Below are 72089 nucleotides of genomic sequence, written 5' to 3' on the forward strand. Positions count from 1 at the left end.
CTCCATCTGTCACCACTTCTAGCAAAGCTTGGTATGAACACATTCTAAAGCCTAGTGAAGTTGACTTTATCCTCTGGCTTTAGGGTTCAATACCATTGGTGAGCCTTTCCTTCTAGGGTCAACAAAAAAGCATGCATCACTCACTGGCCCACAGGTTGACTCAAAGACCTCTATATGTTGGATTGGGTCCCCATCGCACAAGAATTTTTGCACAAGCTTGGAAATAATATGTGGCTTCATTTGGGATGGTCTGGATTCGAGGGCAGTGCCTAGTTCCCTAACCATACCTTGGCCCATTTTCGTGGCCATATTTAGCAAATCCGCCCTTGTGAGACGGTGTTCAGATCTGCGTTTGGATCAACAATTGGTCTTCAAGGAGCTACTCCGCCTTGCCTAGACCTCTTCTTCTTTCTACATTGGTTCTTCTATTTAATTCGGGTCTTTGGTGAGGTCCGGCCAACTCCTCATCGCCTGGCTCATTATTAGCAGCTTCAGCCTGCCTTTGTTGGATTAAGAGCTCCATGCCTTGCAAGAATGTGGGATCATTGATCATTTCTTATATATCTTCTCTTGTATAGAGGCAATCCTCACCTTCTGTAGATACCCTAGGTAAATTTTCCTCCTCTTCTTGCATCTTAAGGCCTTCGTTCGCCCTTGATTCCTCGTTGATGGGTTCTAGAGTTGGTATTTCCCCTTTTGTTATGCTCATCCACATGCTATCAGTGGCATTTCTAGATGTTTCTGGTTCTTTGCATTGGATTTACATTCTCCATTTCCCTCTGTTCCGTCCTTTTTCTTCGAGCATCAAGCTCTTATTTTCTTAAGCTCAATAACCGTAATTGTTGCTCTTCCTCAACCCTCTTTAAGTCTATTTCTATTTCCTCAACCCTCTTCAAGTCTATTTCTATTTCCTCATATGTAGGGAAGAAGACTTGACCTATCCTAGCCGCACTTTCCTTATCCCTTCTAATCTTGGGGGTTGTCCCATTGATCCTCATTGTGTTAGTATGCTTGGGGCCAGAAGGTTGAGTTGGTAATTCTGGTCTTAGATCATGCCCAATGCTAGTTGACGGGCCCATGCTTGTAGATATTACGCATCATCTTCCGTGCCATGTTGGAGACCAAAAAATCCCGTGGCCATATCAAAGATTCCACTAAATCTTGTAGGGGAAGATGGTTTTTCTTCCTCTTCAAGGTGAGAGAATTGTAGCCCTTCTTCCATATGGATTCTTCACTACTTGCATCAATGGTGGTCAAATTCCTCCAAGCTGAAACACTCAATTGAGTGCTCACCAAATGGCCTGAACCAACACTCCTTTGGTAGGAAGAACCTGGGTGGTTTGATGCACTCTCGTAAGGTCATATCCAATGAGTTTACCGGACCTCAAGAGCATGAGAGTGTATTTCGATAGGCAAAATTGCCACTCTAATGTCTTCAACTGGTTTTCTATCGAATAGTCTCTTCTAATTGTGAACTAGCAGTTACTTGTGAAACAGAGAATGGTTCATGTAGTGTAGTAGCAAAGAGTAGTTCACGTCATGAAGTAACATGCAATGGTTCAAGTTGTGAACTATTTCTCGCATTGCGGCAACTGATGTTTCACGTTTCGATTTTTTTAGCTAAAAATTTCTTCAATTTGAGTCGGATAGACCCAAATGGTGCAGTTAGAGTACCTCTTTTACCATTGGTCTGACAACCCTTAATTCATGAACCTGCAGTCCGTGAGAGCTTAACTCGTGAACTGCTAACGTGTGAAGTGTTAGTCCATGAGAGCTTAACCCGTGAAGTAGCAGGCAATGACTCACACCGTGAAACGCTTCAATACTATTTCACGTGATAAGATTCTTCAGTCTTGTTGTGTCAGATGTGTCAGGATAAGGCGTCCTATTTTTAGCAAGGTAATCCCAAAAATCCTGGCACTGATTGTGGAAGGCCCTTCATGCCGTGAAGTAGCACGAAATGGTTCATGCCATGAACTGTTTTCTGCACTTTCATGTGTTTAACTACCGCGTTGACAGAATGATGTTTTGGAGTGTTATTTCCCTATCCAATTTATCCAGAATGGTTGTGCTAAGGATTAGGAATGCAATGCAAGTTATTAACACAACCAATGGCTCTTTATTTTTATAATTTCTGTGAATTTTTAGAAAAAACAAAGTGTCACCCCTACTAACTTACGGTAGCAAGATTGGTGACAAAAGTATCAAAATTGAAAGAAAAGCTAGTTTAGCTTTCCTCTAGGCCCTTCCAAGTACTCACCCACACATTCAACACACGATTTTTTGCAATTTCTTCTCTACCATTCAAAACTTATCTACACAGTTTCTTCACATTGCACCTTCCAACAAATGCAAAGGCAATGGTGAGTCTTGCATAGTGGGAGCTGAAGCTCTAAGAGGGTGGAATAAACAAAGGTGTATCCCCGGTAACGACACCAAAAATGTCATGGGCTACTGCATCTCCCAAGAAGGAACTCCACACAACCACAAACGAGAGAAGCAATAGACACAACAATGGTACTTATCAATGCTTTGAGCTCACGTCCCTTCTTGAGGCTCCCCAAGCTCACTTTGGAAGCTCCACTCCTCTAAACTCCGCCTCCAATGCTGTCATTGCGAAGTTGCTCGCACCACGAATGCAACGCAATCAACCTCTCACTCTCTCACACACATGCATGCATGAAAGAGGCCCATGTACTAGAGCACACTCACCCTCACACACACACTCTCTCTCTCTCTCAAGATAAAGCACAAGAGTTCTCATAGCACAAAGGGGGATTGTCTCATTTCATTATGAGAATGGCCTTTTATACAACTGGCCATTATTCACACTTGGGTGCCCAAAACATACTATCTAAGGCCTTGGGTGGCTAGTATCTCAATACAACTTTTATAGTGTCTTTACATGACACTTATTAATGTCCTCAGACCAAATGTATATGAAAGGCAAGGATGTGATTTTGAGGAGAGTTCCAAATAGGGAGATCTTTGCCATTATGGCCTCTTGCCATGAAGGGGTTTGTGGGGGGCATTTTGCCCTCAAGTTGACACTGAGGAAAATTTTGACATCTGGGTATGTATGGCCTAGTTTGAGAAGATATGTTTATTATTAGTGCAGGAGCTATGAGCCCTGTCAGAAATAAGGCAGGAAGGTTTTGCATTATGAATTGAGAAAGAGTATTGTATCATATGGGGTTTTTGAGAAGTGGGGATTGGATGCAATTGATCCTCTGCTAACTACTGCTAGGGGAAAGACCTATATTCTGACTGGAGTAGACTATTTGACCAGGTGGGCTGAAGCTAGATGTGTGAAGAATATCACTGCTAAAGAGGTGGCCAAATTTATATTTGAAGACATATGTGCTAGATTTGGCATGCCATTGAAGCTGTTGACAGACCAACGGCCTTTGCAAGAGTTACAGTTAGCTAGAGAGGAAGATTTGGACCACTATATTTAGTTAAGAAAAAGGAGAGCTGAGCATTTCAATGAGACTGTCAAAGACAAAGGTATCAAAGAAGGGGATTTGGTGCTTAGATACAACAACAAGTTGGATAACACTTTTTAGACCAAATTCTAGATTAAGTGCAAGGGTCCCTTCAAAGTTGTACACATGTATGAGAATGGTACTTATCAGCTAACTGACTTGGATGATTAGCTGCATTCCAAAAGAGTCAATGCTTACAGGTTAAAGCCATACTGGTGCAGAATTATGACAATTTAGAAAGATTCAGAGATGTTTGATACAAGCCTGCCTGTTGTGATGCAGATGTTCCAGTTAATGCAACATATTTTTATTGGAATTTGGATATGCTTTTAATTGAGGATTGCTTTGGTGAACCAACAACATGTGGTTGAGCATGAATGCTCTAACCATGGGGGTTGGGAAAACTATGATAGAATTTTTTTGCCCAAGGAAAATTCCCACTAAAGATATCCACTCAACCCCAAGAAAATGAAATAAATCATCAATGCATGGTTAGAAACTTTAGAAAAAATAACTCCTGCGTGGCCACCTTCCAAATTGGAACTAGTCGTTGTCACTTTGACCAAAAGAAGAAAGCGCACTTGCATATGTAGTAGAGGAGAGGAGTTGCTGGATTGCAAAGGAGAGAGCTCATAGTTGCGGGAAGCTGGGGGAGATAAGAATTACTGTGTGTGAGCCTATTTGCTGAAAAGAGAGTTGTGAGAGCCAAGGTTCTTTGTGGTGAAGCAGCTCTGAGATAGGTGGCAATTGGATTCTATTTTGTTTTTGAGAAGAAGAAGATGCAAGTTTTGTTTGAGAATATTTGAGTCTACCCACCAGAGTAGAGGTTGCATAGGTGCTAGAGGGTCACGTAGGAGGTTGGTGTCCTAGGACCCCTGAGGCTGTAACTCTGTTGGAACTAAGGTCAGTGGAGATCCCTCTCTTGGACACAATATGCCCTAGGATTATGCCATGTTTGACCATAAACTGACACTTTTTCAGGATTGAGAGAGATTCTATAAAGTCTGTACCTGAGGAAAACTTTACGCACACAATTCAAATGCTCCTTCCAAGATGAGTGCACCCCAAGGTCATCCATGAAGATTTTGAGAAATTACTCTTGGTAGTCCTTAAAAGCCATACACATAAACCTTTGGAAAGTTGCCGGAGCATTGGTCAAAACCAAAAGGCATGACTTTATAGGTATAAGTTTCCCATTGGGTGATAAATGCTGTCTTATGTTGATCGATAGTATTTATTTGAACCAGATTATAACCCGAGAAACCATACAAGAAGCTATAGACTTCTTTTCCCACCACTCGTTGTTATAAGCTTTGTTCAGTAAATGGTAAAGGATAATGATCCTTAATCGTTTGCAGCATTGACTTTTTTCATGTGTCAACACACACTCAGAGTACTCTGATGCCTGTCCGCCCAGCCTCCATGCTGGAAGCTCTATCGAGGTATGCCTCTTTCTGGATCTCGTCCTCTCTAGGTTCTACCACATGGCTCCCATAGGGCATAAGTCTTGTTCTCTGTCTAAGGACAGCTGACCCAAATCTCAAAATCTCTCTCTCTTCCCTGCACAGAAATCACCTCAAGGCTCTATAATAATAGCCCAAAAACAGCCTATACTAGAATTAGTAGATTATCAAGCACGAAAACGATAAAGATAGAAATCTTTTCTTTAAAAAACATGATCTTTAACTAGAATAGAGATGATACATTTTTTAAAAAATTTAAATTTTAACACTGGAAAGTAGTGTCAAATTCGTTTCGTGTGATGACTACCGGCCAAACCATGAGGAATCTCCAGATGGTCAAAACACGGACTTTGTTCCTCTTATGATGATCTATGTTTCCTTAATTCTCGTCTCTAACAAATAGAGTCATCTATCTCCTTATATACGGCCATTTCTGAAAATTAAGGGTCAATTTGGTGTCCGGGCCCTGTTTTTCGAATGCCTGTTGCGGCTATATTTACTATGTAAACCCCCATACGAGTTTCCTTTAGTCCAACCTACCCACTGCCAACCTCTTATACATTATCTAACATGATTAAGTATGGTATAAAAATCATTTACAAATGACAGCTCAAAATAAGCATAAAAAGCCCCAAGATTGACCAAAAATCAACATCTCTAAAATTACTCAATTTATGACCAAAATTAATCTTTTATGTCCTCCAAATACTTCCCACTTTTCAACTTTAAATGTAGATGCTAAAAATCACCAAGTTGAATTGGCCCAAAAAATACGTACACATGAGTACATTACATTATGGGGTTTGAGTGTTTTGGAGGCTTAAGAGGGTCAGTGGACATAGAGGAGAGGAATTCTGATCCAGTTGGGTCGGCGTCACATTCCAATTATCATCTTTTAGGTCGCTAAGTTTGGATCATCACATTCTAATTATCATCAAGATTGCTCAATCCCAATTGCACACATCTAAATCACACAAGTTTCGGTCAAGATTGCTCAATCCCCATCACATGCACAAGATCGCTCAATCCCCATCACATGCACAAGATCGTTTAACTCAAATCATGTAGTTTGGATTATGTAGTTCTAATCGTCTGGTTCAAATCATTTTGACTCAACATTTTGACTCAAGGGACTTGTCACTTGGACTCAAATTTCTATAAAAAGATATAGACCCTAGTACTGAGAAGAAGCCATTCACATTATTCATTTGTGTCCATGATCTCAACTCAAAAGCACACATAGCTCTGTCAAAATTTCTCTAGATCAATTCACTTGCTACAATAAATCGTTTGCCATACTCTGATTCATCTCTCAAACAAGGCACATTGATAAGAATCATGGTAGGCCTTTTTTGTACAGTCCTCTCTTTGTAGTTGTTTATGTGTGGCCTAGCTCCCATAGCAGTGGTTAAGAGTGTGCCTAGGGGAAATTGGATTGTAGGCTACCTCGGATTCATTTTGCAGATTTGTGAAGGGGTAAGCCTCATAGGGGAACATTTGCCAAAAATCTATTTACAAGACTGTAGGCCAGGGCTAGAAGCCTTTTGCAAATATTTCCAAGCTAGGAGGGCCTCTTGCATTCATTTGTTGTATTAGTTTAAAAAGAGTTTCATAATGAGAGTCAGGGGGTGTATCAAGGACACGTAAGGTTGCCATGAGATAGGCTTTATGTATAGGCAGTGGGCCATTAATGTTGTATCAAAGTCAGCCACAACCACAAACCTTGTATATATGGGTAGAGATAGGAATTGGGCACTGTCCAAGCAAATCCCTTTTGTTAAGAGGATAATGTGAATGGGGGAATTTTATCATTTCTCAAGTGCAAAGGTTACTTCTTATCTTGATATCTTGCCTTCTTGCTTGCTTGATTGTAGGGTGCATGTTTGCTGTGTTGATGAAGTGTATTGAGTATGCATGCTTGCTTGCTTGAGTGAGAGTGTGATTGAGAGAGAAGAGGGTAGTTTAGGCTTTCTAGCTTAACCATTATCTTTTTTGGAAGGATTGGTTAGTTTATTAGAGAGTATAGGAAGGTCTTAAACAAGAGGGATTGACACACCTCTTGGCTTCTTTAGCCTCTCCAATGGGACTTCCATGATCCAAGAATTTAGGCTTTCTAGCTTAATCATTATCTTTTTTGGAAGAATTGCTTAGTCATTAAAGAGTATAGGAAGGTCTTAAACAAAAGGGAGTATAGGAAGGTCTTAAACAAAAGGGATTGACACCTCTTGGCTTCTTTAGCCTCTCCAATGGGACTTCCATGATCCAAGAAAAGTGATCCAACCACTAGCACTATGATTCCTTGCTTTGCACCAAACATATATTATGTGATGTCATGATAATCTCAATGCCAAGAAAGAATCTAAGCTCCCCCAAGTTTTTTATGTCAAACTAGCTACTCAATGATACCTTCACATTAGCTATATCATCCCCACAATCACCTGTGACTATCAAGTCCTCCACATCAATGACAATCACGACCAAACCATTCTGTGTTTTCTTCACATATAGTAAAGAATTTGAATTTCCCACATGAAATCCAATTTTTGACACCTTAGTGTGGGGATCTCCCCTCATGAAGCAAGCACCTTTTTCTCATCATTACACCAATTTTTAATTAACAAAATGAGATATTTTCATCTCTCCTCTCTCCTATTTCAAAACTAGATCCAAAAAGTAAGCTGAACTGACCCAAAAATGGTCAAAAATTGACCAAACTGATCTGGAAAATTCTAGAATCAGTTTGTTTGGTTAGAGGCTCACTTTTTCCTATAAATAGAAGCCTCCCCCTTTGTAAAAGCTTAGTGGTGTTTATGCACTGTTACTCTACTCCTGTCCTGAGCCATCTACATTGAATTTTTTAATAATTTAATTATTTTTGGCCTAATCCTCTCCAAAGTGAATTGGTGGCCACTATTGCTTCAAACAATAGTAGAACCCTCAATCCCTCAAGCCAAAGGAGAGCTTACAAGCTCCATGTAAGCTAATTTTCTTACTATGTTTACAAATTTTAATGAAAAATCTATGGTTTTCTTGATTTTTATGAATTACAGATGATTGAATTAAATTCAAATGCTATGCCTTTGATGAAAAGGCCACCCCCTTCTCTTCTTTACATTCCAACCCTTCATAATCCTAGAAATATTAACTAAGTGATTAATTAAACTCTTCTTATTGTTTATTCTCTTGAAATTAGAAAATTGTATAGATTAGAGTTCTATAATTCTAAATTGGGTTAATTAAGTTAATTGTAGAAAGATAAAAATGAGAAATGGTCAGCCATACAAAGGAGGTTATGGCAAAATTTTCTAGAATTTTATGAAAAAGAAAGTTTGTTTTTATGTTGTTATTCCAAAAGAGTAATTCCCACCATTTTTGCATCTAAAAGAAATATTCCAATTACTCCATGTTTATATTCACCTATGAATAGGCATGGATATCACTAATATTAATTATTAAAATTGATTTCTATGCATAGAAAGATGCATAAAGAAATTTTTTTTAAAAACAAAAGTGTTGTTCTTATTAAATTTAATTTCTATGCATAGAAAGATGTATAATGGAACTTTTTTATTACAAAAGTTTTATTCTTATTAAATTTGATTTCTATGCATAGAAAGATGCATAAAGAATTTTTTTATTATAAAAGTGTTATTCTTATTAAATTTGATTCTATGCATAAAAAGATGCATAAAGGAAATTTTTTTATTGCAAAAGTGTTATTCTTATTAAATTTTATTTCTATGCATAGAAATATGCATAAATAAATTTTTATTATTATAAAAGTGTTATTCTTGTTAAATTTGATTCTATAGAAAGATACATAAAGGAAAAAATTTTATTACAAAAGTGTTATTCTTATTAAATTTTATTTTTATGCATAGAAAGATGCATAAAGGAATTTTTTTAATTATAAAAGTATTATTCTTATTAAATTTGATTCTATGCATAAAAAGATACATAAAGGAAATTTTTTTAATTACAAAAGTGTTATTCTTATTAAATTTGATTTCTATGCATAGAAAGCTGCATAAAGGATTTTTTTAATTACAAAAGTGTTATTCTTATTAAAATTGATTTCTAAGCATAGAAAGATGCATAAAGGAAATTTTTTTATTACAAAAGTGTTATTCTTATTAAATTTGATTTTATGCATAGAAAGATGCATAAAGGAAATTTTTTAATTACAAAAGTGTTATTGTTATTAAATTTGATTTCTATGCATAGAAATATGCATAAAGGAATTTTTATTATTATAAAAGTGTTATTCTTATTAAAATTGATTTCTATGCATAGAAAGATGCATAAAGAAAAAAAATTTATTACAAAAGTGTTATTCTTATTAAATTTGATTTCTATGCATAGAAAGATGCATAAAGGATTTTTTTATTACAAAAGTGTTATTCTTATTAAATTTGATTTCTATGCATAGAAAGATGCATAAAGGAATTTTTTTTATCACAAAAGTGTTATTCTTATTAAATTTGATTTCTATGCATAGAAAGATGCATAAAGGAATTTTTTTATTATAAAAGCGTTATTCTTATAAAAATTGATTTTTATGCATAAATAGATGCATAAAGAAATTCTTTTTATTTTAAAAGTGTTATTCCTATTAAATTTGATTTTATGCATAAATAGATGCATAAAAGGATTTTTTATATATAAAAGTGTTATTCCCATTGAAGTTGATTTTTATGCATAACTAGATGCATAAAGAATTTTTATATCAAAATTAGAATTCTCTTAAATTCTATGTTTAAATTCTATGAGTATTTGATAAATGAATAAGTAAATACTCTAAGAGAGAAATTTCTATCGTTTTATATTCACACAGATTGTAAAAAGAAAATTCAAGAAATCTATCGAGATCAAAATATTTAGATAAATGATTAATTTATTCCTCATTGGAATTCGTAACTAATTTAGAAATCAGTGAATATTCAAAGAAAGAAATTTAGTAAAATAGTAACTGAATTATCAAACCTTTTCGAGAAAGATAGTTTAGGAAAAATCTTATCCGACTCGAACCTTGAATCAAACTATGACTAAGACCAAAATCTTTCGTCACTTTTAAGAAAAGAAGTGTGACCAATTTAGAAAAATACACTCAAAACTCTTGCCAAATTTGAAACTAAGTTTGAGACCCTTCGAATTGATCTGTGGATCAAGGTTACAGAATTCGAGGAATTCTGGTTTTAAATTCAGAATTCCGATCAAGAAGTTTTAGGGATACTGATTCAAGAAATACTCCTTGTATTCAAAAGAAAATCAAACTGAAAACTTGCATAGAAACCGTGTTTTCTTAAAGGACTGTCTTACGCGCCAGAATAGATGGATGGGATATGACGTAAATAGATGTGATGAGATGTCATGTAAATCAGATAGATGTGAATGAATGGATGGATGGGATGCGAATGTGTATGTGAAAATGAATGTGGATATGTATGTGAAGAATGGATGTGAATGTGTATGTAAAAATGGATGTGAATGTGTATGTGAAGAATGGATGTGGATGTGTATGTGAAGAATGGATGTGGATGTATGTGAAAGAATGGATGTGAATATGTATGTGAAAGAATGGATGTGGATGTGTATGTGAAAAAATGTGATGTGATGTAAAGAGATGTGATGTGACATGAATATATGTAGATGTGAAGTGATAGATATGAATGTATGGATAGATGTGGGTAGTCGTACATGTGAATAATTGGATGGATGTGGATGAATGAGATGAGATGTGTGTGAATGAGATATGATGTGGATAGATGTGATATGATGTGAGATATGATGTGGATAGATGTGATGTGATGTTATGTGGATAGAATGTATGTGATAGATGGGATAGTGATGAGAATGAATGTGATGGATATGAAAATGAGATGTGATGTGAATCGAGATGTGAATGAATGAGATGTGATGTCATGTGAATTGGGATGTGAATGAATGATATGGGATGTGAATGGATGAGATGTGATGTGATGTGAATCAGGATGTGAATGAATGAGATGTGATATGAAATGGATGTGATGAAAATTGGGATAGATGTGAATGGATGATATGTGATGTGAATGAATGTGATGTGAAACGAGATAGATGTGATGTGATGTGAAACGAGATAGATGTGATGTGATGTGAATGAATGTGATGTGAAACGAGATAGATGTGATGTGATGTGAAACGAGATAGATGTGATGTGATGTGAATGGATGAGATGTGATGATGGGATGTGAATCGGGATAGATGTGAATGAATGAGATGTGAGGTGAAATGGATGTCATGTGATGTGATGTGGATCGGGGTAAATATGAATGGATGAGATGTGAATGAATGAGGTGTGATGAGATGTGAATATAGGTAGATGCGAGTGGATGAGATGTGAATATGGGTAGATGCGAGTGGATGATGCGAGTGGATGAGATGTGACGAGGATAAATGAGGAAAGATGTGATGAGATGGAAAATGATGTGATTGGGAATACATATGAATTGGAAAGATATGATGAGATGGAAAATGATGTGATTGGATGAGAATGGGAATACATATGAATTGGATGAGATGGAAAATGATGTGATTGGATGAGAATGGGAATACATATGAATTGGATGTGGATTAAATAATGTGGATTGATGTGGTACAATGTGGAAAGACGAGAGTTCGTTATAGAAACTGTATTTATGACCTGTTTTTAAATGACTGTTTTATGTCAATAATGCTGGGGAAGCATTTTGACCGTCTTGTGAATGAGGTCATGGAGATCTAACTGATAAAGTTGCAACAGCTGACGAAGAGTCAACGGAGGACGTCTCGCGTAGCAAGGTCGGCCGAGGTCTTGACTAGCCTCGGTTCGATTTAAATGGTGAGCTTCTGGTACGGTGGATGAGGGACTAAAGAAGCGGCCTATGAGTGAAGCGCTAGGTGACCTGCAAAGGATCCTAGAGGGTGCTAACCTTACGATGCTTGGGCTCTGGGTCACCGAAGATGCCCACACGTGCATCGGGGAAGATATTGGAACAAGGAGTAAGAGTTGTTTTCTGAAGTCAGGCATAGATCTGGTTGATTGACCTTGTTGGTCGTTAACGGATGAGTCCATGGCTCTTTTTTATATGGATTTGTTGGTTGATCTTGCTGATCTTCAATGGAGATTCCATTTTTATTTTTATAAGTGAATATATTTCCGAGTACTATGAGCTAGGAACTATCGAAAAGGCCCTGAGTGGACAGGTGGTGAGCGTTCTGGTTGCCAATGATGCCATAGGTACACCGATGAAGGAGAAATTGGAAATTAGGATTCAACCGGATATTTTGGGAGGATTATGCTCAGTGATACTATAGTTTCATTAAAAGATTGTTTTAAAGACAGCTGAATCTGTGAAAAAGGCAATTTCATATTGGGTGTGTAAGTGGTGTGACTAGTTTTAAGTTTGAATGAATATCCAGCTAGGGGGCTTGGGAACTCTTTTCCCTCGTACCCGGGACAAAACCTAACCAAATTCTTAAATGGATCCCATCACTACAGTGGTTGGGCGGTCGGCTAACCCACAGGACTGGAAGAGGTTAGGCTAGACTGATGGGTCCTTAAAAAGAGACTTAATTCTGTTATGGTACGTTAGATGAAGTAAATCCCGGATAAAAATTGTTCTATGGAAAAGAATCAACGGCTGTGCCTCTCAATGAGGAAAAAAGCGTTGGTCTCTATGATCCAAGTGCAAGTCTTTTTGCTTGATCTGACTATAGGACTTACGGGTTCGGTCAGATCAGTTCAGTTAATTAAGACTCTTGACTACGTTAGAGTAAATTTATCCTGGAGGAATCGCTCGTGCTTTCCGAGCGAGGGAAGTTTTTTCGGGTTCGATTTTGGAAGAACCAAGGGATTAGTCTCTTGTCCGGATACACATGGGCAAGGCCCCAAGTGAGGGACCCTGCCCCGCGCAAGAAGTGCTACTTCCGTTGCTTGCACCCCAGAATTCGTTGCACGGTGGGGACAGGGATCTTTCAGTCGGGTATTGAGGGCAAGTCTGGTTTGTCCTCTTTTTCACTTTTGGTTTTAGCCATGATCTTTCTAGCCTCGCGTTCTGTTTCTGCCAAGGCTTTATTGCGTTTTTGGCATCCAGCTTTTGTAAGCTTGGGTGTTTCTAGATCTTGAAGGATGACTTTCTCCTTGTGTCTTCCCTCCAATGATATCTTACTCAACTCCTCACCCCAATCCTTTGAGAATTCATCGTATACCTTAGTGGCCTCAAGGTATCTCAGCCACCACTGGGCGTCCGTGGGTTTTCTTCGTAGTAGTAGGGCATTTCATCGGGCTGTATATCGTTTCTATTTTCACCACCGTCTGAGGCGTTGAGCATTGGTAGTATGATGGTACCTTTTGTACTCGATGTCTCCTCTTCTAATTCTTCATCAATGGTCTGCTAATTAACCATACAGATAGAGGTCGTGGGAACGGTTCCAGATTCCACCGGCTTTGTGCTATGATGGTACCTTCTGTACTCGATGTCTCCTCTTCTGATTCTTCATCAATGGTCTGCCAATTAACCATACAAATAGAGGTCGTAGGAATGGTTCCAGATTCCACATACTAGGTCCCCCTAGGTTGCATTACATCAATGGTGGCCAACACATGCATCTAGTTTTCACTGAAGTCTGGCGGAGGAAGTGACGCATACATTTCCATTTCCTCTTCATCCTTGGGATCTCCCACCGAGGGCTAGCATATCTATATAGAGGTGGTTAGTTTCGTTGTGACCGAATCATCTGAACAACTGTCCCTCCATGGGGTGTGCTTTCCATGTTTTCAGACCAATCTTTAAGATTTGTGAATCCCTACATACATACACGTGATCCAAGGCCTAATCATGCACCAATTTGGATTCCCTCATGAAGGATCTCCCCATATTGTCATATGAATCAGGTTGGCATAGGAAGTCTATGACCACAAATGTATGATGATACCAAAATGTAAAGAGTTTGAATTTAACATTCTCCAGAAGCCCAATGGGCCTCGAAGACGTTCCATCAGCCATTTTAACGATAAGATCTGCTTTTTTTAGATCAGGTTTCTACCAGTTTTCCCAGCAACGTTTTGTGATGATGCTAACCCCCGCCCCACCATCCAGGATAGCCAGTGCCTGGTACCCATTATGATGAATCGGGATTGTAGCATTTGTGTCGTTGCTCAATAGCATCCCAGTTGATTAACTGGTATCTTAATGACTCACGTTTTCCTTCTATGTCTCAAGGTTCTTTCTGCCAGAGGTGGCAGAGCCTCATCTATAGTATCAGCTAGCTTTAGTCTGCCTTCTACCCATTCTTTTACGTCAGGTTTTCCTTCTATGTCTCAAGGTTCTTTCTGCCAGAGGTGGTAGAGCCTCATCTATAGTATCAGCTAGCTTTAGTCTGCCTTCTACCCATTCTTTTACGTCTGTGTTGGTGAATTGTGTAACAACTGCCCTAATGGCATTTGTACAGGCATGGACAGCATAGTTGCAAGACTTCCTATGTCTCTGGGTTCTTTGGAGATAGAGGGTTCTTCCCATGTGTGTGTCTCATATTCCCTCATAGGGAAGGAATGGATGGACCCCCCCAACCCATTTTCCTCAAACATTTTGGACAGTGTGTTTGCTTGGGAAACCTCTTCTGGTTAACTATATCCTGGTTGGCTCGTTTCGTGGATAAACTATATCCTTGATCCGGTTGGCCCTTAGCTTGCTTAGGTTGGCTTCATGAAGCCGTTGGCACTCTTCGACTAAGGCCCTGGCGTCTTCAAGCTTTCTTATTTCCTCGTCGGCATTGGGGTATTCACCAACCCCCTTAGAAGTTGCTGGTTGCTCTCTTTGCTCTTTTTGGTCCGACCCCTTGTGATTGATCCTTTGATACCCCTCTTCCTTTGACTAGGTGGATCCGGTGTTGATTGTATCTTCTTCGGAACCATCTTGGATTGGGACCCTTGTGTCACCCTTTACCCATGTTTTTCACTCTTCTCCTGTGGCCAGTTCTAGAAATAGTTGCATCCACTCGGTTCTTTCCCTTGTCTCCTAATTGAGCTTGGGCTCTTGTTAAGATGTTGAGTGGTGTGATATTCCCAGGTTGTACACTAATGGTCCGGATGGTGGCCTGATTGGCAGTGGAAGTTGAGCCACTTACGCAGTACGGACAATTCTTGTCACGTAGGCTGTAACGCCTGTGACCGACGGCAGACCGGATGGCTATATCCGGGGTTCAGTGGGAGAGGACGCCCATGCGGAGTCATGGGCGGCCAGGCTAGTGTGGACGGCAGGCCACACACTATATAGCCTGGGGGATGAGGGGCAATCCTCATTCTTCCTCTATGGCTGGGTGGTGAGCCAGAGGCCGTCCCCTCTTGTGGTAATGCCCGTAGCGGCGTTACGGGAATGTAACACTGGTATCGGAGCGTGGTTCGATGGGATTGTCAAAGCCCGCGCGTGACCGGGGGACCGGAGCCCACTCGATGGTTTTCGACCATTCGTCTCCTCATCCTTATCTCGAATGGAAGGTGTGGAGGGAGGCAGCCATGGAAGAATGGAGGGGAAGAACTCTCTCTCTCTCTCTCTCTCTCTCTCACCGTCACACACAGCAAGCAAATTGGCAGGTAAGCTATTTCGTTTGTTTTTTTTCCTTTCGAAATTGAATTGTCTGTCGATAAGGTCGCCACTGTGCGTTGAGTGGGGGGGGCGAAGAGCAGCCCCACAGCCCCACGTTTTTACCCACGATGAATGGCTGCGAAAGAAGGGGCTGCGAAAGGCTTGAATGTCTGCAAAGCTTAGTTGACGCTTGCGTAGGGGCGCAGAGCCCATGGATGCTTGCGCTGACTGCCTTGAAGGGGCTGAGTGGGGAAAGAGCCTTGAAGGGGCGAAGACTTGCTGGAATTATGCTGAGCCTGCTTTGACGTGGGGCGAAGAGCAGCATTCAGCCCACGTCAGTCGTGTAGAAAGGGCCGTCGCAGGAGGAGGATGCCACTCGGGAGCAACATGGGCTTGCCTTTCCAAGGCGAAGCTGTTGCTGTTGAATGTGCTGGCTGTATAGAAGGCGCCTGTGCTGCGTAGCCAGCCAGGCCGGCCAGCCAGCCAAGCAGGCGGCGGCGGCCAGCCAGCCAACCAGGCGGCGGCGACGGCGCGGCGGCGGCCAGCCCACGCCGGCCAGCCAGGGGCGGCCGGCGGCCAGCCACCAGCCCAGCCACCAGCACTGCAGGCGGCCATCAACGACCACCAGCGACGACAGCAGCAGAAAAAAAAAGAAAAAAAAAAGAAAAAAGCGCCAGCAGCTGCCTCGCGAGAGCACCGGGATGATGATAAGGTTTTGAACCTTAATAAATTTTATTTTATTTTTTTTAAAAAAATGTTGGGGAAGTTCCCACGGAAAGAAACCTCCTCGCACGCTTTAAATGTGTGTGTTGGGCAACTTGGGAAACGGGGGGGTTGCGGGAAGCCTTCTCTGTGGCTGCGAGTTCATTTTTCAGCCAACCAAAGCCAAGGATCCCACAAAGAGAACGCGGTTTGCAACACAGCAACAGCGTCCACATTGTACATTGGTGTGCCGTAGGCGTGCCCGTGGACATCCAAAAGGATACAAGCGAGTCCATAGGTGATTATTCATGTGTGCGGAGCTACACACACGAAGGAGGGCAGTTGATAGGGTCATTGACATACATGTCGTGAGTGCATAGCCACCCGCAACACCGTTATTGCCATAGATACCATGTGTGTGTGTGGCTACACAACACAACATCGACATCGAGTTATCTTTGGATCGCGGGTGCGTAGCCACACGCAGTAGCAATTATGTTGTAGCGTAGCCTGTTTTGAGGCTTAGTGATATAGTCTGACACTACTTGTATGGTCCTAGAATCATGAGATGATCTCTTGGATCAGGACGTACTAAACAACCGCAGTGTTGTGTTGTGCTTAACAACCAAAGTGTATTATGCTAGGTCCGTAGAGATGCAAGCACTTGTGCATGGTCCTAGAGGTCTATTATTCTAAGATTTGTAGTAATCTTAGAGTGAGGTCCGTAGTGATCTTTCAATTCGGAGTTCATCGAAACCTGGATGTTCATGATGTTAACGGTCTAATTGTTCAACATGGCTTATAATAGAGTACGGAGCTACTCTGCCCACCTTTGGAGTGTGTCATTACTCCTTTCGTTTGATAGGATGGGAGTATCCCTGAGAGGTCTTACTCTAAAAGTTACCTTATGGTGGCTAGTCTTTAGACCTACTCTAGATTGAGTATCTGAGGTAAGCCTAATTGAGCCGTAGTGCTCATAACCCTTCACAATCTTTTAACAGATGCTAGAAGATTGTGATAAACTTTGGCAAATGAGAACCATGTACAAGCGTAGTCTTGATGTGGTTATGCCTCGTGTCCAAACAAGTTGCTTACTGTTTGTAGCAACAAAGAGCCTTGGCCCGTAGAGGCAAGCTGGCCCTTGTTGGTAGTAACAAAATAGTGTCACTACTTGGGCCTCTAGATTAGTGACTAGTTTGATTTAGTCACGTACATTGCATGGTAAAAGTAATCCCTAAGGTGTGTATTACTTGGGATAAAGGCGCTAGTAGTGCTGCTAACAGTACTCAATTGAATGGTTTATCTAGGAGTACTAATCTGAAGGATTAGCATATGCCTAGATAATAATAGCAGATTTAGGATTGATTTGTAGAAATCAAAGGTAAATCTGAAGAGGTATAGTCTTGAGATGTAATGCTCAATACTTTTATACAATTTGATCGAAGAGAACTGTTCTTAAACATACAAGCATGGTTTTCTCTTCTGTTTATTGCCATGCGTCGACATCCCACTGCTCGAGAGTTTGTGGTGATCTTTCGAGGGGGGAAAGAGCCTTTTTATATGTCACATCAATTGGTTTGGCGGTAATTTGATGGTATGGGACATCCAATTCTCACGGAATCGATGGTAGTCTTGGTGGAATGGGACGCCAAGGCTTGTGCATGTAACTTGACTCTTTGGCAGGTCTGTATGTACACTTGTCTGTAGTGATAAAGTGTGCAAGATAAAATTTGAACTTTGAAAATTACAAATATAGCCATGAGTTGGGATAAAACCCAGTTACAGAGTTCGGAGAAGCTCTAGGTAGCAAGACCATGATGGTGTACTAGTGCTAACAGAGTGATTTAGTTCCGGAGTGATCTAAATCTAGAGGTTAGCAGTAAGACTAGTTTGGTTGGACAGTTTCATGCATGGGGGACGCCCTATAGCATTTTGCAAGCGTAGTCTTGCCTATGTTCAACGTAAGTGTGCAATTGTGATCACATTTTAAATGCTACCATAGGAATTTGGGAAATATATTACTTTCCTACATAAGCAATTGTAATATTGCATGACAGGCTATTTTGCTTACAAAGTTCATGTGCGTGTAAACCCTATAAGTCGTATGACCCCTGGAAATGAGTGGAGCATTTCTAGGATTTAATAAGGTTTTACATGGCAATAGTGAGTATTATCTCACTCCAGATGAGCCTGGTTGTTGTTAGTATCGGATCCGACATATGAAGTGTACATAAACTCGGGCTGAGTTAGGATAGGAGGCTAAGCCGGAGAGCTTAGTGGTAAATCCTACTGTATCTGGTGAGTTTTGACTTAACCGGAGTGTTAAGAAGTAAACTCAAAGTCTGGGGCTGAACCGGAGTGTTCGGAGGCAGACATATCTTTGTTAAATCGGAGAATTTAGCAAAAGATGAGCTTGGGGTGAACCATGGTACCCAGGAAAAAAGCTCTTCACACTAAAATAGTGCACAATAATTTTAGGGTGATAAAAATCCATCGCAGGAATGTTTTACAAATTTCCATAGATGATAGATGAAGACCATGTACTTTACGGAGTTAAAGTACATAGGTGGTGACTTCGGCGCCACATTTTTTGTAGGAAGTCACCAGTGGTGTGGTTAGGTCAGCCGAGACTCCACAAGACCTATGCACTAGTTTTTAAGTTAACCTCTATGATAAGGACGTCCAAAATTTCGTGTTGTAATACCAGAAATTGTACTGCAATGTGCAATGGAGGGGTCAATTTGTGTAGTCACTTTTTAGCAGCAAGTGACTTAAGCATCTTGTTATAGATGGTTGTATATGGTACTCCCACTCGGGGGAGGTACGCCATTGAGTACGGAGTTACTCACAGACTAGTATGGAGCTACTAGCGTGATGATAGTGGGTATGTAGTTACTCACTACTAATACATAGCTGCTAATAACATTAAGATCCTCGAGTGAAAGATACTCTAGATCAACATTTTAAATTACCGAACCACAATCCATGAGTATCGAGGTACTCATAAATATGTTGATGTTGCTCAAATCGAGGGACCGATTTGTTCGATGGTATGGAATTAGCAAGAGAGTAAGGTAACTTAAAAGTTACACATCACTAGTCCTAGTGAGTTGTCGAGGTCATCCGTAGTTTGATGATCCCCTCTACCTATCAGATAACATTCAATTTTGTAAGCCCTGGCATTTAATCCGTAGTGATTATGAGTTGGGTGTGAGATATGGTTATGAAGTTCTTACAAGAGTACTCGTTTATTTGCTAGTCATTGGTTATAGCTTGGTAGAGATTGCCACCTGTGATGGGTAGGTAGCTTTGCCGCTATGATGAGGAGGCAGCAAATAATGTTCTCATAGTTATACTTCATACCAACACCAAACAGGGATAGGATGAAATTCCTAAGTTCATCATCACGAAGTACTGTGATGTTTGCATTTATATTGAATGTATGATGTAATGAGACATTGGGCTTGTGTAATTACCATCAATTATTTAGCAACCTATGGCTTCGCAGCAAGCTCAGTCATTATCTGTGGATTGATAATATGGTTATTAGTAGTTTGGAATTTTCTTGATAGATGGTACAACCCACCCAAATGATTCATAAGTGTGTAACCGCTTATGAAGGGTAAGAATATGCAACAATGAAGCACTTTGTTACAAGTGTGAAACCACTGATCTGTTGCAAAGCATTTTATCAATAGTACCACCATATGTGCGTAGACACTATACCACATCTTCGTTGCAAGATGTTTAAAAGTTTCTTGGAAGGACTCAAGAATATAACATATGATATTAAACACGGTCTAGATTTGTTCTTGGACCTATGACACTAGCGCGTAGTCCGCTTGACAGTACAGTTTTTGAGGACAAAAACCTTTCTTGAGGGAAAGGAGGGATATCCTCAAATATCACATAAACTCGAATAGTTGTGTGAGTCCAGATAATACTTGAAGGGATATGTCTGGTAATAGCAACAAAGAGTTGTAAGTGAATGGATGTAGTTCCAGACACCCGTAGTGGTGCAAGAATCTTTATCAAACATCTCCACATACTATATGGTCCCCGCATATATAGTATGGCATAAGAGATAGGAAGTTTGATTGTTATATTTGAATGGAAATTTTCAAAACTTACATTTACTCTGAGTTAGAGTGGAGTTTAACCATCCGTAGATTGATGGTAGTTAGAAACTCAACAAGATTCTAGAGCATATGCTTGTGCAAAGATGTTACTCTAAGAGAGAAAGTATCTCTTAGCTTTGGAACTAATCCTTGTGATGCATGATTAGATTGGCCGTAGAGCTTTCCAAGGAGAAGTTTTAACAAGTTGGTGAAGCAACATGGTAGCGTAGTCTACAAATATCTAGTAGCATAGTCTAAGAACTTGGGCTACTAGAGTGCTCTCCAGTACATTAGCTTCTGTGCTAATGACATGATGCAAAATCAAGGCATGAAATTTGCCTTAAGATTTTGGTTGAAATACCAAATCATGGCTTGTGTGAGCATGATCCTGTCTTTACAGAGGTCTGCCGTGCTGTACGCGTACGCACTTTGTCACAGCCGCGTCCACCTTTCTCGCCGGCACGTAATGCTAGTCCGGAGAGACTGGCCATAGGTGCGGCAGGTAGCGAGGCGAGAGTTAGTCCGGAGAGGCTAGCCGAGCCTTCGGGGTATAGTTTTGATAGTCCAAGTGCGGGTCATCCTGGGATTTAGAAGACCTATGCACTAGTAAAAAGACAGTTTTATTGGCCTAGTTTGTTTAAGAACGTCCAGACTTATGTGCTGAAATGCAGTAAGTGCCAAGTCAATAAACAGAACGTCTTAAAGTTGGAGGACTACTCCATCCACTGGAGATTCCTCAAGGGAAATGGGAAAGCATTTCCATGGATTTCATTACCGGTTTACCCACGAGTCGAGGGAATGACTCAATGTGGGTAGTAGTGGACAACTAAACTGGCAAAGTTTATTACCACGAAGAAAACTGTAAAAACGCCAGAGTTGGCAAAACTCTTTATTGAACATCTCTACAAGCTATATGGCCTGTCCGCAGATATAGTGTCGGATAGAGATAGAAAGGTCAACAGTCATTTTTGGAGGGAAATCTTCAAAAAGTTGGATACTACTCTGAGTATGAGTACGGTAGATCATCCGTAGTCTGATGGTCAAACAGAAAGGGTTAACCAAATACTCAAGGATATGTTGCGTTCTTATGTCAGTAAGAAGCAATCTAATTGGGAAGAGTACTTGCCCTTATTGGAGTTTGCCTATAACAGCTCCAAACATTCAGCGACGACTGGATTTACACCATTCATGTTAATGTATGGATTCCAGCCGAGATCTCCGATGGTTGTAGACCTAGAAAAGGAGAAGATTCAATCTGTCAAGGATTTCCTTGAAGATATGAATGATATGCTCAAAGCTGTACGCGAGAGCATTCGTAGCGCACAGGATCGCGCTAAAACATTTGCCGATAAAGGACGCAGACAAGTGACCTTTGCAGAAGGTGACTTTGTATTTTTAAAGGTTCCTGCGCAGTCAGCAACCATGCAAACGGGAAAGTGTGATAAACTTTCTCCTAGATATTGCGGTCCTTTCAAGGTCCTTAAGAAGATTGGGGACGTAGCGTACAAACTTGAGTTACCGGATAGTTCTCAAGTTCATCCTGTCTTCCATGTCAGTAAACTGAAGAAATCAGTTCACGGGTTAGAGAACGCAGTTTCTCCAGAGATTTTGGTGGACTTGATAGAGCCACCAAAGATACCACATGAACTGGAAAGGATTCTTGGGTATCAAAACAGACAAACCCGACATAAAGTGTACCAGGAGGTACTTGTTAAATGGATAGATATGGCTGGGTGGTGAGCCAGAGGCCGTCCCCTCTTGTGGTAATGCCCGTAGCGGCGTTACGGGAATGTAACAATTCTTGATCAAATGATCAATTCCACATTTATTACAGGTGAGTACTGGCATATCATTGGGTGGAGCCGCCACTTGTTGGGGTTGGTGTGTATGACCCATATTCTTGTTGGGACACTCAGCGACTCGATGCGGCCCTCCGTAGCCAAAGCATTGTAACGGTCCTCTTCTCAGGTTTGAATTTATGTCCTTGCCCTTCCATTGTACCATGGTTTGAAACACAGGTACTGGCGTGTTGTTCTGTAGGACGTAATATTCCGGCGTGACCTCCACCGTTTCTTCGTAGTACTCTCCACTAAGTTCTACTTCCCACACCATGTCAACATCTTCTGACGGCTCTTCAATTAATACTTGATTGATTTCAGCCAGTGGTGGTTGTGGTGGTAGAACTGGTGGTGGCAAATGTGAAGCATCTTGTACCCGGAACATCCCCCTAGGTAAGTAGGGAGAGTTGGGTTGTCCAGTAGTAGCGGTGATCTATACAGGTGGCGCAGGTAAAGCCAATGGGGCCCTAAGTGCTTGTAGTTGTGTGACATTTTGAAATCTTGGATATCTGCACATTGAAGTGTCATGATCTGTACAGGTGGCGCAGGTAAAGCCAATGGGGCCCTAAGTGCTTGTAGTTGTGCGACATTTTGAAATCTTGGATATCTGCACATTGAAGTGTCATGATTTCCTAATTTTACACAGTGGACACAATAGAGTCATGGTCTTGCTCTTAACTGTGGACACTCAGTGGTAGTGTGATTTAGTCTGCACATAGAGCACCACACCAATTCCCTGCGGGGGGTAAAGATGATTATGCTCATGTCCAAATGTTTCTCTTCCCTCTTTGACTTTCAATTTCTCTAATATGGCATTACTGAGCTTATCCACCATTGTCATGTTTCCAACTTGTTTGCTTTTCGAGTTCCAATTTCTTGGTGGCTCGAGACACGCGAAGTCATTGCTGAAGATGTTTTGACATCTTCCAGTTGCGGTAATTCCAAACATATTATCTTCATATTCGATTGCCAGTTTGCAACATGCATCAAGCGTAGCAGGTTAGGCTAGTACCAGGTAATCATGCATTGTGTGGTCTTTAACCCCTCTCCAGAACAAAGCAAGGCAATAACTGATCATCAGTTAACTCTCCTGAAGTTTGCACCTTGAATTTAAGTGCTTAAGACGAGACACATAGTCTCTCATCGACTCATCTTCCTTTTGTTTGATATTATGTAATTGTGCCACAGGGCTCCATCTGTCACCACTTCGAGCAAAACTGGGCACAAAAACATTCTTTAGCCTTGTGAAGTTAACCTTATCCTCAGGCTTAAGGGTTTGGAAACATTGATGAGCTTTTCCTTCCAAGGGTAGTGAGAAGGAATGCATCATTGTCACATCACTGACTAGCCTGCAAGTTTCACATGTGGATTCAAAAATCTCTACATGTTGGATAGGATCCCCGTCCCTATAGAATTTTTGGACAAGTTTGGAAATGATATGTGGTTTCATCAAGGAGGGTCGGGATTCTAGAGTACTGCCTAGTTCTCTGACCATCCCCAACAACCCACCATATCTGCTGCCATATTTAGCAAGTATATCCTCGTGGCTGCATTAAGGTCCATGGTTGGATCTATCCTTGGCCTTTCAGGAATCGTTCCCCCCTTCCTGTATTGGCTCTTCTAGGTATCTCTGGTCCATGGGATGGTCCCCAGCTACTGCTGTACCTTGGAGTGACTCCTCATTAGTCGCCTCTGTACGTCTTTGCAGAATTAGGAGTTCCATGTCTTGTAGGAACGTAGGGTGATTGATCATATGCTCAATATCCTTTTTGGTGTAAAGATGGTCCTCTACTTCACCCGCCATGCTTGCTAGGTTACCTTCCTCTTCTATGGTTGTAAACCCTTCCTCCATTCTGGATTCCTCGTTTATGGGTTCCAAGTTTGGAATTTCTCCCTCACTTCTTCTCATAACTATTTCTGGTTCCTTCCCTCGTCGTGACTGGAGTGGGCTAAAACTTCTCGTTTTCTTTTGCTTAGCTCTCGCCCTTCGCGTGTCGAGCTCTTGTTTCCTTAATCTCAATTCTCGTAGCTGTCATTCCACCTCGCTCCGTTTGAGGTCTAACTCTACTTTCTCAGTGGTGGGGAAGAATATTTGACTCATCCTGGCTGCACTTTCTATGTTCCGTCTTATTCGGGGGTTGTCGATATTCGACAACCTAGAATTCGATGTTTGGATGGTCACTTCTTGTCTTGGACCAAGTCCAGCGTGCTAATTTGATGGACCCATGCCCGCAGATTGCACTTCTTCGTCATGACTGGTTCCTCCCCAAACCCAACGTATCTCAGCCATTCTTTCATGGAATCTGCTACTAGTTTTAGCGGTGGTCAGGTTTCTTAAAACACTCAGGTGTGTGCTTGGCAGAATGTCTTGATCCTACACTTCTTTGATAGGAAGATCCTGGGTGATTCGATGCACTATCGTCAGGTGTAAGATCGTCTCCAATGAGTTTTCTAGATCTTAAGTGCATGTATGTATGATTTGATAAGCTATTTGTCGACCCAATTTGATTTTGCTTCCGATTCTATCACTCTGTTTCTGAAGCTGTGAAATTGCAGAGAATGGTTCACGGCGTGAAAAGTCAGAAAAGGTTCACATCGTGAACGTTTTGAACTTTCACGTGCTCAAAATTTTTGCCTTTCGGGTCAGATTCCCTCTCTTTGATATAGGCTACTCTCCTTTACCAACCTTTGTGGCCTAGGTCTGACTATGTTGGATTTAGCCTACCCCCCGTGAGTCTGACTATGATATAGGCTACTCTCCTTTACCAACCTTTGTGGCCTAGGTCTGACTATGTTGGATTTAGCCTACCCCCCGTGAGTCTGCAGAGAAGGTGAACTTCGTGTGAACAAAAAAGGGTTCACGCCGTGAACAATTTCAAAAGGTTTCACGCCGTGAACAACTTCAGAAGGTTTCACATCGTGAACGCTTTGCTGAACTTTCACGTGCTCAAAAATTTTGGTAAACTTTGCAGTATCAGAGATGTCAGGATAAGGTTACCTATTTTTGGCAAGGCAATCTCGTGATTTTCGATGTTAATTGCGGCACTGATTTCGCAAGCGATTCACGGCCTGAAGTTGCAGAAAATGTTTCATGGTGTGAAAGTTTTTCTGCAGTTTCACATGGAACTTCCCGCGTCGAAAGTTTAAGATTTTGGGTGCATAATACTTATCCAATTGATCCCAAATTGATTGTGCCTCGCCCTAAAGAAGGGAATGCAAGTTCTTGGCACAATCAATGGTTCCTTATGTTTTTGATTTTCTGCTCATTCACGTTGGTGCTTTCAATGATGCAAATATCAAGATTAACAAGAAAAACAGTGAAGCTCTATCCTAAGACCACTCCACCACAATTATACACAACATCATAACCAATTTCTCATGATTTCTTCCTACCACATTCATCTTATCCATTTATTTTCCACACAATGCACTACTTGAATGCAAGGGCAATCATGAATCTTATGCAATGAGAGCTGAAACTCCAAGAGGATGGAAGAAACAAAGGTGTTTCCTCGGTAGCGGTGCCAAAAATATTATGGGCTACCACACCTCCAAGAGGGAACTCTACACATTCACCTAAGGACGAGCAATAGATCACAACTGTCGTAGGGCACTTACCAATGCTTCGAACTTGAGTCCCTTGAGGCCTCTAAGCTCGCTTGTTAAGCTCCAACCTCCAAGCTCCACCTCCACACTGTCACCGTAGAGTCGCTCACACCATCGCATAAGGCAATCACTCTCTCTCTCACACAAGCATAAAAGAGGAACAATGCTAGAATGCTCTCTCTCTCCTTCAATATCTCTCAAGACACAAGGGAGAGCTCTCTATAGCACAAAGGGGATTGTGTCTTTTCATTATGAGAAAATGCCTTATATACATTTGGCCTTTATTCACACTTGGGCGTCCAAAACTTACTTACTAGGCCTTGGGTGGTCAATATCTCATAATGTACAACTTTTATAGTGCCGTTTCATGACACTTATTAATGTCCTTAATTGGAGGATCATGTTTGTTAATCCAAAATGGGATTAACAACAAGCATAATCAATTTATCCATCCCAAAAAACATAAGGAGCCTCTTGCATATAGATGATAACAACCCTGAGACTTGGGGTATCAATAGAAAAGAGAGAAAGCAACAAGAACAAGGGGGATCCACCCACAGAAGATTGTCTCAACAAGAATTCTTCAAGCCTTTTCCTTCAATTCCCCAAGAATAAGTTTCTTTGAACTCTGCAGCTACCTTCTACAGGCTTCCACCATCAAATAGAGTGCAAGAACAACTGAACAAAGCCTTGGGCTGGACCAAGTTCTAACAGAGATGCAGCTTCAGAGGTCCTAGGGCACCAACTTCCTACAAGACCCTCTATCTCCCTTTCATCCTTTGCTCTGGCTAAACCCAAGCTTTCTCAATCCAATCCCGCATCATCTCCCAAGCAAAACAAATCCCAACAAGCTGCCTCAAAATTGCTACACAACAACAAGACCCCTTGGCTCTCTCAACTCTCATCTCTATCCCGCAATTGCTCTTCTCGCTCTTACTCCTATTGCCTCCCTACACCTATTGCGCATCCTTGTCAATTGCCCCTCAACTATACTACCCATGCAGTAGCTCACTCCTCACTTAGCTGTAGTTGGCAATAGCTGGCTCACTAGTTGCAGGTGGTCATGCAATGGCCCCTTCTTCTCTAAGGTTCCATACATATCCGTTAGGTTTATTCAGTTCTTTTACATCATGTTTAGATTGGGCATGGGATTTCTCTCACAACGCATAATATTACAACTAAGGATCTCACCGAGGGTCGTCAAATTTACGCTTTGTATGGACAAGCAGATTTGAAAAACAAGGTGTGCTTGACAACACTGAATCATTTTGATAGATGTTATGTCCATATGGACAACTACATCGTCAACAAGTTGGGTGTAGATCTTGATTCGACTTTACTGAAGATGTTATAAACATGAAAATATTACTAACAGCTTCTTAGGTCATTTCCAAAGTGGGACAAGGCATGGATAGAAAGCATGCAAATGCGATTTGGAAATTTATGAGAATGCCACACTTGGCGGAGGCTCGTGACTTGGATAACATTTTCTTCTTTGATGTTCCAATGCTTAGGTACTACCCCTAGTTTGATGAAGACATACGGAGGTGTGATGGAGGAGCTGTCCGACATCGACATCAACATGCTTGTACTCCCGATAGTGGAAGACCTGGCTATTCTGTAAATCCTGTTGTCCTTGAGTCTGAAGAAAGTATGACTCCAAGTGAAGACTATGCGGCCAAGTATCGGTCTATCTATGATTGAACCGAGCAATACAAAGAAGCAATACTGAATGCTGATGATTACATGGCGTTGTCTCCATGTAGAGTGGTTTCTAAAGATGTTGCCTTTTGTTAAGTTTGCAATGTTGAAGTCTGCAATGCCTATTTTGCGGGTAAAGGTTAGCAAGGTTTAGAAAATGTATAGACAACGAATGGTAATATTTAAGTTTCTATGATGTTAAGTTACATTTAAACGCATGAATGCCCTTTGCAACCAATAAAAAATGGAGTCGTCTAATAATGCAAAAAGCGTAAAAAGTTAACGAGATTTTTCTTTTAAAAAAAAGTTATTTCAAATTTTCTCCGGTTCATCTTCATAGGCTGGTGGCCTGTGGTTGATGAAAGCCAAAAAGAAAACAAAAGCTTGACTATCGACTCGAGAAGGCTATGGCGGGCTTCGATTGTCGGAGTAAAGCCACACCAATCCCTCAATGGCAGAAAAGCTGCCCTATTCTCTTCAAGCCTTTTTCTGTGCTTTAAAAAAGCAGGCAGAAAAGCCTTCCAACGCTAGAAAAAGCAGGAAAGCAACACCATCTGCAGGCCCATTTTCTTGCAGTTTTCTCATCAGAAACGGCAGCTTGTGAACTCAACAGAAAACGGAAATTTCGGCTTCAATTTGTTGATCAGAAACGGCGTCTTGCAACAATGGTGAGAGCTTTCTCTGCTTTGCTTTTTATGCTTTTCTGGTCATGAATTTTCTCAATTCTAAAGGCCGTGTGGTCATGTGAGAGAGAATTGAGGCCACATGTTCTTGATCATATGGAGATCATCTTTATCATATCACTGCATTCTTGTTTGAACCTTTTGCTGCCAGTTTTTCTCATCACTCTAGCGTGTAAACGAACTGGTGGGAAAAGACACGATGACCTTAACATGCAAGGCTTAGGGAAAGGATGGTGCCAGAATGTATCTGTTATGGTTGGCATCAGAAACAGCTTGTAACAAGTAAAGTAGGTGTAAAGATGCCATACACTCATTCTCGAAGCCTTTCTCTAACCAACAGAAGAAGCTTGGTTCGATACGGCATGCCATGCACTAGTTGTTTTGTAATCAAAGTAGTCTTTAGATTTTTTTGTGAGCTCAGTATACGTTCTCCCCTAGCTGTAGGGTTTGCTTCATAAAGGTTCCATTCATCTTAAGAGCAGGGTCAGCTGTGAGCTTTTTTGCGCCCCAAACTTCCTTGGCGAGTTATGCATACTCCTTTAAAGGGCTTGCGATTTAGGTCACTAGGATCTAATGAAAAGCCTATCTTGCTTTCAACTGAAAGGCAGTGGGATGAAGGCGATGAAGTGCAGGGTAAACACTATATGAAGATCGTTACACCGATTGCTAGTCCTTAATCATTTTCTCTTTTTTGGACAGGGTTTTATGGTTGCAAGGCCATCTGTTACCATCTCAGGGCACCTATATACCTTTTCAAGAAATAGACTCGACATGATGGTCCACTTTCGTAGCTCATCTATGGGCATTCCCGTTTCAAGCTCCAAATCTTATAGTGGCCTACCACTATGTGTGGAAACCATAGCTGTATCAGAAAGGTGATTCACATTCTACCTAGTGGTTGATGATTTGGTTTACAGGTGCCTAAGACCTTGTAAATATCTAGTTTCAGGCACTTGCAACCAGGTCTATCCAGGAGGAGCAGATGTGATGGTAATTGTACTTCACGAGCGGCTGGGGCAGAGGTATATAACTCATTGAAAGCTTCAATATCCAAATCAGTGATTGGGTATTGTAGATTTGGAACCAGTAATTATTATATACTGTGTTGCTGTTTCATTAGGAAGGTGACCAAGGCGTTTCAGAAGCAGAGCTGGCTTTGAAGGGGTTGGTTATGACTTCTGGTGAAGGGCTACCTGGACAAGGTGTGGATCTTGATGACGAAGAAACGTTAAGAGAAGCGTTGGTGGTGGCACATGCTAGGATGGTTGCTGCAGAGATTGCGAAGGCTGAAGCATTGAAAGCTTTAGCCCAAGCAGAAGCAAAGCAACAAGAGTATGCCGTTACTGTGGTTCAAGCTTCAGAATCAGCTATGCAGGAAATGCAAGCTGCAAAGGAATCCTTCAACACAGAACTGCAAAGCATTATTGAGCAAAAGCTTGCAGTAGAATCAGAGTTGGTGCTTGCCAGGCAAGATGCCATAGAATTGGCGGTGAGGGTTGACAAAGTTGCTGACTCCATTATTGAAGAGGCCACTGCTCATCTGGCTGAAGAAGCACATCTGAAAATAGCTGCTGCCAAAACTTCTGCTGCAGAAGCCGCTGTCACAATAGAAGAAAGAATAAAATCTGCGGCTCTTGATACTGCAAATGCAATGATCAGAGAGACAAGGGATGCAATTGAGAAATCATTTGCAGATTTGGAAGCAGCCAAAGTTAAGGCGCATAAGTCAGAGATTGCACTTTTTCAAAGGATGCAAATTTTGGATGATATGGTTCTTAAAGAAGCTTCAGCCCTTGGTTTGCAGCAAGCAGCCTCTAGCTTACAGCAGCAGCTACAGGCTTCTGACAGTGAGATCCAGCGGCTTCAAGCCCAAGTTAAGGCCGTTTCTGCACGGGCTGAAGCGGCCGAGTCCCGTGCTACTGTGGCTGATGAAGCCCTGCAACAGTTCCAAGAAGCAGCAAACCGTAGTGCACAGGAACATGAGGAAAGTGCGAGAAGAGCACTAGAAGCCCTCAAGGTTGCTGGTGCAGCTCGTTTAGAGGCTGCCAGGTCTGCTTTTAAGGCTGATATTGAAGTTCTTCAATCTGCATTGACTACAGTTCAAAAAGCAGAAAAGTCTCAGGAACTAGCATACATGAGAAGGTATCAGGCATTGGAGCGGTCACTAGCTGCAACTGAAACATTGGCAAAGGCATGGGAGGAGCGGGCCTTGGCAGTTGAAGGGCTATTGCGAAAATCTAGGGAAGAAGGTGCTGATGCAGTTGAAGCGAGTGGAGGCATTGAGGGCATAATGACTGGTGGTCGAATTGAGACATTGCTAGGCAATGATTCACGAAAGTGGGATTTACTAGCTAATGGACCTAGAAGGGATACTCCGGATTGGATGGTACGCAGAATTGAGGTGGCATTGCAAGGCTTACCTCCTAGAAACCTTGGCCAAGTTGAGGAAGAACTTGGTGTGAACTTGCAATTGCCTGGGCCTGAAGAAGTGTGGTGTATAGCAACTGCTAAGGTGAAAGAAGATGTGTATACAAAGCAGGCTGCAGAGAAAGAGGCGATTGATGAGCAAAGACGCGTTTTGGAGAAAACTTTGAAAAAGAAAACTGTTTGGAGGCCGCAGCAGGCTTCAGGTGAGGCTGCAGCCAAAAAATCTGGTTTATTCAGGGCATATAAGGTGAACTGGCACTAAGAACAAGAATGACTAGGATGAACTATTGCTTTCATTTACATTTTATTTTGCATGGTTATTGTTGATTTTTGGCAGAGTCTGGAACTGGGTCAGGACGGGAGATTGTGGTATGTGAGCAGTTTCGCTTTACCTTACGCTTTTTATGCCACTTTCTCTGTCATAGCATGCATCTAGGAGATTAGGCTTCACATTTTTAGGTAGACATGCCCCTTTCTTAATCTTTGCCATACATAAGGTACTTGGTCTGCCTTCCTTTGGAAAGTTTCACAATCTACTTAGAACAAAAGGTTGATTGCTGTGTGCTGCTTGGTTATATGAGACTCTAAACTTTAATGCATGCTCCTTTGGAGAACTAAGGTGGGCTATCAAGCAGGAGCGCCCTGCTGCTGGATGATCACCCACCTCCCCACTTGTGTCCTTTCCCTTGCCTTCCGCCTCTCTGCTGCCCGCGTGTTCTTCTTCCCCCCACCGCTTTCTTCTCCCAATCTTGTACCTCCCTTTCTAACACGATGTTTCCCCACACATGGGAGAATGGTGCTAGTATGCTTTTGATTCCACCTGATGCAGGAGATAATATCACCATGTCCACAGTTAGCCATTTGATTATGCATTTTGAGTGCTCAAGTTGCATCAGGCTTTGGTGTCATAGCACATAGTCTATGCTATGCATGATGAAGTTGATGATTTGAAGCTTTGTGAGTAGTCTCTCATGGAGTTGAGATTTCACTTAATTTTTTTTGAACCTTTTGTTGGTATACGTATTCTTATGCCATGTCCATGTGATGCAGGAGATGATATCACCATGTCCACAAGTAGCCATTTGGTTCTGCATTTTGAGAGTTCAATTACCATCACACTTTCTTATGCTGTAGCCTTTTTATGATTCCTTCCTTTATGTTTGAAGTGGAACCCCATTTTTTTGCTGATGATATTCTGTTATTGCTTTCTTTCATCAACAATAGTATGCTCTTGCACCTTTATATTCTCCCACTTGCATGTTTACCTATGATATAGTGCTTTTTAGAAATTGACTTTGAAACAATTCTATATGCAAATGATAGTGCCAAGGTGCATTGCTTATATTGTGTTGGTTAATCATTTATAAAAAGAAAAGAAGTACCAGAGTAATGAAATGCATAAAAATGTAATGTTCAGTACTTCAAAAAACAGATATCCTTTGTCTTAGATTGAGTTCAATGCATTGGAAGCCTTGTGGTATTGCAGTTTCAAGGTTTTAATTGGGAAAGCTGGAGGAAAAAGTGGTATCTTGATCTGGGACCCAAGGCGGCAGATCTGTCCAGTTGTGGGATAACCACAATATGGTTCCCTCCTCCAACTCAATCAGTCTCACCTCAAGGTCATACTTTCTCCATTACAATTACTGACATCTCTGTTTGCACCTACTGTTTGGCCTCAAGTGAGATAATGTAGAAGCACTTTTGCAGTAGCTCTGATCTGTTTTAAGTGCTTTGAAAGGGCTGACCTTCTGTTTCAAGTGTAGGTGTTAGACTAATAAATACTTTTATATTTAACCTTTACGTCAAGGTTTTGGCAGGTTACATGCCGGGTGATTTGTACAACTTAAATTCTTCTTATGGTAGCGAAGAAGAGCTCAAGAGCTGTATAGAAGAGATGCATAACCATGAGCTGCTGGTGCGTACTGATGCTGCTCGTGTCCCAGATCATCTGCTTGCTTGTTTCTTTTATCTTAATATTTTTAAATTGATATTACACAGGTGCTGGGAGATGCTGTTTTAAACCATCGATGTGCTCAACACAAGGTATTCCAATTGATAAAACAGTCCTATCTGAAGCTTTTTGCCACAGTTGAGAGCTAACTTACTCATATCAATGCAGGGACCAAATGGTGTTTGGAATGTTTTTGGAGGGAAACTTGCATGGGGTCCAGAAGCTATTGTAAGAGATGATCCCAACTTTCAAGGCCGTGGAAATCCTTCTAATGGTAATTGCTTTATGATTGGCCACAACAAGTGCCCTGATTGAAGGTATGGGTGGCAGTTCACAGTTGTAACTTATTTTTAGCAGCTATCATGGGAGACAACAAGTCTCTGCTCGTGTGTGCTACACAAAATTGACCTTTTTTTCCAAGCAAAAGATCCTCCAAGGAAGTACACCTGAAATAACAGATAAAAATTTAATAATGCAGTTGAAATTTAGGAAAAAAAAGGTTTTTTTTTTGTTTTTTTTTTTTGGGGGGGGGGTGTGATATAAATGAAGAAAATAGACAACAACTCTCCATGTTTTTGGACTTTCAGTCTACTCACAAATTACATGTATTAGCTTTTGGTCTTATGGACACTTTGGGTCCCTATAGACTTTAATATTTACTTTTTCTCTTTCTTTCTATAACATATTTGCATACACAGAGAAAGACCAAAAGATCATGAACGGGAGAACTGGGTTGTTTATATGTGTGTGTTGCAATACATATAAAGAGATCAAGTGGAAGCTACAACCGAAAGTGCCCTTTCAAGTTTCACACCATGATTTCTTTTAGTAATACTAGGTTTAATATCTAAAAATCCCCCTTAAATTCAATATTCAAAGGAGCGTGAGATGTGAAGGGTATTCCACATTTTTGTAAATCGTTTACCCCTTCAATCTCATCAGTGATACATAAAAAGAAAAAAATGTTGACGTAGAACTGATTTAGAATGTTCAATGCATTTTGATGAAAATTGCTTGATATTGTTGATGCAGTCACTAGCAGCACCATGAAGGATCCATCAACTGTAAGCATGAGAATCACCATAAGCATGAGAATCACCATGAAAGATCCATCAACTGTAAGCATGAGAATCACCATAAGCATAAGTATGAGAGACTCCAAGAGACAGCGCGATCTTTATAAGCATGAACATAATGATCAATTCTTTCTATTTGCTGCTTCCCTTAGTGCTAGGCTTCATTATGGATGAGTCTGCCCTGCATCTCCGGAGGTTTGACAGACACTCAGTACGAAGGACTTTGTGTGAATATATGCTCTTATGTGTGTGTGTGTGTGTGGAGTGCGTGTGTGAAAGCATATCTTGATACAGAGTTCTACACCCACTATTGGGCACTGATGATGTTAGTGGGGATGTCGTAGTATCTAGTCCATACTATGCATAATGGAGTTGATAGTTATATAGTCTTGTGGGTTGACTACCATGAGTATATAACATGCACGTTCCTAAAAGGTGAATTTGGGCATGTTCCTGGATTCATCTAGGTATATATATAATGATCAAGAATATGTATAGGCTATCAAGACCTTTATAATCAGCAATAGCATCATAATTATGAATTTGAAGTAGAGCAAAAACATGAGCTTTTTGAACACCAAGAAGACAATCGTTTGCTTGATAACCAATTGCTTGGACCATATAATGACCATATATCGATGAAGTTAAAAATCCATTTACCGTGTCCAACTGCATAAGCCCTTTGAATTGGGCATCATCCGTTAAAAATAACCGCAGTTCTCCAAAAGAAGTCATGTAAGTGTACATTCCATATGTATCATGCAAAATAACTGTATTATAAGAATTTGAATTTGAACAAGGAATGCAGGATTCCTGAAACCAGAAATTAGTTGATCCATTGGAGTGTGGAAGTGAAGGGTTTCATCATCCGAAAAGAAGTAAGTTATTCCAAGCAAAAGCGGTCTCGTAGCGTTGACTTCGAGCTCCCCCCCTCCTGCGTTTTCTGCCTGCGCCCTTCGCCTCCATCTGCGCCCTCTCCTTTTGCCTTGTGCTCTCCTTCCAGCAGCACCCCCCCCCCCCCCCCCCGGTCTTTTCGCGCCTCCCCTTGCTTTGCCAGTGCACCCCCTTCCCCTCTCCTTCTCTGCCCCTGCGCCTTCCCCTCTCCACCAACGCGCGCCCCCCCTCCCCCCTCTCCGCCTCCCCCCCCCCCCCCGCTCTTTTCACGCCTCCCCTTGCTTTGCCAGCGCACCCCCTTCCCCTCTCCTTCTCTGCCCCTGCGCCTTCCCCTCTCCGCCAACGTGTGCCCCCCCTCCCCCCTCTCTGCCTTCCCCCCCCTCCCCCCCCCCCAGCCCCTCCCTCTCGCCCTTTCCTCAGCCCGCTCTCTCTCTCTCTCTCTCCCCCCCCGTTGCCTCTCCTCCATCTCCTTTGCCCCCTCCGCCGTCTAGCTCTCTTCTCCTGCACACACACCCCCCCTCTGTCTTGCCCTTCCTCCCCAATAGCCTCTCCTCCGTTTCCCTCGTCCCCTCAATGGTCTTCAAGTAGCTCTCTCAGTTCTTGGGTTTTTTATTCTCTCGGCAAGTCTCGGCTTTTTCCGGTCTTCACCCTCAAGAGGACTCCAGCTCCGTCATCCATGACCGAGGCTGCCATTACTTGCTTATCCTTTTCAGAAGCAGATCTTTAGCTTCTCGCTACGACTGTTGCATCATTAGAGGCCTCCACTCTGGTATGTAAGATTGTCGGTAGTTGCCCAACACGCGGACAACTCAGAGATCTTTTGCAGGTGAGCCTCATTGGTGGGCCTGCAAAGATCACAGACATTCATCCTTTGGGATGTGGTTACTATTAGGTTGAGTTCGACTCGCCAATAGCGTCAGATCGAGTCATGCAGCTAAGCCCCGTTGCATTGCGTATGGCCTAGGCCTTCTTTGCACGATGGCAGCACGGCTTCGACCCTACGTTTGACCCATTGGCTAGCATGTCGAGCTTTCCAGTGACAGTCTGCTTCCCAGGCCTTAGGAAGGAATACCTTTCTCTTCTCCCGGTGATCGGAGGAGCCATTGGGAGAGTGATGGAACCCCCCCCCCCCCCCACTGTTGCCTTGTCTCTTGCACGGGCGGTCGGAATTCCATCCCTTCCTATTTGTATTGCCTTGCCGGAGACAATGCCTCATGTCATATCTATACCATGCCTTCGGGGCGACCCCATCATTGAGCGAGTGGAGTACTCAGGCCTCCCGGGCGAGTGTTTCATTTGAAGGTAGATGGGCCACCTCGCCGGAGCTTGCCCTCGGCACCAGGCCGGGAGACCGCCTCTGGTGGTCCTCCCCCTGGTCCCCATTCAAATTCTCACTAGGGGGTAGAGAGAGGCTGGCCCACGCTCGGGTCGTCATCTGACTACTAGAGCTGAGTGTTGCCGCCGTGCACGCCAGGCTGGTAGAGCGTAGGAGGATTCGGTTCTGTCAAAGAACCGTTTCGAGCATTTACCACAGCACCCACCCGTCGGTGATGGGCCCCCTCCAGTCACAGAGAGGGTCCCTCCGGCCCCTCCAGTTTGGCGGCTGCTTTCCCGCTGAGATTCCTCCTCTGATTCTCAGATTCCAGTGAGGCCAACTAGCCCCATTGATTTCTCGACGAGGCCCCCTCAGTGTTAGCATATTCATCCTCAGATTCTGCTCTTTTATGGTGCCCATTTGGTCCCTTTTGCATGGCCCTTGCTTGTGGGCTGGCCACCCCTTTTTCTACTATTTTTCTCGGATTTTTCCTAGCCTTTCTGGCACTAACCAGTTAGCCATGTCTAGTAGCTCCAGTCGGCCTGTTTTGCAGCTCTAGTCGGCCAGCATTCCCTTACTATAAATAGTGGGTGCTGGCCTCTCTTTTCTTATTCAGTCTCGTACATATTTTGCTCCCTCACTTATGAGACTATCTGTGTCTCTTGCTTGGGACTGTTTTGCTTCAGTATATTCAGCATAGTTCTCTCCATATCTCTCGCTCTCTCTCTTGCACTCTCTGTTCAGCACATTCTAGTGCCACTCTGTTTCCGCTCTGTGCTTTCTTTCATGGTATCATCGCTCCTGGTTTAGCAACCTCTTTGCTACCCAGATTCAGCCCTGTTTTCAGCACCTTCTCCTTTGCATTTTTCTCCCAGATCCACAGCCCTTGCTGCTGCATTTTCTGGACAGCAACTTCTGGTCACTTCTCCTCCAGTTTTGGCTTCTCCAACTGCAACCATCTGGCGTTTTCTGATCAGTGTTTTTTTAAGATTGGACATAGGCGGCCTGTTTTCTACAGGACAGCAGCCTTCTGTGCTGCGCTTTCCTCTCTAGTGGCCCTTTCCCCTTTGCAAAGGGGGCTTGTGGTGTTGCAGGCTTTGGTGGCACTCTTGGTACCTGTGGAGGACACTTCTTCTTCAAGAGTTTGTGCATTTTTTGAGATTGAGCCCAAGCTTTTGTGATGGCTGCACCGACTTCTCTTCATATGTTTGCTGAGTCTGCCAAGTTGGATGGTTCCAACTACACCCTATGGAAGGTGAAGGTGAAATCGGCCTTGCGTGGCGTGGATCTCTGGGATTGGCTTATTACACTAGCCAATGCCACCCCTCCCACCCTTGCTTCCGGTGGTGCGACTCAGGCACAGATTGATATTTGGCAGTCGAATGATAGACGCGTTTTCTCCTTTCTGATGTTGAATTGTCAGGATGCTGTTCTCTCTCATGTGCGTACAGCAGATGCTGCACATGAAGTTTGGAAGGCTTTTGCAGATCTCTATGAGATTAAGTCTCCGGGTCGGATTTTGGCGTTGGAAAAGCAACTTATGAACTTATCAGTTTCTGCCTTCATCTTGAAGATGAAAGATCTTTGGGACGAGCTTGCTGTTTGTGGCAAGAACATCTCCATAGAGGATATGGCTATTCGGCTGCTCTCCAAACTTCCAGAGAGGCTTGATGCATACTTTCAGTCTCTTGTTTCTTCTCCTCGTCCTGTTCCAGTTACTTGGGAGGAAGTTCTCCTCTCCGTTATGCAGATTGAGTCTCGCTTTGAGGAGCGGACTGGCACCTCTGGTGGCCCTGATGGAGCTTTGGCAGCACGAGATAAAGGGAAGACTCAACAAAAGAAAGGAAAAGGGGGTTCTGACAAGAACTCCAAGGATTCCGACAAGGATAAAGACAACAAATCTTCGAAGAATAAGGACATTGAATGTCATTATTGTGGCAAGAAGGGTCACAAGTCACCCCAATGTCACAAGAAGAAGCGTGATGAAGCAGCAAAGAACTCTTCCTCAACGGTGGTGTCTCAACCCAAGAAGGATGATGGCATTCTTCTCTTAGCAGGTACTCGGCATATACTTGCTCTTGTGACTTCTCAGTCACGGTCTTGGATTGTTGATAGCAGTGCTACTGCTCAAATGACACCCCATCGAGATTGGTTCGAGGACTTCACTGCCAGATTAGGCGAGATCACTTTGGGTGATTCTTCTTCTGTGCCCATGCATGGACATGGCACTATCCCCATCTTCCGTTCTGACGAGGACAAAAGGTACTTCTCTGACGTTCTGTATATTCTAGATTTGGCTTTTAACCTTTTGTCAGTGAGTGCTCTTACAGCTTAGGGTGCGGAGGTGATCTTTTCTCGTTATGAGATTACCATTCGTGATAAAGCGATTGGTAGCATCTTGGCTCAGAGAGTCCAAGATAGTGGTCTCTACAAGTTGACCGCTCTGCTTTCTTCTGGTGCTTCTTCTGCTCTTTGGCATGCTCGGTTTGGCCATTTGAGCTATCAGCTTTTGCAGCGAGCTTTGAAGGATGGGTTGGTTGAGGGATTACCGACCATCAAGGCCCCATCTTCTGCCTGTTCCTCTTGTTTACAGGGGAAGCAACACCAAGCCCTCTTTCCGAAGGAGGCGACACACAGATCTTCGACATCACTTGCTCTCATTCATGCAGACTTATGTGGTCCTATGAGTACCGCGTCTTTGAGTAAGGCATTGTACATGCTTGTGATGGTGGATGATTTTACCAGATATACTTGGGTTTTCTTTCTGAAGACCAAGGATGAGACTTTTCAGCACTTCTGTGATTGGAAAGCTGAGGTGGAAAAAGAGACCGGTCACTCGGTCAAGGCTCTCAGGACCGATGGAGGGGGTGAGTTCACATCCCAGGAGTTTCAGCAATATTGCAAGACACATGGCATTCGGAGACAGCTTACTACATCATATACTCCATCAAAGAATGGAGTTGCCGAGAGAAAGAATAGGACCATTATGGAGATGGCCAGTGCTATGCTTAAGCATTCTTTATTACCTCAACGTTTTTGGGCTGATAGCCTCTTGCATTATTTTCTTGGCTTTGAGATTTGGCAGACCTCGAAGGGCATTTTCTTCTCTCAGCAGAAGTACACTCAGGAGATTCTCGACAGATTTCAGATGACTAGGTGCAAACTAGTATCTTCTCCTATGGATATTGGTGAGAAGCTTTCTTCACTTGATGGTTCTCCAGGGACTGATCATGGACAGTATCGGGTTCTCGTCGGTTGTTTGGTATGGTTGACCTACTCCCGATTGGACATATGCTTCGTAGTCAGTTTATTGAGTTCCTTCTCATCCAAACCCCGTCAGCAGCATTGGCAGTGTGCTCTCAGAGTTCTTCGGTACTTGCGTGGCACTTTGGATTTTGGCATCTTTTATGGCCAAGGACGCACTCTTGTTGGATGGTCTGTGGGCTGGAGATCCAGATACACGGCGTTCGTCGACCACTGGTTGTGTTTTTCCACTTGGGTCTGGAGCCATTTCTTGGAGCAGTAAAAAGCAGCCTACTGTGGCGCTTTCCTCTACCGAGGCGGAGTACCGTGCAGTTTGTTATGCTGCATGTGAGGCGATATGGTTGCAGAGATTATTGGAGGAGCTCGACTGTCCTCCTACCGGATCTACTCTTCTTTGGTGTGACAATCAGAGTTGCATCGCCATTGCCAAGAACCCTGTGTTTCATGCTCGTACGAAACACATTGAGATCCAGTATCACTATGTTCGTCAACAGGTTCTTGCTAGAGATTTGTGTTTGGAGTATTGTCCTTCCGTGGAGAATGCTGCAGATTTGTTGACCAAGCTGGTTTCTCAGGCTTCCTTGGCTCCTCATCTTTGGATTCTCGGAGTTTGTTCAGCATCTGGTGTTGAGAAGCTTACATCTACTATATATAGTGGGTGCTGGCCTCTCAACTCTTTGCATGATGGCAGCACGGCTTCGACCCTACGTTTGACCCATTGGCTAGCATGTCGAGCTTTCCAGTGACAGTCTGCTTCCCAAGCCTTAGGAAGGAATACCTCTCTCTTCTCCCGGTGATCGGAGGAGCCATTGGGAGAGTGATGGAACCCCCCCCCCCCACTATTGCCTCGTCTCTTGCACGGGCGGTCGGAATTCCATCCCTTCGTATTTGTATTGCCTCGCCGGAGACAATGCGTCATGTCATATCTATACCATGCCTTCGGGGCGACCCCATCATTGAGCGAGTGGAGTACTCAGCCTCCCGGGTGAGTGTTTCATTTGAAGGTAGATGGGCCAGCTCGCCGGAGCTTGCCCTTGGCACCAGGCCAGGAGACCGCCTCTGGTGGTCCTCCCCCTGGTCCCCATTCAAATTCTCACTATTGGGTAGAGAGAGGCTGGCCCACGCTCGGGTCGTCATCTGACTACTAGAGCTGAGTGTTGCCGCCGTGCACGCCAGGCTGGTAGAGCGTAGGAGGATTCGGTTCTGTCAAAGAACCGTTTCGACCATTTACCACAGCACCCACCCGTCGGCGATGGGCCCCCTCCAATCACGGAGAGGGTCCCTTCGGCCCTTCCAATTTGGCGGCTGCTTTCCTGGTGAGATTCCTCCTCCGATTCTCAGATTCCAGTGAGGCCAACTAGCCCCATTGATTTCTCGACGAGGCCCCCTCAGTGTTAGCATATTCATCCTCAGATTCTGCTCTTTTATGGTGCCCATTTGGTCCCTTTTGCATGGCCCTTGCTTGTGGGCTGGCCACCCCTTTTTCTACTATTTTTCTGGGATTTTTCCCAGCCTTTCTGGCATTTACCAGTCAGCCATGTCCAGTAGCTCCAGTTGGCCTGTTTTGCAGCTCCAGTCGGCCAGCATTCCCTTACTATAAATAGTGGGTGCTGGCCTCTCTTTTCTTATTCAGTCTTGTACATATTTTGCTCCCTCACTTATGAGACTATTTGTGTCTCTTGCTTGGGACTGTTTTGCTTCAGTATATTCAGCATAGTTCTCTCCATATCTCTCTCTCTCTCTCTTGCACTCTCTGTTTAGCACATTCTAGTGCCACTCTGCTTCCGCTCTGTGCACTCTTTCACTCAGCAGCCTCCCTTTTCGATGGATCACCCCCAACCGCTCCCTTCTCCTTCCTCTCGGCCGCTTCCTCTCCCTCCTCCACCTCCCCCATCCTCGCCTCTGACTTTTCTCGTAAGGGCCCCCTCTGCCCCGTCCTCTTCCTCTACCCCCCCCCCCCCCCCCCCCCCCCCGGAGCACTCCCGCCGCTCTCTAGCGGCGCCCAACTTGAGTGGAGGCAGTCCACGAGTTCCATTCGCCACTTGATCCATAGTGAGGACTCGCTCGGTGAGGACTCTCTTGCCAGAGTCCCTTGGTGGGCCCCGGGGCTTCTAGTGGATTACAGTTTCTTCCGTTGCCTTCCCGTGGAAGGGACATATCTTTTTGAGGAGATAGTAGCGCCCATTGAGATATGTGTGGTGTTACATCATTCCAGACCTTCTACGCTAGAGAGTGGCGCGATGATCTTCTCTTTTCCTTTGAGTGCAACCCCGGAAACGGATTGGGACTCGGAGTAGGTGGCTGGCACAATTCAGGGGCAGGCAGTTGATCTTTCACACCATCTTCACGATCTTTGCATTAGTGATGTGCTCACCCACCTTTGGCCCTTGGCTAGGATGGAGCTGGGAGGCTCAGGCCATAGGAACCAAGACTGGGAGGTAGTAGCCTCCAGCCTGGAGGTGCTGCTCTTTGTGTTCCTACATATCTCAGTCGCAGTACCCCTCCCCCCCCCTTACAGATACGTCCATTGTGATCGATGGAGTTCGGAGTATGCCTACTCACGCGCTCGGACAGAGTGGCGACACATGGAGGACAGGATCCGTGCCCCCAAGACTGATAGTGATTACTCCCCATCTAAACCCACGCCCAAGACTCTTCGAGTGGAGGGTAGTTCCAATAGTTCCGCCTCCCACAGAGATTGATATGCGGATAGCCTCATGGAACATTCAGGGTTTAGGGGGGCCTCATTGCTTTTAGAGGCGAGGCGTCCTCAAAGGCGAGCTTCACAGAGCTACAGTTGGGGGATCCATCGATATTCTTTTCCTCCAAGAGCACCACCTCTCTGAGGGGCATTCCCACTGCTGCGGGAAGATTTTACCAAACAGGAGCCACACTTTCTGGTCTCTCTCGGGGACGCGGGGAGGAGTTTGTATTTCTGTCAGTGAGCTCTTATCGGTAGTGACAGGCTCAGCTGTCATAGTCCCTAGGCGAGCACAGTGGATTACCGTTATGATTGGAGAGGATTGTGTGGGCTTCCTCGATGTCTACGCCCCGAACGCCGTAGCAGGTAGAGCCATATTCTGGAGCACAGTTCGTCAGGCCCTTTCTGAGGCTGACTTTTGGTGCATGGGCGAAGACTTTAACATGATAGAGGCAGCAGAGGGACAGACTCGGAGGAGGCACGACCACAGTTTTAGGCACAGAGTACTTTGCATGGGAGGAGTTGATCTTGGCACTCAGGGTCAAGATCCTTGGCATCTTCTAGAGTTTGGGCATAGCCCCGGGAGCCTGTGTTTCTCGCGGTCTGATAGGAGGTGGCCCAACCTCTCTCGACTTGACAGATTTTATGTGGATAAGTGGGCTTGTGGCCGTGGGGACATGATCGACATCTTGGTGGGCACTACTTTCTCGGATCATGCTCCCGTTATTCTGACACTGGAGGACTCCTGGAGGCAAGACATGCACGCGAGCTCTAGGATTCTGGACAGCCTTTTTCAAGGCCCCGAGATTTGCAGCAAGATAGAGCAGATTTGGACGGGATTGGATTTTATCTTAGGCTATGTTGCGTGCATTTTGGATGCGGGCCTTGGTGAGATCAACAATCTTTTTGAGAAAGCAGCTCAGAGCAGATTGGAGGGATTTCGTGAGCAGGAGAGGAGTTTGAGGAGGGGTCTTACTTCTCTTTAGTGGCTTCAGGAGAGTTTTCCCGATAGCCCTTGGATTGAGAGTCAGCTTGCTGCCACCTGTATGGAGATTAGATCCATCGAGGAGAGGAGGATGGAGTACAGATACCATGCCAAAGCTTCCTTTTGGACCTAAGCTGGCGATAGAGTCACGGGAGACTACTTTGAGATAGTAGGTCCCCACAGGAGGAGAGATGGTATTCACAGGTATCATGCCAAAGAGGCTTTTAGAGGGTTTGATACACTTGATTCCTAAGGAGGGTGGTGACAAATTGGAGATCCGGCAGTGGAGACCCATCACCCTTCTTGGGACGGCCTACAAGATCTTGGCCAAGGCCATCAGTTGGCGGAGACTTTAGCCTTTCCTCCGTGACTTGATCCATACACTCAGACAGGTTTTATTCAGGATTGAAGCATTCTGGGCAACATCTTCATCTTCTGGGAGGTGACTGCTTCGGCCAGGATGCGGCAGCAGGACCTCATAGTGCTATTCCTTGACTTTGAGAAAGTTTATGATAGGGTGGATTGGAGCTTTTTGAAGGGCACTATAAGCCGAATGGGATTCCCCATGGAGTGGATCCATGTGGTTTTAGGACTTTACTCAGCCTCTCACAGCCAGGTTCTCATTCAGGGAACTCGTGGGCGACAGGTTTCCCAGTTCGGCAAGATGGTCCTCTGGCACCTTACCTTTTCCTATTTGTCACCGAGGCCATGAGCAGTTTCCTTGCAGCCAGGAGATAGGGCTTCAGGGATTGCATCTCTTCTTCCGTTCACAGGAGGAGCTGCTGGACTCAAAGTTTGCAGATGATACAATCGCTTCCCTTTTGGAGATGTTGGGGATCTTCAGAGATTTGTTGAGGCGATTGAGATCTTCTGTTGTGTATTAGAAGCATAGATCAACTGGCACAAGTCGTGTGGTTTTTGGGTAGGCTTTGCACCCGCCCCGACTTGGCGCCCAATTGAGGCTTTCCAGTGGATCCCGACGGGCACTCCAGTTTGCTATCTTGGATGCAAGGTGGGCATTGACATCTCTCCGGAGCAGTAGCTCGCCCCTCTGCTTCTGAGCATTTGGAAGAAGCTTTTGTTCTGGAGTTTTGCGAGGCTCTCCCTAGCTGGTAGAGTGGTGGTGGCAGACCAAGTCCTTACCACCATGTGGTACATCACTTCTTGTTGGCCCTTCTCTCGAGTATGTATTGGCCAGGTTCAGTGTTTGATCTAGAACTTCTTATGGGCCGACAGTGACGGGAGGCTTGCCAGGGCCAAGGTGTGCTTTGACCACCCACGACATAGAGAGGGGCTAGGCATCATTGACCCTGCTATTCAGAGCCGTGCCCTGCTGGGCAAGCTGATTGTTAGAGGACTCCCTCTCGGTGGCGAGCCTTGGAAGGACTTACTCTTGGCCCAGATTTTAGCCCGCACCCCAAGCCTACGGGGCCCGTGGATTCAGCCTAGCTTTTGAGGACAAATTTGTAGACAGTTTACTTCAAGCTTGGGATCACCTCAGGTCGGGCCTTAGGTAGATAGCTCCGGTAGCCTTAGAGGAGCGTCTCAAGCAGCCATTGGTCCTGGAACCCCCTGATCCATTTATCTAGTGGCTATATGTTGGGAGCCAGACCTCATGTATCATGGGGGGCGTTGAGCATGGGACATGCTAGGTCCCTTGGGGATTGGCTTGCACACAGGCAGTTACCCGCTGGAGCTTCAGGAGAGAGGCTTGACTGGGATTCGGGGTGGAGACAGGCTCAGCATCGACATCGACTGTGCTATCCCTCAGGAGTGGCTGACCTCTATCCCAAACTCGACTCCCCCTCTGTGGCTAGGGGTGTTTACTAGGCATGATATTCTTCTGGCAGTCCATGGAGCGGACGAGGGAGTGGTTTGCTCACTTTTTCTATTGGTTCACATGGTAGGCTAGAGAGATCCAAGCCCCTCTTGGAGGATTTCAGTGGTTGCACCTTACAGAAGAAGAAGAAGAAGAAGAATATATTATCGTCCTCGGGAGGCCGAAAAACGGCCCATGGGGTTGATTGGATTTCAAGCGCGGAAGTGACACATAGACCCCCACCTACCAAGGTGTCTAGGAAGAGATTCTGGCGGCTATGGATATGGGAGAGCTGACCTCTCACGCGCCTCCAGTGGGACCTGGGAGAGTGGACTTGGCATGACCCTACTAACTGGGAGGAGACCCCTTTTTTGCATATACAGTGCGGCTAGGCCACAAGATTCAGATGCTAGAGATTGATGGCACCTTGGCAGTACGAGTACATTGGCAGTCACAGGGCCTCTCTCAACAGTTCCTCTTAGATTTTTGGAAGAGACTCTGGGATAGTTTTCGGCCTTGAAAGATCACCCTCTTTCTCTGGCTGATGGCACATAGGAGTTTGGCAGTTGGCACGTGGTTGGCCATTGGAGGTCGACTAGCAGCTTGCACGAGGTGCGGCCGCCCTCAGGAGTCTCAACATCATTGCCTTTGGGATTGCCCGAAGGCTCAACAGGTTTGGCAGTGGATTCTCTGCATCTTCACGATGGATAGGACCTCGACCCGGATCATTTCTTGGGGCACCGTCGCTTGGGCCATAGAGGCTGAGATGGTCGGGGCTTATGAGGAGGATGGTGGGGGGCTTGCCCTTTAGGTCTCTCACCTCCACATTTTGGCAGTACCAATCACAGCCCCATCTACGGACCACTGGAGACCGGGCTCATGTCAGAGATGGGAGATTTGCACTAGTATCAGAGTGTAGCACATACGGCGAGCTAGATGCAGCGAAGCCATAGAGGGTACCCACACTCCGCCTGCGGAGTCCATCAGGAGCATTTGGCTCGACATCATCCATACCCTCTGCGGTCAGTGGGCAAAGTTGCAGGGAGGCTCTAACCGCATGCGCAAGCGGCGGGGAAGCTTTCTTGAGGCTTTGGAGGCCGGGCCCTTTTCTCACCGATAGAGGAGGTGATCTCACTTGGCATTTCAGACCACCTGTGTGGTTATCCCCAGTCCCCCTGTATGAGATAGCCTTATCTTGATAGAGCAGCCAGCCGGAGGGGAAGTGCATCTTTCTCCACCCTTTGATTATTTGATCCCCGCCCTGTACATGAGGTGAGGTTATATCTAGCCCTTCGTGGTTGTATTTGGCCCATCGTGGTTGTTTTTCATTAACTGATAGAAGGATCTTTTTCCTGGAAAAAAAAGAAAAGAAGTAAGTTAAGGAAGAGGCATTAAAACCATTTTGTAGCAGCTGAATTGTGCTATTCTAGACAAATCTTCAAACAAAGGGGAACTCCCTTCTGCTTAGCTTTGAGCTCCTGGCTGTTGATACCCACAAATGAGGCTGGGAGGGAAACTAGCTGGAGGATCTTGAACAGCCACTGAAGCTGTCGAGGCAGTCGTACTTGTACTCGTGAGAGTAGCTGGAATCTTAGGGCATTCATGCTTGGGAGCCCCACAGTGTGGCAGAAGCAGCGCCGCTGCTCCTGTTAGTAATGTTGTACCTCTGTAGGGACAATCTCCCTCCTAAGATGCCCTGATCGGCTTTCTAATTTGGGGTCAACTGTGGTTGAGTCCCTTGCAAACTTGGCACCATTGGTGCCTATAGACTCGGCGGGGTTCTGGGAGGAACCTTGCCCTTGGGTCTTACTACCTTCCCCGTCCTGCCTTACTCCCACTGGAAGGGCCCTTGATAGGGTGGATTGGGACCCAATCTGGTGGCTTTTGTACATTCTCTCAACCCTGCACTCAGTTTTCAGCAAGTGTGATTGCATCGCTGAGCGATGGCCTTGCCATTTTGGTCTTGTCAGATTTGAATCTTCTCAGCTCCTTCGTTGTTTCCTGGTTTCTTGTGGGTGCCATTGACCATGAGCCACAAGTCCCTCATCAAATAAGGACTTAGTTTTTTCTGACATATCAAGAAGTTGATGCCATTGAACTTGTCTATTCCAAAATTTCCCTTTCATATGTTTGGAAAGCCCCAAATCTGATGTTGTCTCATGCGGTAAGTACTCATGGATGAAGACAATACTACACTGAAGATGGGCTGCCATTTTTTGCTGATCTGACCCTTGGATGTGCTGCATCTTCTGACCCAATCTGGTGGCTTTTGTACATTCTCTCAACTCTGCACTCAGTTTTCAGCAAGTATCATTGCATCACTGAGCGATGGCCTTGCCATTTCGGTCTTGTCAGATTTGAATCTTCTCAGCTCCTTCGTTGTTTCCTAGTTTCTTGTGGGTGCCATTGACCATGAGCCACAAGTCCCTCATCAAATAAAGACTTAGTTTTTTCTGACATATCAAGAAGTTGATGCCATTGAACTTGTCTATTCCAAAATTTCCCTTTCATATGTTCGGAAAGCCCCAAATCTGATGTTGTCTCATGCGGTAAGTACTCATGGATGAAGACAATACTACACTGAAGATGGGCTGCCATTTTTTGCTGATTTGACCCTTGGATGTGCTGCATTTTCTGACCCAATCTGGTGGCTTTTGTACATTCTCTCAACTCTGCACTCAGTTTTCAGCAAGTGTGATTGCATCGCTGAGTGATGGCCTTGCCATTTCGGTCTTGTCAGATTCGAATCTTCTCAGCTCCTTCGTTGTTTCCTGGTTTCTTGTGGGTGCCATTGACCATGAGCCACAAGTCCCTCATCAAATAAAGACACAGTTTTTTCTGACATATCAAGAAGTTGATGCCATTGAACTTGTCTATTCCAGAATTTCCCTTTCATATGTTCGGAAAGCCCCAAATCTGATCTTGTCTCATGCGGTAAGTACTCATGGATGAAGACAATACTACACTGAAGATGGGCTGCCATTTTTTGCTGATTTGACCCTTGGAAGTGCTGCATTTTCTGCTCTACAAGCTCTGGTGCTTGCATTTTGCTCTAGGGCATAGTTGGAACAACAAATGGACCTCTTCTTCCTTGCGTTAATGACGAATGCTGGCTGCCAACTGTATCCCCAGCTGGATAGCACTTATGACCTGTGTTTCCTTCTGCAGGCTGCCAAATGATGGTTTTGCTTCAGCACTGCTGTGGGGTGCATGTAGACCTCCTGTAGCTTGTGTTTATGTCTGAAAGGCTGCTCTACTGATAGTTGTGCGCAACCATAGATGTGCAAGATTGATGAGAGATGGATCGGGACAGCAGTCACCTCACGGAGAGGTACATGGGGCAGTGCACAGACTGAGAAAAAATCCAGAGCTTCATATGGAGAAAAAAACGCAGCATAGCATGAGAAAAATGCACAGCTTCATATGGGGAAAAAACGTAGAGGAACTGGCTATGGTGGCTCTGATACCATGTTAATATTCATGGTGCTAGGATGGAGCATGTGCAAAGAGAGTGATGAAGGATCAAGCCATGACTATGGTGGATGGAGGATAGCCATGGTGAGTGTGTGTGTGTGTGTGTTGAGAGAGAGAGAGAGAGATGACAAAGCTCAAGAGAGAGATTGCACAACTCAAATGATACTCCAACGTTATTAGAGAAAGATTGCACAACTCAAACGATACTCCATGTTATTAGAGAACCTCCCGAGTACGTGCTTTTATAGGCATCAAGCCTTATCTTCTGACCTAAATTTTAACAAGGGCAGTTCACACCAACTAACTCTGAAATACCCAATAAGACCGCCATTGGTGCAGTAGATGCAGTGCAAGTTGCAGCATTGGTGGTTAGTGTTTGAGGTAGCCGTTGGGTAGGTAGCCACTGCTCTTGGTCTTTTTGGGTGTCGCATCTGGTGGTGACTACCTAGAGGTGTCACACTTGGTTGTCTTGGCTGTTGAGACTGGAGTGTCGGTAGTTTGGAGTACTACTTTTCCGGTCGTCCTGAAATGCTGCTTTTTCCACAGGCACCCCCTTTCCTGATATAACTGGCGTTTCTGAAAACATTTGGCATTTCGCATTGGAGGTAAATGCTTTGCAGCAATAGCACGGGCTGAGCACTGGCACCTAAGGATGTCTTCTATGCTAAGATTCAGCGATCACATTCTTGTGTTTTGCTTTTTCACTCGGGAAACAGTTGTAACAATTTTTTTTTTGTACAGCAGGATTTAGGGCTGCATGTGTGTACTTGTGTTTGAGTTCAGCTGCACTCTTCTCTCTTTATCTTTGGAAACCCTAGCACATAGGCACAAGTACTCTACAGTTCTAGTATGTGCTAGTGCCTGCCCAAATATGCTAATTTATTATTTATATGAGTAGGCTAGGTATATGCTATGCATAAGCTGAATTGTGCAGGTCTCTCCTGAGACACTTTTTTTTGGTTGTTTGTGTATACAATGTAGCAAGAGAAAAAGTCACCTTGAGCAATGTTTTTTGTGTTTACTAGTACACCTCTATTGCAGGGGACTTTTTCCATGCTGCACCCAATATTGACCATTCCCAGGACTTTGTTCGACGAGATATCATAGAATGGATGAAATGGCTCCGAACTGACATTGGATTTGATGGGTGGCGCTTGGACTTTGTCAGGTTTGTGCTCATGAATGAAAGGACAAATGGTAGAGTTGTTCTGATGTGGCATCCTCTTAACTTGGGAAAGAGGGAGTAAATGTAGTCCCCTTCTACTCCTCCCCCTTCAAACGCATGTTTTCTTGTGCCTCTTTCCTTGTTCACTCCTCTTGTCAACCAAAAGTCTTTGACTACACTTACTGTTTCTATAATCAGGGGATTTTGGGGTGGCTATGTAAAAGAGTACATTGAAGCAACCAGTCCAGCATTCGCAATTGGAGAGTATTGGGACAGTCTAGCATACGAGGGTGGAAATGTTTGCTACAATCAAGGTATCAGTGCTTCTATAGAGTAGTAATAATTGCACTATCAGTGCTCAAGTCAAACAGTGATATTAACATGCTTTGGATCATAGATGCTCACAGGCAGAGGATAGTCAATTGGGTCAACGCCACTGGAGGCACCTCCTCAGCCTTTGATGTGACAACCAAGGTATCCCTGATATTTTTCCCCTTCTCATGTGTCTTTGTGAACCATCTTAGGTGCTGCTATTCTAAGGTGTGGATTCCAGAGTCCTTTGTATCGTCCACTTCTTTGGCAGGAACATACTTTTCTCTTTCAAAGACAATGAAAGACTTTCATTGAAAAATGGCACCGCATGTGTGATTTATTACCATAAACAACAATAGAAGTGGGTAGTGCAAAGCTCTTTTAATTTGGTGTTACATTTATAATTGGTAGGGTATTCTACATTCAGCTCTGCATAATGAGTATTGGCGATTGATTGATCCTCAAGGCAAGCCTCCAGGTGTAATGGGGTGGTGGCCATCACGAGCAGTCACATTTTTGGAAAATCATGACACTGGCTCCACACAGGTTAAAGCTAATTCTTTGTTCTTGTGGTTCTAAACATCTTTGTTCGTCTGCATTTAGTTTGCATTTCTCTGTCTAAAGCATCAAATCCCGTGACAATTTTATAGCATCCTCTTTGCGCAAGTTCTTTATATTTAAAGCGGAGCATTGGTGCAACCGACTGAGTTTCTATCATGTCTTCAGAGGTGAAGGGTAGACTCAGCCATGATAAATGCTAGTAGCCCATAAAAGCATATGTAGCCATATTTTTATTCAGCTTAAGCAGCAACAAGTGATCTCTTCAGCTTGCTCAAAATACAAGAGTCTATGCATGGAGTTTAAAGTGTGAAGCTTTCTGGGTAGACCCTTATGAACTTGGAAAGTTATCATATGCATTCAATTTACAAAATAAAAATGTGATTGAAGACTCAAGTAATAGCAAGGAGACTCTTAAAACTCTTGTAAGTTTTTTTTGACCCCAAGAAAAGATCCTTCAGTAGTCGTAAAAGAGAAACCGTCTGCTCAAAGCGAACTATAGAACGACGGCTAAGTGGGGCCTGGTATTTACCTCCCTCATAAGGGTAGAATAAAAAGTAAAGAGAGGGGCTCCCTCTCTGGCTGGCCACTTTTGAAGGGAGGCTACATGGCAGGGGAAAAGCCACACAGTTGGCCAATAGTGTCAAATTGGGTCATTGCCCTATGTGAAGGAGGGAAAAGCCACACAGTTGGCCAATTGTGTCAAATTGGGTCATCGTCCTATGTAAGGAAGGCACCCAGACTCTAAATGTGAAGGAAGTTTTTTGCAATGACACTGCATGGGCTACCAATCATGAGTAAGGTGCTCCCAGCAACCCCACAAGGTGTGGATGCGCTACCAATCATGAGTCAGGTGCTCCCAGCAACCCCACAAGGTGTGGATGATATCTAACCAGATGGAGCGGATCGTCTCTGCGGGGCAAATGGCGGTGCGGCCAATGATCTCTCAGCAGAGGAAATGCAGTGCAGTCAATTGTCTCTCTGCATCTGGACCTCCATATATGCCAAGTGGTGATGCTGCTGATGATCTCCCATCTCTGGTAGGTCCTAGACCCGGGGGTCCAGTACAATCATTGAGATCTGAAAGTGGGTGAGCTGTAGGGCAAGGACAGTGCCGTCCTATAAAGAGCCGTGCCCTCTTCAGTAGCCCAAGCGATCATGCCCCAGTTGATAAAACGGAGGGCGCTAGGCTCGGATGTGAAGAGCCTAAGGATTTTCTGTTGGAATTATTCGCATTATTTGGAATTTATGGATTTACTTGATGGATATTTATTTTATGTGCAAGCGAGACTGATCACCTCTAACTTGTCACATATTTTGAGCTTATATTATGAATGTCAGTGCAGATCAGTGGCAGGGTTAGTGTGCGGGATGTGCATGGCGATTATTTATTCGACAGTGGCAGTGATATTTTATGTGCACATTAGCGTGCAACATTTTGATATACATTAGTTCTATTTTATGAGTGAACCTTAGAGGGTTCACATTTTTGTATTTAGGCTTATGCAAGCCCAATGTGGAGATCCATATTTTTGGCTACATGTATTTTTGGCTCTTGCTTTTTGTACAAGGAAATATATTTAAATACACCATGAAGAGGACGTGAGCCACTCATGGTGGGGGGAGATTTAACCCATTCTTGTGTTGCGTGCATAGATTTCTTCTATTTTGAGCTTGAGTATTTCTTTCAAGTTGATTTTTAATAGAGGGCCAACCGTGAGCTTCCAATATTGGTATCAGAGCCAGAGAGCCAGGGAACACAGAGAATTGTGCCGTGTACTTTTCTTGTCAGATTTTATTATTATTAAAGTTTTGTATTGGGCACTTAGACGGCCCAGGACTGTTGTCCTTTGCGTGAAGGTGAGAGCCACCGCACGAAACCCGAGAGTGACACCAGTTGTCAGAGCGCCGCCAATCTCCTTGTCTACAATGCACAACAGTGGACAGCGCACCGGTCATCGGAGAACACACGGGCTACCCGCTTGCAGCAACCCCAATCACCGGCAAGAACCCCGATAACAAGCACCGGCAACAGGCGACGGGGACGGCAGCGCGATTCCAACCCTGGCAGATGGACGGGCAGTGTGCACTGGCGACTCCACACCTCCCCACACACCAACGTGGGTGTCTCCCAAGAGACAAAGATAAGATCATTCCTTTCTCCCCCCTTTATACCTACTTCGTTTCTGTTATTCAACGATATGTGGGATTATAAGGTGCCTGCGTGGCAGCCTGTGGTGAAACTGTGAGGAGAAGAAGAATTGGGAGAGCAAAAGAGAAGAAGAGAGAAGAAGAGAGAGAAGAGAAGAAGAAGGAGAGAGAAGAAGTAGAGAGAGAAGAGAAGAGGGAAAAAGAAGAAGAAGGAGAGAGAGAGAGAGGTAGAAAAAAGAAGAAGAAGAAGAAGTATTAAAAAAAATATATATATATATATTCAGCATCGAATCAACAAATTTATTTTTTATTAAAGTCTACTACTAAGCCTTTTTAAGACCTTGCAAAAGCCTTGTTAAAGGCTTCTTTTAAGCTTCCTTCACATAGTAGGAATGTTGGAATTATTCGCATTATTTGGAATTTATGGATTTATTCGATGGATATTTATTTTATGTACAAGCGAGACTGATCACCTCTAACTTGTCACATATTTCGATCTTATATTGTGAATGTCAGTGCATATCAGTGGTAGGGTTAGTGTGCAGGATGTGCATGGATCCATTGGGTTTGCTTCGACGGAAATCTATTGACGCATGACTCGTGGTGGCGATTATTTATTCGACAGTGGCAATGATATTTTATGTGCAACATTTTGATATACATTAGTTCTATTTTATGAGTGAACCTTAGAGTGTTCACATTTTTGTATTTAGGCTTATGCAAGCCCAATGTGGAGATCCATATTTTTGGCTACATGTATTTTTGGCTCTTGCTTTTTGTACAAGGAAATATATTTAAATACACCATGAAGAGGACATGAGCCACTCTCATGGTGCGGGGAGATTTAACTCATTCTTGTGTCGCGTGCATAGCTTTCTTCTATTTTGAGCTTGAGTATTTCTTTCAAGTTTATTTTTAATAGAGGGCCAAACTGTGAGCTTCCAATATTTTCCACTAGATCTACTGGGCCTTTGGGCAATCCCAAAGGCAATGGTGCTGGGTTTCCATAGGGGGGTTGCAGTGACTACAGGGGAAGGCCGTCTTGTGATGGCGAACCAACTACCATCAATGAGGCTGCAGTGCTAGTGAATGCCAATCCTATGTTTAGCAAACACATGGAAGATGAGAGATATAACCTTAATCTATGTATATTTCAAAACATGAATATGTACAATGGTTCTTGGATCTAGACTAAGATTCGTTTCATGCATGCTAACCTATGATGCATACAAAAGATTCTTGTTGTGCTTCACTTGCTAAGGGACAAGAGAGGTAGGTCTTGCTAATCCACAAACGTGCCCTTGTTGCCTTGCTTCTGGTCTTGCAGACTTTGGCATATGGATGCATATTGAAGTGCCTACAAGTGGGAAAGTTGTGTTCAAGTGGGGTTCCCCTTTTCAGTCCGTAAAGTGATGTCCAAAAAGTCATATTACGTGTCCAAACCATGCCCCAAAGGTGTCTCATCCATGCGCACATGCCCTAGGCATGTTGGGCACTTTTTAGGCTGCCCAAACAGGCCATTTCCTGCCTTTTATCTTGCCAAGATAAAGCATGTCCATGTGGTAGTCATAGATGTGATCCAATGACATCCCCTCTTGCTAAACTTGGAGCACTGGGGTACTTCATTCACCTTTGCTTCGATTGCAATGACATTTGCTTCGATTCCACTGGGGTACTCCATCCACCTTTGCATCAATTCCACTCCGGTCTATCTATAGGCATCACTCCATGTTCACTGGCGGATCTGCTTAATCCCACGTAGCCTCATCCTTCTCCTCATTGGATTCTCTTGAAGCTCCTCAGAAATTCATTCTCCAAACAGGATTCAGAGAGCTACACCTCAGGATCTATCGGGTTGTTGATCTCATCCTCCTCCGAACGGGATTCGGAGAGATCCACCTCAGGATCTATCGGGTTGTTGATCTCATCCTCCCCCAAACAAGATTCGGAGAGATCCATCTACTAGCTCACTAGTTCAGCTTTGGGCTCGGATTCTAGTTCTAGTGCTTGAATTTTGGACAAAGGCACCTCCTCGGAAACCCCTCTTTCGGTGATCATTTCTTAGGAGCTCCTCTATCTTGGAATCTCTTCCACACTTCGGCCAACGCTCGATCTTGAGCTGCTCCTCAATCCTAGGTGATTCCATCAAGTACTTCATCCCTCCTACCATAACCCATGCCATGAATTTATTTCTCACCTCGTTGAAGATCTGCGCTCTCATTTGCTGTACTGGAAGTCTTGCTTGACGTAGTGTCACCGAAGCATCAAAATACAAGTTGCTGATATGCAAAATGCAACGTAAGATTTTAAAAAAAAATTGGGAAAAAAGTTATGAAAAAAAGTGGGGTGGCACTAATGACGTTGTGTGGGGAATCTATGACCCCTCCCAAACCCAGTGTATAGATGAAAGAAAGGTACAAATGAAGGTGTGAAGTTGAATCCAAGTGGCCAAAGACGGCACATTGCCGGGAGGATAAGAGCATGTGCGCTAAATCAAAATAGAAAGCATATGTAAGAACGTAGGAGACGGGCAGCGCATCTATTCTGGAACAGTCAGGGCAGCGACGGCTCTATGAGAGCGAGGGGAAAAAGAGTTTTTTGAGACAGGTGTAAAGGGGGGTGGGCTTGAGAGACCATCAGTGAAGCAACTGTAGTGAAGTGTGTCTCCTGCAGTTTTCTTTTCTCTTTGAGGGTAGCAGGCTAGTGAACCTGCATATTGTGAAGATTGTAGAGAAGCGGAGCAACGCAGTGTGAGAAAGAGTTGTGGATTAGAGGAGGAGGTGCAGAAGAGCATAGAATTGGCCTTGAGGTGTGTCTTCGAGTTCTTTGTGTAGACTTTCTGTTAGATACGTGATCCCGTCTAATCATCTTCGACTGTAGCTGCTGTAATGAAAGCTGAGAAGTGCAACCGCAGGGATCCACCAAAGGAAGATTCTTGAGTTTAAAGTGTCTTCTTCTTTTATCTGTGAGCCCCAAGCCTCAGGGATGTTGAGGCACTGTGCTATTGTTTAATCTGAAGCAGACAGATAGTCGGGATTATAACTAGTGTCTTGATGTTCTGTGAAGAGGTGTGTGTGGTTTTGATTGAGTTTGTGTGATAGGTCATCTGTATGTGCTAGTCTGATGTCTGGGTAGTTTCCTTTTGATGAGTCCGAAGAGAGTCCTGCAGGATGATGTCCAGAGAGTGCTGCAGGTTGCAGACTTGGGTTGTTTAGAGGATTTGGAGGGTAGTGTTGAGGATGATCCGGTTGGGGAGGTTTTCTATGTGGGTGAGGACGTGTTGAGAAGCAATGGGTGTGAAGGTTTGATGCAAGTACAAGTGTTGCAGAATTTTTTGAGCTACATGTAGGAATTGGAGTTGACATGAATGGAAATCCAGGGAGGAGGCTGGACGGTGAGCTTGCTTGGTTGTTGCTGTTGTTTGAAAGGGACAAGGCTAAGGGGATGTTTGTAGGATGCTTGCACATTTTTGATTCGGGTGGACGGATCAACTTAATTGGATGGTTTTGGAGGGTACTTTTTCCCCCCTTTGATCCAGGAGGGGATAGAAGAGCTGGATGCTACTGTTGATACTGTAGATAGAGCTGAGTGGAGAGTTTTTTGAAAGAGAGAAGTTTTAAGCAGAAAGTATGCAGTGAAACAAAAGAATGTGTTTCACCACGGGAGGCGGGCTAAATGTGTGGGAAATCTATGACCCCTCCCAAACCCAGTGTATAGATGGGAAGGTATGAACAAAGGTGTGAAGTCGAATCCAAGTGGCCAAAGATGGCACATGGCCGGGAGGATAAGAGCATGTGCGCTAAATCAAAATAGAAAGCATATGGAAGAATGTAGGAGACGGACGGCGCATCTATTCTTGAACAATCAGGGCAGCGACAGTTCTATGAGAGCGAGGGGAAAAGAGTTTTTTGAGACATGTGCGAAGGGGGGTGGTCTTGAGAGACCGTCAGTGAAGCAGTGAAGTGTGTCTTCTGCAGTTTTCTTCTCTCTTTGAGGGTAGCAGGCTAGTGAACCTGCATAGTGTGAAGATTGTAGAGAAGCGGAGCAGCGCAGTGTGAGAAAGAGTCGTGGATCAGAGCAGAAGGTGCAGAAGAGCAGAGAATTGGCCTTGAGGTGTGTCTTCAGGTTCTCTGTGTAGGCTTTCTGTTAGATACATGATCCCATCTAATCATCTTCGACTGTAGCTGCTGTAATGAAAGCTGAGAAGTGCAACCGCCGGGATCCACCATAGGAGGATTCTTGAGTTTACTGTGTCTTCTTTTATCTGTGAGCCCCAGGCCTTAGGGATGTCGAGGCACTGCGTTATTGTTTAATCTGAAGCAGACAGAGAGTTGGGATTATAACTGTTGTCTTGATGTTCTGTGAAGAGGTGTTTGTGGTTTTGATTGAGTTTGTGTGATAGGTCATCTGTATGTGCCAGTCTGATGTCTGGGTAGTTTCCTTCTGAGTCAGAATAAGTTGAAGAGGTATAGGGTCATTTCGGTGTGTCAGCTGGACATCAGTTAGATCAGCTGAAGGTGTAAGGATCTTGTTCTGACTGGTTTGAGCTTGAGAGAAGTGTGTATGGGCCAGAGCTCACAGTTTGGACTGTCAGTAGTTAGCTATCAAAAAGGCTAGTGGACAGAAGGTGTTTCTGTGGCAGCTACGGTTAGGTTTGAGTCAGCTGGGTGTCCACAGGGTTAGGTCTTGGCTTGGATTGAGTGTCAGGTGTGTATAGAAGTGCTAGTTGACGTAGAGGAGAGAGTATTTGCATCACCTGGGTCAGTTGAGCAAGCCTTAAAGTCATTCGGAGGCAGTTGTGGGTCAACTGCAGTCAGCAAAAGGTTTGTAGTGTGATATCCTTTTAAGATGAGTGTAGCCTATGTGCCTGAGAGAGTCTGCGGACACAGAGAAGCTTTTTTTTTGTAAACGCTTTGGAAGCAGAATTCTGTCCCCGAATTTTGAGGCAAAACTCAGATTGGTTCAATCAGCAAAGAGGTCAGAAGAGAGTCGGCAGGAGATCCAGGAAGGTCGTGGGAATTGGTGTATATGGTCAGCTGATAGTTGGAGGACATCTAGGACACCTGGAGGATAGATTTCTGTCTGGGAACTAGAAGAGGATTTCGGAGGCAAAACAGGGTGATCTTTGTCAGTTGGAGGTAGGTGATTTTGGTCAGTTGGAGGTTAGGAGAGGCTCTTAGAAGGATGATCAGAGCTGTTGGAGGTCTGTGTTGACCTAGGAGGACAGTTTGAGGAGCTGACTGGGTCAGAAGGGGAGGTTGGGAGGGTATAGAAGGGTTCAATTGAGTCGGTTGGAGGTAGGAGGACAGGTGCAGATCTGGTTGGAGCCCTTGGAGCTGGGATCCTAGTGTCCCCAATTCTGATCCCATAGTGTTCTTTTCTTGTGTGCCTGCTAGTGGTGTATAGAGGCCATCACCCAGAGGCCACACAACATGGCACTGACATGTGACAAGAAAGCAATGCAAGGTCACCTTACAAGCTTGGAATGAGCGACTAGCTTTTGAAACATGCCTTCCGCATGCTGCGATGTTGCTACAAAGATATCATCTGCAAAGCTACATGTTCCCCCTCCTTGTGAAACAACTCCACTCCCCCCCCCCCCCCCCCCAACCCCTCCCCCCAACCCTCCCCTTCCTCTTCCCCTCTCTTGCGCAAATAGAGATATACGTACTTAAGTTCCTTGTAACCGTACCCAAATTGCCCTGACAGGTCCTCTCTGTCTCATTGATCCCCCTCCTTCATGTCTTCAAGGCTCTCCATCGGGTGGAGATTCTCCCATCCAAGGAGAAAGGCTGCAGGGCAAAGCAGCAAAAGCCTGGATCTCATTGTGAGAACTCCATGCAACTCTTGTAAGTTTATTAGTTTAGAGTGTCTTTTCTTGTGTGCAAAATAATGTAGCTGTTGGAGGTTCCTATATTTTGTGCATGTGCAGGGGTGGTTTGGTGTTGCATAAGGTCCTTGAATCATCCATGTGGAGGGGGATTTATATAGGCCATGAAGGGCTGCTCCATAGCTTCACTCTTTCCTGGCCTGGTCTTTTGAGGAAGTGGAGGCCAGCACTGGAGATGGGTCTCTGCTAGCCCTCCCCCAGCTTATGCAGATGTGGCTTTTGGGGCACGCTAGACTGTTGAGGTCATGGTTGCAGGCTGCAGCGCATTCCAACAGCAGCCATGTTGACAAAATGTTGAAAGAGCTTGAGTTTCAATTGTTGCATCAATTGTACATGCCCTTGGGTGCTCACATGAGCGCTGATGTTGTAGCCTCTAGTCTATGCTATGCATTATTGAGTTGATGGCCTGAAGCTTGTGAGTATACTCAATTTGCACTTTTGTTTTGTTGAATTAGTAACATCTCTGCTTCTTTACCAGGGTCATTGGCCTTTTCCACGTGACAAGCTCATGCAAGGATATGCTTACATTCTTACTCACCCTGGCACGGTACTGGTTTAGATTTTGATAAGGGATCTTTTGCAAAAGTTTGATTCAAGTTCCTCGTCTAACGACTTTCTTGTGATTAGGATGTATAAAAGTGCTTTCCTAGAATGAAATCAAAATTCATACCTATGTTGTATTGTGCAGCCTGTTATCTTTTACGATCACTTCTATGATTTTGGCTTGCGTGACCCCATAGCAGAGCTGATTGCTGTGCGAACGCGCACTGGTGTAGATTGCCGGAGTGCTGTTAAGATCTATCAAGCAACCAACCAAGGATATGTTGCTCAAGTGGGGGATAATCTGGTCATGAAGTTGGGTCATCTAGACTGGAACCCCTCCAAGCAAAACAACTTGGAGGGAAATTGGCAACGTTGTGTGGACAAGGGTGCAGATTATCAGATATGGGAAAGGAGTTAAGGCTATGTAAGTTATGAGCAGTTTCAAAAGCTGAAGGCATTGTTGTAGTTTGTTGCAGCTTGATTGGCTTGAGGTTGAGGGAGGGCACTCCAAGCATTTTTTTTTTGTATATCAATAGTCATGTATTATATCAACATTGATTTGATTTGGACAGCATCATGTCCAGTGTCATCTATATGCTCTTAATGTATCCAAGAAAAGAAATAATCTTCATGAAGCTACATATCTAGTGAGAAAAGTTGTAGAAATCATTTGTGTTCAATACTTCAACAAAGCAACATTTCAAGTAGGCAAGGTTTAGTTTTAAGTAAATTAAACAAGAGTGGTCACATCAAGTAGTAGAAGTAAATGTTAAATAGTCCACGTGCAAACAGAGTAGGTAATTATGGTTTGCCAAAATGTACTCGCATGGCTTAGTGACAAGCTGTACATGGCCAAGAAAGATAAGTTTGTAAGTTCAAAGTTACCTCACAACCTCATGTTAACCTATGACGGACATTGAGACGTACTATGTTTTACGTCATTAATTTAAATATTCTGAGTCATGGGCCGGGCTTGTCGGCACCATATGTTAAGGATAAAGGGATTGGGTGATCGCCGATGAGAGGCGCACCTTGAATATCAGCAGGGTAAGGGTTAGGATCGGCCGGCCATGTATGGACGCCCATGTGTGAACAGCCAAGTCACCTATAAGAGTCAAATGTAACCCTAAAATCGTCAAATGTAACCCTAAAATCTTCATTCTCATGTGTTGAATACAAGGGTGCTCTTGTCTTATCTCCTTGGTTTCCTTCTCCTACGTGTGAGAGAGAGAGAGAGAGAGAGAGAGAGAGTGAGTGAGAGAGCGATCGAGCACTGTGTAGCGGCACGGCGGCGGCGAGGCGGTAGAGCGGCGACGGCGGCTCCTCCTTCACTGCTACGACGCAGGAATTCTTCACGGCGGCGGTTAGAGCGGTGAGTGACACACCCTTGCATTCTGTTTGAGCTTACTTTCCTGGTTGTATGCTTGTAGCCATTCGTGGCTCGCATACGGTGTTCGGCAAGTCCCCAGCTACGACCTGTGCGGCAAAAGCACACATTTTTGGCGCCGCTGCCGGGGAGATGCCCTGCACCAAGCTCGAGTTTGTAGCTCGGGCTGTTGCGTGAAGTGAAATTTGCACTGTAGGAAAGACGACTGTGTGTTTGTTGTTGAGGTGTTTCTGTGTTTTGAAATCAGTTTCTGCAATTTGTTTTCTGCAATTCTGTTCCTTTTGTTATTTTTTCGCACCGCGTGCGTTCTGTTCTCTGGTTTTCTGCGTGTGAGGGGGGATTTTTGAATTCCCAGGCCTGCACTGTGTGCGAATTGCGCTGCGGCAAAGTCTGAACCCTAGAAAGAAATCCTAGAAAACTTATCCCAAATTAAAAAAAAAGAGGAAAAAGAAAAAATTAATTTTGAAAAAAAAAAAAACAAAAATAAAAAAGAAAAAAAATAATTTTGAAAAAAAATAAAAATAAAAAAATAAATTTTTTAAAAAGAAAAAAACCAAACGTGTGAAGAGGAAAGATTTTTTATTTGGAGAAAAAAAATTTGAAAAGAAAAACCCCCAATTGACCCCGACCCCCGGTCTCGGTCTTTTGATATATATATATAGGAGAGTGAGCCTCCATAGCTTTCTTTCAAGTGAGAGCTTATGGGAAGTTGTGTCCTATATGTAGCCCACCCCCCAAAGGAGTGAAGTGAGCATGTGGGATAAAGCCTTCACCCTTTTCTCCACAAGCAAATAGGCCTTCACCCTTTCCCCCACAAGGAAACAGACTGTTTTAAGGACCACAGGAGCTCTGTATAGGTGAACACGGTGTTGTAAAGCACGCTAGGACCCTTTAAACGATACGCTCGTTTCGAGCTATCACACGCCCTAGTTCAGGTTCGACCATAAGTAAGGGGGTTAGAAACGGGTTAAAAACAATATAAAAACAAGTAAAAATGGGGTGCGAAACACCTAAGAAACCACTTGTGTGGGCTTCAAAGGTAGTCACCAACGCCCGTAGGGTACCCACGTCACATGCATCTACGCTCTGGTCGGGTACTAGAGTCTGAGCCACTAGAAAGCGTTTCAGTTTATGCAGGCTCACACCATCCCTCCACGTTGGCATCTTGGCCTTCGGCTGGAACCCAAGGGAGTGCAACCCAAGATCTACGAATAGTGGATAGTGACTCGTCCTCTGACTCAGAAGCCATGGAAGGGCACCCTACCAAGAACCCTGAGGAGACAAGCCAAAACATGCCAATTTGGGTCCCACAACCCGGATCTAGCATGTTTAGTCGTCTAATAGAGACCTTTAGTAGAGCTACACGCTCTGAACATGCGACAAGCGAAGTAAATGAAGGAGGAGGGGTAGTGGATTCGCCATTCACATCTCATGTAGACCCTATCCTCCCAAAGAGTGTCCATGTGGATATTCTACCCACTTCGTTTAATGAGGGCCTTGCTGAGCTACCACCTTTCGACGCGTCTCCTAAAGTAGAGGTCCCTAGAAGCCAATCCATAAGAAGTGACATTGCGTCCACTTCAAGAAACCCGTTTGGCACACTAAGTCTGGATGGGATATTTCTCAATGAAAATTGGGAATATGATCTACACATAGAGACTCTAACTGACCTATACACGGGCTACACATACCATGTAGGTTGGTTAGAAGTCCTACGATCTATATCTAGCGCCACTAATCTAGAGGAGCAACAACAAATGATATGTGAGGTTATTCATAGAATTATCCAAATTGAGAGGCAAAATAGGGGAGTGAACTTAGGTTCCACTGGCCCTATGAGATTTTTGGATACAGGCAAGGCCAAACAACCAACCCTATCACAATTGGAGACTCCCTCGATGAGTCCCATAGACCCTTCATATGTTGTTTCACCTGGAGTCTCAATGCAAGTTGAGCCCACGAGCAGTAACTTTAGCTTCCCAACCTTGGCTCAACTTTCCATTAAGGAATCCACAATGCCTACCCCAATGATGAGCATAACAGAAAGTGCACCTGTTACCGCTGTAGTTAGTACGACACCGCTACCTAGTGGAACAGTACATACAACAGTGCGTGCCAGTGCCTATCGACCATATGTACCTATCGCTACTCATGCTCATGTAGCTCCTACGCCTCTTAGTATGCCAATGGCGTATGCTCCATGATCGCCTTATCACAACCCTTATCCAAGAGGAGCTAGGCCTAGTCACATATCATATCCTACGACATTTGCCAACATACCCAGACCAACGCCAACTCCTATCAGCCAGGCTATCCCAGAAGTGCCTCCACCAGCTATGCCTGCTCACCTAGGTGATCTCGCAGCGTTTGCTCAGACGATCGGACGATCTATTGCGGAAAACATGCGGGGCATGCCTGAGAGAGAACCTAGAAGCAAGGCAGTACAAGTGGCTAAGCTCACTCAGAACTTCAGTGGTAACGAGGATGTTAGGAAGCACATTGAAGTCTTCGAACACGTGTGTGATTCCTTGGAAGAGCACAATGAGCTGCATAAGTGTAAAGCCTTAGACTTAACCTTGAGTGGGAAGGCCGGAGATTGGTATCGAACCTTAAGGGTTGAAGAGCGCACTCACTACCCCACTCTCAAGAGATTGTTCTTGAAAGAATACATACGTGAGGGTGTGCTTTGGGGAGTAGCATCTCAACTCCAAAAAGCTGAACGCGAGGAAGGGGAGTTAGTGAGAGACTTTATAAGTCGATTGAAGCATCTAAATTCTCGCTGCACTCCCGATGAGCGCTTCAATAATAACCAACTGCTCGATAGATTCATTCGAGCGCCATGAGGACATATACAATGGCCTAGTCATTAGAGGTCTTACAACGTGGGAAGCAGTCACTACCAAGGCAATCCAGTTAGAAGACAACTTGATGATTGCAGGTAAAAAGGTGTCTTCGGAGACAAAATCCGTTAGTTCGCAAGTATCTGGGCACGAGCCAATGACGGTAAAACCTATTGCCAAGGAGCCCAAGATATCTGAAATGTCTGTGTGACCGACCTTACTAAGGCTCTCCAAGAATACTTTAGGGGTAATCGAGCTCCTCAAAATAGCCATATGTACCCAAGAAGAGAGCAACAATGGTGTTCGATTTGCTTAGGACCACATAGCACGAGTGAATGTCCCACATTCAGAGTCAAATTCAATGGGAATTGCAATGCATGTGGTAAGTATGGCCATCAATCTAAAGATTGCCTAGTACTTAAGCGAATGTTGGCAAATCAGGCACCACTAGCCTGGTCAAACACACCTCAAGTACCCGCGCTAATGCCTGCACAACTTGTTGACAGCACATAGTTCCAAGGAACCCGAATGTAGTCCAGTCTGTGCCGTTACCACTGCCAGTGCTAGGACCACAACCTCCACATCCAAGGATTACCCCAGTAAACCAGATGGGTTGTGAGTCACATAGTGCGTGTGGGGATTATGAAGAGGAGATAGACCCCACTGTTTCATATGGGATTGATACGTTTGAACTGATTCCCCAGTACTACATGGAGGATCGTTTCGGGCAAGTCAAGCCTGTATATCAAGCGGCTGCTCTCGCCACAAGAGGGAAAAACCTTAATACCTTGGCGAGGAGACCACCTCTTCAATGCTACGAGTGTGGTGGACCGCATCGTGTAGCGGAGTGCCCTAATAGGCTGCTACAGAAGATCGCTACTCAGATGCAACCAAATCAAGGGAGCACATCGGGAATGCCGGTACTTACATGTAATCGTTGTGGCATAGATCATTTGATTGCTCAATGTCCACATAATCCTAATGCACCCAAGATTACGCCATTGAATTTGGTTGAGGTCACCAACCAGGCACGAGGAACCATACCTGTCGTACCTGCGAATGTAGTTACACGGTTAATGCTTCAAAATCAAAACTACATTCTCGAAGAGAGGGATACTGCATCAATTGCTCGAGCAAAGAAAAAGAAAACGCGGCGGAAGAGATCGCTTAATGCCACGAGCTCCAAGCCTAGTTCAAAGACTAACATAGAGACAGGAGACGACCCCGTGTATATGAATGATCCTGAAGATGATTCCGATTCAATAGAAACCATGGGGACCAACGCCACTACCTTAAGGGAGGAACCCACTCGAGAGCTCAACGAAGGAGAATCAAGCGAGTACATAAATAAGGGGAAACAGAAGAAAACTTCCTCGGCCCCACAACCAAGTCAGTTAATGCCCTCTCGACCACCCAAACTGAGTGCGACTCCCCAAGACAAGCCACGTGGGCCAAAAACCCTCAAGAAAAAGATTGGAACTTACCTAAACCCAGTTGAGGAGATTGAACAAGTGCAACACTTAAGGGGTTTGGTGGAAGAAACACAAAGAGAACTGGAGCCAAACCTGAGAAAAATCAAAATTCCAGACACAGTGTTTCCTACGCAAGTTCAGCCTCACAGGAACCATAAACCGTTAGCTATACCTAGTATCATTCGGGAAGAAAGTGAGGATAGGACATCAGGAAGTGGGCAAACACCCTTTTTGCTTGAAAGAATGTTTAGTGAGGGAATGCCTGACCCCATCGAAGAGGAAGTGATTCCATCTTCACCAGTCCCTAGTCAAGGGGCGATGTCTCGAAAAGTACCGTTGAATGTGTCTAAGCTAATGGATTTCATGTCCTCTGAAATCAGAACCACGATCATATCCAAATTATACGGAGATCCTGAGCTATTCTTAGCTCTTCGGGCATTTCTCAATGGAGAACTAAAGGTGGGGCTACCACAATTTGCAAATATGGATAGACCTGACACGCTTCAAGATGAAGGGGAACATTGGGATCTACAACCCAACCTAGATGAAGACTCGGTCGAAATACCTGTGAACAAGTTGGGACAGTACTTTGAAGGAGACAAATCTAATGCCACCCTCTCCATTACTACCAAGGGATTAACTCTAAAGGGAATCCTTGATGGTGGTGTTGGAGTGAGCATTGTGACTAAAAACTGTTGGGAATCTATGGGGAGACCTCACCTCGAAGTCACAAACATAGTGGTTAAGATGGCAAACGGAACTATTGCTAAACCTATTGGAATGTTAAGGGACCTTAAGATCAAGGTTCTGGGGTACAAGGTAAGACATACCTTCATTGTAATGGATTTCTCCAAGCATCCTATGTCATATCAAATGATCTTAGGACGTCCTTTCATGAGGGAAGCACAAATGGTGCATGACTGGTCGAAAAACCATGTCTACCTACAATTCCAGGACTCTGTCATTCGAGTTGATCTTGAGAATGGTCGCGCGCATCCTTTAGGAAGCAAGGTTATCATCGATAATCGATCGGATACTACTATTCACTCCGTCCCATTAAGGTATTGCTATACATGCAAAAAAGAGACATATGATAGGAAAGATTCTCCTTATATGGATGTCCTACCGAGTATGACTGAGTCGGATAACGTGGATTGGGTACACCTAGCGGCAACCATAGACACATGGGAAAATAGAGGCACAAGTTGGGTAACACCTCTGAGGGGCAAGATATGCCACCGTTAGTGCCAATAAACATGATAGGTGTTATGCACTTGACTCCTGATGGCGAGAAAGCGGCAACCTCCAGTGACATTGAAAGTGGCGAAGACTCTGACCAATGCAACTCTGAGTATGAATATCAAGAAGAAATTGACTCTGAGCCTGATGGAGGGGATGAATCAAATATTCACCCAAATGTGGAAACAAGGTGCTCAAGGCCTAGGACAGTGACCTCCTACAGTTCATCCGAAAGTGAGGGGGACACAAGTGAAGATCGACCAAGTGAGTTCGAATCTGACAAAAACAAAAATCAAAAACTTGGTAAGAAGAAAACGAGACATAAGCGCCAACGCTATCGAGCTAATGTACGCACTGCAATAAACAAGGAGAGATCCACCGCAGAATGGCTTAGTTATGTAGGAGCTATTGACGCTCATCGGAAGTTAGCGGATAATTGGGGACAATACCTCCAAAGTGTCATGTGGTGTATTACGCAACCTCATGACGTCGCCCAATTAGAAATCGAAGAGAAGCCGAAACTAAGTCGTACTGCAAGAAGGCGGCAAAACCAAGAGTTAGCTCAGCAACAAAAGGAGGCGGAATTGAAAGAAAAAAGCATGGCACAACAAGAACCAGTAGACTTACACCCCGCACCCGAGCATTTCAAATCATTCACCCACAGGGGAACGTAAAGTGGTCTACACAAAAGCCCAATGAACGCTCACCAATGGGAGTAGCGGTGTCTACGATGGCCCTGCGGTAGTTAAGGAGAGACTTAGCAGATCCGGGTGAGGAGTCTAAACCAGTTTTTATTGCTCAAGACCTCACCAAGGCGGAAGAAGCTGCACTTACGAAGCTTCTTAAGGAATTCAAGGACATATTTGCTTGGACATATCATGATATGAAGGGTGTTCCATCCTCTGTGGTGCAACACACGATTCCAATGATTAGCACTGCTAAACCAGTCCAGCAACGTCCCTACCCAATGAATCCTAAGTACGCAAAGATTGTACAAGAAGAAATTGAAAAGCTTGTAAAATGTGGATTCATATACCCTATTGAGCACTCAGAATGGGTTTCTCTGATAGTCATCGTACCAAAGAAGAATGGGAAACTCAGAGTGTGCGTTGATCTCAAAAAGGTTAATGTAGCCACCAGAAGGGATCATTACCCCTTGCCATATTCTGAACATATGCTTGAAAGAGTGGCAGGCAAGGAGGCATATAGCTTTTTAGATGGGTACTCGGGTTACAATCAGATCACAATTGCAGTCGAGGACCAAGCTAAAACAGCATTTATCACGGAGTTTGGAGTGTTTGTCTTTCGCGTCATGGCTTTTGGCTTGACCAATGCACCTGCAACATTCCAACGATTGATAAACACGGCCTTTAAGGAATATCTAAGGGACTTCTGTGAAGCTTTCTTAGATGATCTTTGTGTTCATTCCTCTTGGGACGAGCACTTGATGTGTTTACGAAAAATATTTGAAAGGTGTAGATTATATCGCATCTCATTGAATCCTTTCAAATGCCAATTCTGGGTTAAACACGGAGTTATCTTAGGGCATATAGTGTCCAAAAATGGGATTTCCACTGATGAGAGTAAAATCAAGGTCATTCTGGAATTACTCCCACCCACTAACTATAAGGGAGTCCAACGCTTTATGGGCCACGTTGGTTATTATCGAAGATTTATTCTATTCTTCGCCGAGATAGCTCGACCATTGTATAAGCTTCTCATCGAGTTTATTTGGACCGAAGAATGTGACCGTGCCTATGAGCTATTAAAGAAGGCCTTGGCGAGTGCTCCAATCTTGAAGATGCCTAACTGGGATTTACTCTTCCATATGCATATTGATGCATCAAACTTTGCTATTGGGTGTGTGTTAACTCAACCTGGAGAACACAAGCTAGACTATCCCATTAGCTTTGCCAGTCGCCAGTTGAATGATGCTGAGATGAACTACACCACTACGGAGCGAGAAGGGTTGGCAATGATATATGCAGTAAGGAAATTTCGTTATTACCTTCTTGCCACCAAGTTTGTTTTCTATGTGGATCATCAAGCATTGTTGTATCTGGTAAACAAACCATGCTCTACAGGAAGAATCACACGATGGCTATTGATTCTTCTTGAGTTTGATTTCACTGTTGTTGTGAGACCTGGCAAAAAACATATTATGGCTGATCATTTGTCTTGCATACCTAATGGTGAGGCTCCTACAGGGGTTGATGATGACTTACCTGACACTTCCCTGTTCATGGTGGAGACAATGCCTGAATGGAGTGAGAAGATTGTTAACTTTTTGGTTAATGGCTTTCCACCCAAGGAGCTTTGTAAAGATCTAGCTCGAAAGCAAATCAAAGAATGCGAACCCTATTGCCTGATAGCCGGGACTCTTTATAAAAGAGGAAAGGATGACGTTCGTAGGCGTTGTGCCCGAGAGGATGAGTATCTATACATTTTGCAAGAGGCACATATGGGTGTAGCCGGTGGTCACTTCTCAGGAGACTTAACTGCGCGAAAGATCTTACAATCGGGGTATTGGTGGCCCACTATGTTCCAAGATGCATCACTCTTTGTGAAGGGTTGCGATGAATGCCAACGATACAAGAAACCCCAGTGGAAAGATCAGATGCCCCTACATTCGATCAAAGTAAACCAACCATTTGAAAAGTGGGGTTTAGACTTTGTAGGTCCAATTAGCCCAGCGGCCTGAAACACACAATCTCGCTATATTATTGTGGCCACTGACTATATGACCAAATGGGCTGAAGCGAAGGCGACACGTAAGGCAGATGCAAGGACAACAGCCAAGTTCCTCTTTGAAAATATAATCACACGCTTCGGTTGTCCTTTTGAACTTGTGAGCGACAATGGTACGCATTTTATAAATGAAGTGATTAAGGAGCTCACAACAAATTTCATGATATCCCATCATAAATCTACTCCTTACTATCCGCAAGCGAATGGCCAAGCCGAGAGTACCAACAAGACCTTAATCTCTGTTTTGACAAAGACAGTTGAAGCTCATCGCACAGATTGGGATCTAAAGCTTACAACAGCTTTATGGGCTTATCGTACTGCGTACAAAGTGGCTATTAATTGCACACCATTCAAAATGGTATATGGCCAAGAAGCGGTCATGCCGTGGGAATTTGTCATTCCTAGTCTTCGTGTTGGTACTCAAGAGGGTTGGGATGGTAATCCATTAGTAGAGCGTCTATATATCCTTGAGCGGCTAAACGAAGAAAGACAATTGGCTGTGTACAATGCCCTTGTGGAGAAGGATAGAAGGAAAAAATGGTTTGATCGCCACCTAAAGGACAAGGACATCAAGGTTGGGGATAAAGTCCTGATGTATAGAGTGCGAAACGAAAAGAAGAAGCTCAAATATGCTGGTAAGGGACCGTATAGAGTATGTGAAATTACCCCGCAAGGTACCATCAGAGTGGAGACTCTCGACGGAGTTGAAACCATTGGATTCCTTAATGGGAGTAAATTCAAAAGTGGAAACATGCAGGGTGGTCTCTAAAACTCCGCTTACTATGCCAAAAAATACATACAAATGGGTCCCTAAAGCTTCGTTAACAGCTACTTCCCCAGCTCAATCTCGTTCAGACAAGAAGCCTCGTAGGAAGAAAGTAGCTACCCACCCGAGAAAGGGCAATGTAACATCACGATGGATCCTTAAAAAATTATTAGTAGCCCAAGGGTACTACGAGGGGAATGACCAGATTTGGGTTCCTAAACATAAGCTGAATCCCTCTACATCACCTGTAAAACCTTGCAAACCAATTGCTGCCACCCCAACGACAATTCAAGACCGTGGTAAGGGAAAGGTAACAGAGTGCTCCGCACCACTTCTTCCAGAGTTAGTTTGGATTCCCAAACGATATCGATCATTACCACCTAGCTCAGGAAGGGGGGAGCCACATGAAGCTTCTAGATCCTCATGCCAGGCACATGCTGATATAGAAGTTTCTACATGCTCTACACCTACTCTTGTCAACACCCAACAAGAGACCAATGAGTCTATGTCTCCCTTTGTAAAAGTATCGTCGGAAACCATTTCCTCCATTCGTCAATGGGAGCGTACACTAACATCTCTGCAATTGGATGTGGCCACAAGGGTCATAAAAAGCTATCTGCCGACATCACAACCTATGACCCGCTGGACAAATTGGTTCCAAGAGACTGCAACATCATTGCAGAAAATATGATCTACCCAAGGAAAGGGGGAGCATGTACTGACGCTCGACATTCTATTGCTTCCTCCCTAATCTTCTCTCCTAACCATGTAATTGCCAAATTCAAGGGGATGTATTTATATAGCTTCATACATAGAAAAGAAAAGAGAAAAACAAAAAATAGTAAAAAGAGCAAGAGCACAAAAAGAGGAGAAATATCCGTATACAATCAGGAACTAGATTGACCTGTCATAAACCTACTGATGCTATATCTGTGTTTGCAGATATGGCAAATGCAAGAGCATCGCACACTTCATCCACCTTTGGTGAGAGGTATCATTTGTACCTTTCTCAGATATTCCACATGTGCTATCCTGTAATTGAAACTGAATGGGATCATATAGATATACTAGCCAGAGAGAAAAATGTTGAGGAATTAGAATGGCTAATTCGCCTATTGACCATGACTGACCCCTGCTCATATCCCCATTAGTCCAATGCTTTCCTTTTCCACAAGATGACTATCCTCGCATGGTTACATTCTTGATGAGTTTATATGGATGGGAAAATGAAAAGGAAATATCTGACAATGATGAATGGACGGATGAAACTCATGGCACTACTGAGGTTGACTTTATTTATTTGGATGATGCGGATAGAGGCTTAGCCTTAGGGCTAGAGCCAGGACTCTACAACATCCTCTTACCGTATCCTCAGTAGTAGTGTGGTGACTGGTAGGTAGGTTAGTGTTTTCAAGTTGTTTCTAGTTTGGATTCCTTAAACGAGTCTTTAATTTTTCACACTGATGTGCCTCTCGAGGTATAGTGCTTGTTAGTTGGTTGTACAGATGGAAAAGTTTGAGGTGGGTTCGCTTTCAAGTCCTGAGATAGCCGCAACGCTCATACATAAATATCTCATCAAATTGCAGGCATTTTTCTCATCTAATCAAGGAGATCTCCAAAATACAGGTGTAATTCTTCCATACCCACTCTCTTTCGTTTTTACTGTTCAATTAATTGCATGAACTATAATGCATGACCATATGAAAATTGTCAATGTACTACTTAGTTTTTGAAGTTGCCTGACGTGCTAGTGTGAATCATTAATGAGTTTAACCTTATTAGATATATTCTTGAGAATGCATGCAGTCTTTAGTTAACCTTGGAATACAATTGTCTTAGGTCTAGGGTCAAACCATCTTAATGTTTGACACGTGGCCATGTGTGTGTTGACCTCTAGGACATAGCTTTTACCCCTTTGTCGAAAGGATGCAAGACATTATAGTTCAGGAGCGAAGATCAAAAGAAATAAATTTTAAAAAAAGCCTACAATAAATAGCAATACAAGTCTATGATGTGCTTTAATGTTGGCCTATCGCCTTATTGATACTTGGTAGGCAAGGAGTATTCTACTCCAGACCGATGCCTTGGTTGGTAGGAGGTAGCCTTGCCTAAGGTGAACTAATAGATTCCTGGATAATGCCTTGTGTTAAACATGGTACCAGGATCGATGTTAGTTTTGCCTTAGGAAGGTCGCCATTGTGTGTAAAAATTGTCACATTGTCACATGCATAAAATAATAATAAAAAAGGCAAAAGGCTCTTATAACTCTGATGTTTCTTGTGTCTCTAGGCTCGTGGTATTAACTTGTTCTTAGAGTAGACACAGTGTGGTCATCTATTTATTTATTAAGCTTGGTTATTTTTCTTGACTTAGGTCAGTTATAAACTTTGATTAACCTTTGACACCTTGCTAAATCTTGATTTACTTTCAATAATTTTAAACTCCTGTTAATTTGCTACACTAGATCATTCATGTGACCCCTTAAACTAAGTCTCATAGCAACATCCATTGTGGTCTAACATGCTTGAATTTATACACTTTATATCTTTTGAATTCTAGCATACTTTCACTCTACTTCCTTGTTTTGCAGACGGTCTACCACAATAACCCTATCGAGCTTACCATACCATAGCTTCCGAGGACGGAATCTACATCAGGAAGGGGGGCATGTTAACCTATGACGGACATTGAGACGTACTATGTTTTACGTCATTAATTTAAATATTCTGAGTTATGGGCCGGGCTTGTCCACACCATATGTTAAGGATAAAGGGATTGGGTGATCGCCGATGAGAGGCGCACCTTGAATATCAGCAGGGTAAGGGTTAGGATCGGCCGGCCATGTATGGACGCCCATGTGTGAATGGCCAAGTCACCTATAAGAGTCAAATGTAACCCTAAAATCCTCATTCTCA

The 72089-nt window shown here is 43.9% G+C and overlaps 2 protein-coding genes across 5 annotated transcripts; both read left to right on the forward strand.

The window, feature by feature from the left end:
* The first annotated feature begins 27812 nt into the window (after positions 1-27812).
* LOC147628979 (uncharacterized) lies at positions 27813-59357 on the forward strand. Of its 4 annotated transcripts, none has more exons than XR_015267868.1 (15): positions 27813-28182; positions 28897-29072; positions 29141-29219; positions 29318-30827; positions 30962-30993; positions 32111-32243; positions 32442-32539; positions 32623-32667; positions 32744-32849; positions 49145-49271; positions 49467-49582; positions 49676-49742; positions 49992-50126; positions 58658-58726; positions 58868-59357. XR_015267868.1 is itself a non-coding variant. In XM_086812168.1 (15 exons), exons 1-15 carry the CDS (start codon positions 28180-28182, stop codon positions 59138-59140), a joined length of 2979 nt encoding a protein of 992 aa, XP_086668294.1. In that variant the 5' UTR covers positions 27813-28179; the 3' UTR covers positions 59141-59357. The 4 variants fall into 4 exon arrangements, 3 of the variants coding, with proteins under 3 accessions (XP_086668294.1, XP_086668295.1, XP_086668296.1); XM_086812168.1 differs by having other exon boundaries at positions 49666-49742; XM_086812169.1 differs by having other exon boundaries at positions 29147-29219; positions 49666-49742.
* On the forward strand, positions 41105-48706 carry LOC147628980 (uncharacterized). Its single transcript, XM_086812173.1, has 2 exons — positions 41105-47563; positions 47798-48706. The coding sequence occupies exon 1, from the start codon at positions 42134-42136 to the stop codon at positions 42809-42811; it is 678 nt and encodes a 225-aa protein (XP_086668299.1). The 5' UTR covers positions 41105-42133; the 3' UTR covers positions 42812-47563; positions 47798-48706.
* Positions 59358-72089: the final 12732 nt, after the last annotated feature.

The sequence above is a fragment of the Cibotium barometz genome, chromosome 18 (assembly GCF_041138505.1).
Source record: "Cibotium barometz isolate CiBa-2024 chromosome 18, ASM4113850v1, whole genome shotgun sequence".
Classification (NCBI taxonomy): domain Eukaryota; kingdom Viridiplantae; phylum Streptophyta; class Polypodiopsida; order Cyatheales; family Cibotiaceae; genus Cibotium; species Cibotium barometz.

Coding starts and splice junctions, on each gene's coding strand:
- LOC147628979 (XM_086812168.1), top strand. Junction 29,220..29,317: donor CACGAGCGGCTGGGGCAGAG/GTATATAACTCA, acceptor CTGTTTCATTAG/GAAGGTGACCAAGGCGTTTC. Junction 50,127..58,657: donor ATGACACTGGCTCCACACAG/GTTAAAGCTAAT, acceptor CTTCTTTACCAG/GGTCATTGGCCTTTTCCACG.
- LOC147628980 (XM_086812173.1), top strand. CDS start 42,134: ATGATTGGAGAGGATTGTGTGGGCTTCCTCGATGTCTACGCCCCGAAC.